The sequence below is a fragment of the Barbus barbus genome, assembly GCF_936440315.1.
Source record: "Barbus barbus genome assembly, chromosome: 5".
In the NCBI taxonomy this organism is placed as follows: domain Eukaryota; kingdom Metazoa; phylum Chordata; class Actinopteri; order Cypriniformes; family Cyprinidae; genus Barbus; species Barbus barbus.
The window spans coordinates 9,882,929-9,955,017 of NC_136733.1; the positions used below are offsets into that span (position 1 = coordinate 9,882,929).

General features: G+C 37.4%; 3 protein-coding genes across 6 annotated transcripts; 2 read left to right on the forward strand and 1 right to left on the reverse strand.

Annotated features, from left to right (window-relative positions):
• Positions 1 to 4,691: 4,691 nt before the first annotated feature.
• Positions 4,692 to 6,016, reverse strand: LOC306869852 (homeobox protein SEBOX-like; the record flags this gene model as incomplete). The annotated part of the gene is made up of 3 exons (XM_079416778.1): positions 4,692 to 5,348; positions 5,445 to 5,632; positions 5,917 to 6,016. 3 exons carry the CDS (start codon positions 6,014 to 6,016, stop codon positions 4,692 to 4,694), a joined length of 945 nt encoding a protein of 314 aa, XP_079272904.1.
• A 3,648-nt stretch (positions 6,017 to 9,664) lies between these two features.
• Positions 9,665 to 21,711, forward strand: LOC306869548 (uracil-DNA glycosylase-like). 2 transcript variants are annotated; one of them, XM_079416301.1, is made up of 7 exons: positions 9,665 to 9,860; positions 10,425 to 10,619; positions 10,703 to 10,798; positions 13,880 to 13,977; positions 20,216 to 20,304; positions 20,880 to 21,058; positions 21,185 to 21,711. In XM_079416301.1, the coding sequence occupies exons 1-7, from the start codon at positions 9,762 to 9,764 to the stop codon at positions 21,323 to 21,325; spliced, it is 897 nt and encodes a 298-aa protein (XP_079272427.1). In that variant the 5' UTR covers positions 9,665 to 9,761; the 3' UTR covers positions 21,326 to 21,711. The 2 variants fall into 2 exon arrangements, with proteins under 2 accessions (XP_079272427.1, XP_079272428.1); XM_079416302.1 differs by lacking the exon at positions 9,665 to 9,860 and adding an exon at positions 10,058 to 10,206.
• Positions 21,629 to 42,531, forward strand: LOC306869547 (MLX-interacting protein-like). Of its 3 annotated transcripts, none has more exons than XM_079416298.1 (18): positions 21,629 to 22,454; positions 25,611 to 25,717; positions 25,810 to 25,895; positions 26,073 to 26,162; positions 26,252 to 26,293; positions 28,613 to 28,859; positions 28,947 to 29,036; positions 29,892 to 29,986; positions 33,712 to 34,279; positions 36,298 to 36,392; positions 37,641 to 37,752; positions 37,871 to 37,983; positions 38,839 to 38,877; positions 38,967 to 39,074; positions 39,221 to 39,348; positions 39,535 to 39,658; positions 40,367 to 40,496; positions 41,286 to 42,531. In XM_079416298.1, the coding sequence occupies exons 1-18, from the start codon at positions 22,141 to 22,143 to the stop codon at positions 41,405 to 41,407; spliced, it is 2,610 nt and encodes an 869-aa protein (XP_079272424.1). In that variant the 5' UTR covers positions 21,629 to 22,140; the 3' UTR covers positions 41,408 to 42,531. The 3 variants fall into 3 exon arrangements, with proteins under 3 accessions (XP_079272424.1, XP_079272425.1, XP_079272426.1); XM_079416299.1 differs by lacking the exon at positions 29,892 to 29,986 and having other exon boundaries at positions 21,957 to 22,454; positions 33,712 to 33,829; positions 34,206 to 34,279; XM_079416300.1 differs by lacking the exons at positions 29,892 to 29,986; positions 38,839 to 38,877 and having other exon boundaries at positions 21,972 to 22,454; positions 33,712 to 33,829; positions 34,206 to 34,279.
• Positions 42,532 to 72,089: the final 29,558 nt, after the last annotated feature.

Consider the following 72,089-nt stretch of genomic DNA (forward strand, 5'->3'; position numbering starts at 1 on the left):
GGCCCAAATGTATCAAATCACATGTGGGCCTCTGTAGGCAAAGATGCGGTTTTGACGGCAATTTGTAATCTGAATGTGACCCTAAAGTGGCCCATGTGGTAAAGAGTGATTATGGCCTAAATTGTGCCAACCAAATTTGGGCCACCTTTGGCAAAAATGTGGCATAATCGACAAAGGCTAATCAGGGTGTAAACCAAATGTAGTCCACATATGTTTCAGCAAATGTGGCCCAGGTATATTAAAGCATATGGGCCAGTTTTGGCAAAGATATGGCACAGTAAGCACTGGCTAATGTGGCTGTGAGCCTAAAGTGGCCAGCATATGATGCCGCAAATGTGGCCAAGTTATCCTAAACAGTATCTGGGTCAGTTTTGGCAGAGATATGGCACAGTGAGCACTGGCTAATGTGGCTGTGAACCTAAAGTGGCCCACATATGATGCCTCAACTGTGGCCCAGTAATCCTAAAACGTATGTGGGCCAGTTTTGGCAAAAAAATATGGCACACTGTAAAGCCTGATAAGTTAAGAATACTCAAAACATTTGAGTAAACAAACTCAGTTAGTAGAGCTTAAAATTTTATGACAAGTGGGACGGGGCTGAGAGCCAAGCCAAGCCTCTCTTCCATGAACCCACCCCACTCTTCACAATGGTATTTACAAACAACTTTCTTCCATGAACAGCTCATTCATTCATTCTGATCTTTATAGTTGTGTGCTAATTAGAAAACTCACATTAGCACATGCTAATGTAGTTAATCAAAAAAAGACTCACTATACTTGCATGTAAATAGCCAAACAACATGCAGTATACAAAGTCTTTAAATTTTACTGTCCATCCTCAACCTAACCACAGGCCCTACTCTTCACCACAATGGTAACACAACATAACCGAAAACTATGTAAATCCTAACAAAACACAACATTTAAGTAGGCTACTAACTTATGTCTCCCTATGTTAATCTTGTGTAAAACACACAAAACAACACTTGTTAAATAAAATCGTCATTTATTATTAATTATTAGTTGTTATTTGTTAATTTATTATTTATTAAGTCATTATTTATTAATTATTAGTTATTAGTTATTAATTGTCTGTTATACGCTGATTAATGTCATTTTCTTCAATCATCTAATTATTATTAAACCTAAACGTTACTTGTAAATGTTTGCTACAGCAGTGGAAGGCACTGTGCTCACCTACGTGTGTCCACGATTAGGAGGGTACCACCTCCGCCTCATTTTGAGTCAGGAAAAACCCTGTAGAAGCATTCAATTCAGCTTCAGTTGGAACAGGTGTATTTTCAACCTGCAATGAAAAATACCTTGTAATGTATGCATTTATTTTTACCCAGTTTTAGCACATAGCACTAAGTATTAAACATTCAACCCTGTTACAGAACCTTGAATGTTCAATTTGGATGGCATTTCTTTGTTGTGTATCATGGTTTACTCTATAGGTGAAATTTAAATAAGGAACATACATGTACCAATAAGAACAGTATCATTAATGTTATAGGATTTTTATGAGAATATTTTATACACTTTTAATATTAAAATATGAAATGATGGGGGGATGAAATGTTACATGAAATTGACATCTGCAGATACACGTAGTCACGCAATATTGATTGAGAACAAATTTAAAAAATAATTAACATGTTTTCACATGATCTGAGCTAATTGTGATCGTAAATTTAATCACCATTAGCGTGATTTATTGTAAAACATTTTGTCTACAGCTGGTCAGAACCAAACTGGCAGTTACTTGTTCAGATGTCATTTTCCGGTGAAACTTAAAGGCCCCGATATACTTCAAACAAAATCGAAAAACGAACTGATATGACATCATTTCGAACAAAATCAGGCCGAAACGAAGTTCGCTTTGAGTTCATTTTGAGTGAGCTTTCTGGGGAGTTTGTTTTGGCTTCTAAACACCTTTGAGCTACCATTGGTCCGTGGCGATTACGCAATCGGTGGGTGTGTTCTGGAGCTCCACCTTCTTTCCCAATACATGTTTCAAATAAATGTTACACCATACTGCTGCTGCTGTTCTTTCAATAAGCTAAATTAAAAGGTATACAGTAAATGAAATACCATAACATACAATAATAAACCTTTGTTTTTATCAAATTATGACAATACATTAATTATAAAAACGCGTAATAATTTATCCAGTTTAATAAAAGACCTAGATAAACCATCATTGCATCGTTCCACATAGCTTGGCCCACATACCGCAATGAATTACGGTCCTAGTGTGGACCAGGTCTGGATTCCAGACAAGGGCCACACATGGGCCATAACTGGCTCAAGTCTCAGCCAAGTTAATTACCTGAATTGGGCCAGTTATGGCCCATGTGTGGCCCTTGTCTGGAATCCAGACCTGGTCCACACTAGGACCGTAATTCATTGCGGTATGTGGGCCAAGCAAAAGCTGATTGTGTGGGCCGGAGCTGGGCCAGAGAAAAAAAGCTATGTGGGATCTGAGGTCCTGTATGGCCATACCTGTATGACCATATCTGGCTCTATACGCTGGACCAGGTGGGTTCCACGTGTAAGCCGCAACAAAACCATAACCAAACCACTTGATACACACTCCTCCCAGATGAAAAGTCACAACAATGACAATATTCTGAACAAACATTTAATATTGTATATCGGGGCCTTTAATATTTTGGACATACTTCCAAGTAGTATTTCCCAGGTCTAAGGGGACAAGCTAAATAATCAAATTACACTTCAAAAATGTTTTCCCAAAGATGGTTTCCCCCATTTAAGGTAGTCCTTATATTATGCTGATTTATGTTCAAGTGTTAATTTTTCTAATAAGTTTGCTTAATTAGTAGTTAAAAAAAAAAACAGTATCATGTGGTGTCATGATTGTGATCTTGCTATTGGGTCTGCGGTAGTTTGGGCGGGACTTTGATACCGAGGCTCCACCTCACAATCACTACTATGCAAACTCTGGCACCAAACGAATCTCTATGTGCAGACTCTGGCTACAAAATGACGCAAGTTGACAGCTTTGGCTTCACCTTTCTACAGTGGAAGGAAATGGAGACGTGTTGGCCATCTTTTTTATAGTCTATGCTATATACACCTCAATGATTTATAGTCTGCTGAGGAGCTGGCCAATACACAACCCACATAAAGAAGGTAATTCTGCAAATAACAGCAATTGCAGGTATCAAACAGAGATGGCGACAAAGAGGCTAACGGACAGCTTTTACTGTGGTGGCTATGACAAAGACAAAGAATGTCAGGGAGGGTCAGGGTCAGGTCATAAATACTTCTGCTGTTGTGTGAAATTAAATGAACATAAAATTGATTTTTAGGATACATGGTTAATTATTTATTAATCTAAAACTGAAGTTTAACAAGAAATAATAATAGTAATAATAATAATAATTTTTGGCTGTTGTTGTTACAGCTAAAAGGTTGGCTGTACTGCCATCTTGTGCTGTAATAGTAAAATGAACTCGAGTCTGAAAAGGAAAATGAAAAGGAGTTATTCAGGATCACCTAACATTGTGCACTGATCAGCTAGTCTATGATTATTATTATATTTCCTGTTTTGATTCTAACAAAATAAGCATATATCCCTTCAATATCTTCCCCTGGATTAAAGGATGTAGCTACATCAGGAACACACATACAAGGTGACACACAAAACAGAGTATGACTGTAGATTTGACACTCGGATTATGAGAGTTTATTATATTTTATTTGAAGATTATTTTGCTGTGGAGATGATTATGATACATAGAGATCAGTGTCCAGTAGGTCAGTGGAAACCTGGGAGGTCCCTGCTATTTTCACCATAATTACTTCGATAGTAATATAATGTTTGGATCTTCAAATCCAAATGTAATCTAAGACCCATAAGCTGAAAAAACATGAGCCCTGAGGTTTTTAATTTTTATCTTTCATTTATTGTTTTGTTTTTCCATTTATTGTTTATTCCCAGGTTTTGTTTTTGTTGTGGTGAGGTGGAATTTAGATTTAATTTCTGTATCCTGCTACTGCAACACATTTTAGATTATATGTGATTGTCTTATATTTACATAAAAACCTCAATGTTTTTGATGTATGAATAAAAGATTAGTTGAAACTGATTTGTGTATTAGTTACTTTGCAAACAAATTTATTAATAAATGTTATTTTGTTTTCTTAAGAAAAATTAGTCTAGTCAGATTCATACATTATTTTAGATACAAGTGTAACACCACACATTTTTTTATTATTATTACAAAGACACCTTTAATTTGTTAAAGATGAATGTAAATAAATAGATTAACGAGATTAAATTTCATAAATATCAATGCACACCATGTGAACGTCTTAATTAAAAGAGAATACAGAAGAAACTTTTCCCATCACACCTACAGAAAGACATACTCTTCAAAACCAAAATTATGGAATTAATTCAAAATGGACAAGGAAACAACTCTCTTTTTTTGCAGATGGCAGACTGTATAACAATAATAGCAACATTTTCACAATCTTGTTGCACAACACAAACTAGAGCTTCACATTAGCAGGTATCAAAATAGCAACAAAAAAAGGGAGGAAACATGTTTAATTAACACATATTAACATCCTTAAAGACACATAAGTCAGTTCCCCAACGATAATATTTTACAATAGTGTTTATGTAACAATAAATAAAGTGTAGGCTATTAACTAGCCTACTAGCAGTCTTCCAGATTGGTGACTGCAGCTGCTTTATATATGAGATCAGAGATATCTCCCAAAGAGGTCTGAGGGTAATGTGTCAGAGCTTGTCTTTGCAGTGCTTCCTCCAAACTGGTTTGGTGTGTAGGAATCACTTGGTCCACAGACATGGAAGAATATATGGCCTGACTGGCAGTGCAGTAAGATTTCAACTGATGTCCAGAAAAACCTTCAGGGTGAGCTGAAAAGCAGTTAATCTGCCAGTGACTGCTTGACTGGTTTTGGGATGAATATTGAGCCAACCTGTCTGATGGGCAAGTGGAGAAAGATGAAGCTCCAGGTGTTTCAGAGTGTCTGTTCCCCCACTGTAGAACTCCAGGCAGGTCTGCAGAAATGTCTGGCGGGGGTAGCGTTGGATGCGGAAGATTTTGAGACCAGGGACTCAGAGCTTGTCTAAGGCTTTGCTGATGGTGACCCAGGCCTCTGTTGGTTTGTGGTCTGTCTATTTGTTCTGGAACGCCATAATTTTGTTCTGGGTTTAAATCAAGGTGGGTCGGTGGAAAGGCTGCTGCAGGTATAGAGTTAGAGCTCACTTCCCTGCCTGGACTTCTCCTAACTGGTGCGGTCAGCTTCTTGCTTTTCATACTGCGAGCTCGTCTGTTTTGGAACCACACCTGCAAAAGAATATTAAAATCAATATTAAAATCAAGACAAATTAATATAATAGTAATAATAATAATAATAATACACATATTTTCTAGTTTTATTACCTGAATTTTGCTTTCTGGAAGTAGTGTGAGTGCAGCCAGTCGTTCGCGCAGAGTGATGTCTGGATACGGCGTAATCATGAAAGCGCGCTCCAATTCTGACAATTGAGCGCGGCTAAAAATCGTCCTCTTTCTTTTTCTTTGCCCCTCAGCGTGGTAAGTTCTTTCGAGTTCAGGAGAACACAACGAATCTAAAGATCAAAGTCAATTGTTTAGAAAAAGGTTGTCAGAAAAAAACACACACTTTCGTCTCGACTACTGTTTAAGAATAGGAAAAAAAAAATTTTTTTTTAATTTTTTTGTAAAAGTTCTTATAGCATATAGAACGTTCTTTTTAGATTCGATTTTTTAAATATAGGCTTTAAAAATAGGCGAAAATAATTAGAAGAACGAATGATAATAAGAATAATAAGAATTCCATTATAAATCAATCCAACATACATATTTTATGTGTTAAAAGGTTACATGTTCTCACCTGTAATCTGGACCATGTTTGTGTTGAATATAAAATCTCTTTCTGTCTCCACGCTTATTTTTTTAACCAAATCGAAGGATTGGTCAAAAAATAATGCCATAGTCCTTAATTTGCACAATAGAAGTTTAGTGATGCGCGCTCTCTGCCGAATCTCTCAGAGGTTCCAGTTCTGCCCCAAATCCAAAACTGAAATGTTTCATTTAAACCAACCTACTTTATACTCGTCCCTTTTCACACCCACGCGCTCCTATCGCCCTTCAAGGTGTCGTCGTTGGCACAGCGACATCTTAAATCAGAGGAGAATAAAAAGCTTTCAACTTTGATCCCCCACCCGCAGTAAAGTAATCCCCCCACATGTCTGGCAACTTCGTATAGCCATCTCCTATAGCTGCCGCGTCGACAGGAAAGCAGAGATTCAGATTCTGTCTGACGGGCGTCCTGCAGCTGTCTATCACAGATCTTTTATCAGGCAAATAACCACACACTTCACCTGCCTGTTCCTGTCTCTCGTGAAAGGCTGTCGCAGATATTTTCATAGAAAATGTTGGAGGTGTTCGATCAAGTTGTTTCAATGCAAATTTCCATAACAAAATGAATATATAAATATTCTATAAAAGAAAAGAAATAAAACGAAGTGAAAATTTTTAATAATTATGCAATAGCAATATGAAATAATAAATAGGCTAGGCCTATTAAATAAAACAATACACTATATAGGCCTTGCCTAATATAAAACAGCGTACAAAATAAGAGACCACTCAAATTTTTGAAGATAAACAACTACCTACAATAAACCGGGACTAATTGAGGAAAAAGTGATTTCTGCTGGATTTGTCTAAAAGTTTCGATTATATTCATCAATTAAATTTTGATTAATATCTATCTATCTATCTATCTATCTATCTATCTATCTATCTATCTATCTATCTATCTATCTATCTATCTATATTACAGTATTTGCCTATTCTCTGGATGCGATTTTGTAATATCCAGGGACATATTAATATCTAAGGATGATATTACTTGTTCGGATTAAGAGCGGTGTATCCTACGACGAATGAACAGTAATCTAAACCAGAGATTACTTCAGTAATCTGTGCGTTTTTGAACTTTGTCTGCATGAGGCTCCATCACTTTCAGGTCAAAACTCGAAAGACTTTTTTAACCACCTTAATATAATAGGCTTATATGCAACCTATTGGGTAAAGATGATCTCTTTCCGATAATTGATTAAATTCCAAGGCAGACTTCACAAAAAATAGCCCAATAGCCTAATACACATAGGCCATTTCAGACGCTTTGATCGTCTATTAAAAGCCTATTGACTGCGACAAGTATAGGCTATTAGGCTACTGCTAAAACATGAAACACTAACACAGATGAACACATAGGCTACAGGGGAAAGGTGTATTTTCCTGGTTTTGTAAGCTCTCAGTGATTCCTGGAAGGTATAGTTAAATGTCTTTTTTTTAATTAACCTTACATGGAGATTGTTGTATCGGATAGGCCTGAAGGACAATATCATTCATAAAGGACCAGAAGTCGGGACGCGCACGAGGACGTCAGCTCAGACAGAAGCCTTTTTCAGACGAGAAAAAGACATGCCAAACGAAAAAATTTGGCAGTATTTCATTCATATTGGTTAATTTTGGGGTGTTTGTTTTTGTTTAACACTTCATACATTCAACGTTGCGTTCTGGTTGTTTCTTCTCTCTTTACTGTTTTTTTTTTCTATAAGGGTATATTGTCTGTTTTATATATATATATATATATATATATATATATATATATATATATATATATATATATATATATATATTTTTTTTTTTTTTTACAGAAGAAAATTATTTAATACTTAAACCACACTTGAATTATATAACACACCTGAATTATAAAATTACAATAGAATATCAAACCATGTCTACACATTTACTTATGACTATAATAAATTTTAATTATTTTTAGTGAGTTCCAATTGTAGTCTTTTATGTTCTAATAACATCTAACAGAAATGCTAAATAATTTTATTTTTCTAATTTATTTCTGTTCTGTTTAAGTTTATGTGAATAGGCTATTTTTGTTCCTGGTGTAGCCTAACCTTTGTTCAAACTAAAACATTTTCTCCTGTATGTGCTGCTCTATATGGGAAAAACAATGGGAGCGAAATTATTATTCTTTTTTTTGTGTATGAGGAATAAAAAAAAGCGTATTGTACAAATATGTTATTCTGTGGCAGTAATTTGTGTAATCATACTCACAGAATTTTGACAATTATGATCACATTTGAGAAAACAATTAAACTGTAGGGAGATGAGAAGAGCATTTGGTTACTGGATTTGCTGGAATGTTTGTTTCACCAGTGGCCACACAGGGTCGCTGGGGTTATATTGACATGCCTCTCTTTTACTTTTCTTATGGTCTTGTCATAAGGTTCTTTCAGGGCATAATGCTATCTCTCCTCTCGTTTCTTCGTTATCAGTTATCTCTTTCCCCTCTGGTTGTGCAATGACCTCTTATCAAATAATTTATAATCATCATTATAGGCTATATTAATAATAGTAGTTCACATAAAGTTACAGAACAAAATAAAAGGTGCAAAAGCAGGACAGCCATACCACCCTACAAACTTTTTTATTTATGCCAAAATCAACTTCCATTCAAGTTCAAGTACTTTATTGTCATTCTAGCCTTACAACAAGTGTCCAGCAGAACAAAATTGTGTTTCTCCGGGTCCAATGCTCAATGTGTGTAATATTGCAAAAAAATAAATAACAAAACCAACATTAAATAAACATAATACACATCACGACAAACAAATAACATTATATATATTACTATACATCTTAAGGTAGTGCACAAATGGGTGTATTGCATATGATGAGTCTTATAATCAATACTGCTCATAAATGTCAGAACAGAAGAAACAACATATATGATTCAACCAATCTGTACATATACAACAGCAGTCCATCAGGTTGCAGCATAGGGAAGAATACCATAAATTAATCAATCAGTCCATCCAGCAACCAGTATATCTGTCAATGTGAATTGAGCTTACTTTGATAGCGTTGGCCAGAAGGTAGAAGGGTTAACAGTCTCTGGATAGACTTCGTGTCTGCAGCCAGACAGCTACTAAACCAGACTGTGAGGCTACTGGTCAAAATACTCTCGATTGTGCCTCTGTAAAAGCTTGTAAGGACAGTATAGTAAAGTACATTATTATTTGTTACAATAATACACCAACATGTAGGCCTACAATAAGAGCAACAGAAATAAATAAATAATACAAAAGCTAGAGGAAAACATTTATATGAGGCTAACCATTAAACGCAGTTTTTTGACATTTATATATATATATTTATTTATTTTTTTGTGTCCATTGTGGTCATATAGTCTATCAAAAGGATTGACAGTATACCTCAAAATTGGCATTTATGCATATACCAAGAGCAAACTGAATTTAAAAGTTTTTGTTGTAACTTGTAATAAAGAAAAATGATTAAAAGTTTTTATACAAATTCAGATTTCCCCCCTGAGAGGTACATAAGTAGGTAGGTTCCAAATATTTTGACAAACACCTTCACAAAAACATGTTCAATCGTCACTTTCCCTCTATATTTAATATAAAGTGTGCTGTCACAAGAGTAACATTTATGTGAAGTTTTGTATGTAACAACCATTTTCTTGTCACCCTACACAAGTTGAAAATGTTACGCCCTCGCGTAATTACGTCATAGACGCCTGGCGGGAGTTACAGCAGCTCTTCAAACACGATCACGCGTCCATACCTAGAGTATCGTTCTTCTCAAGTTTGTCTCGTTTAAATAATCACTTTATTTGTGAAAATGATTGGACAGAAAAGTATCACGTCATTTGTTTCGCCAATGTCCAAAAAAAGAAATCTGGACGAGATACTTACATGTCCAGAGGATGCAAGAGATCAAGTGAGTAAAATACGCTTTATTCTGACTGGATATGCCTACACATTTCGCGGGAATTATGAATGAAAGTGGCTGTATTTTATTTATCTGTTGAACATGTTGTCATTTATTTAGAAATAGAATTAGCTCTGATTGAAACCTCGCTATTTTATCCTTCCCGCTAAAGATTACACAATTCCGGAAGTCGACTTACGTCACTTGCCTAAACAAAGGCTAGGGCAGAATATTTCAAACAATTTACTGCGAAAATGTGTTGAGTCCGTAAAAACGAAATCATTAACATAAATTTCACTTCTTCTAGTTTAACTAAGAATTTCATGAGTTATGGCCGCGAATGCAAACCCACGTGGTAAGTTAAATCGCTAATAGGATTAGCGTATCATTTGCTTAAATGTCACACTATAAGTTGGCATCAAAACTTTGATGCATTTTGAGAAAACATCCTATGACATAATAAATAAGCGATGTTTTCTAACATAGCTTGCCTTAGATTTTTAAATGTTCAAATGTCCGGTCTTTTTGCCAAGCGAACACTGTTCAACCAAATACATTAATATATTGTCTCAGGAGAAAAAACAAAAGCTGGAGCGCGACGATGTTACATCCTCACTGTCCCCGAGTCCTGAGCAACTTGAACGGATATCCAAAAACAAGAAGGCGGCTCTGGAACGGCTCGCTGCAAACGAAGCTGTTCTGAACGGGTTTGGAGAGAGCTGGAAAAAAGCGCTCCACGCAGAATTCGGGAAGCCCTGCTTTAAATCAGTAAGTGACTAGCACATGAAAAACAATCTGTATTTTTAACTTTCTAAAATGAAGAGTAATACAATAGTGTTTCTCTTTCGCAGTTAATGTCATTCGTTGCTGAGGAGAGGCAAAAACACACCATCTATCCACCTGAAAATGAAGTTTTTACCTGGACACAAACATGTGACATAAAAGATGTAAGTTGAGTGAGGTTCCTGTAAGGCAGGTCAATATAATTGGTTGTTTTCTGGCCTTTTATCCCTAGCAAAGCTTGAGACCAAAAAAAACAATTATTAATTTTTTGACAGATTACGTTATAGCCAGATAAAGATGGTTGTTCAGGAGCATAGCTTGCACACAGTGCTTATGTTCTTACTTTTGCTTGTAAAGACCCCATGAATTCGAGTTTTGTTGGGTTTTTTTTGTTCATTATGTTTACGGTCATCCCCTCATTGCACACATAGTCCTGTAATTGCTGAGAACCAATTTGATGACTTATTTGATTTTCAGGTTGAAGATGCATTTTTTCATCTTCAGAACACAAATTAATATATTTAATCTGATAGGCGTGATATATATATATATAGATATATAAAATCTGAGAGCTCTCTGACCCTCCATATACAGCGATGCAACCGCAGTGTCCCAGAAACATAGCAAGGACATCGGTACAACAGTCCATTTGACATCAGTGGCTCAACTTCAATTTTGCAAAGCTACGAAAAACAAAAATAACAGAAATAACTTAATTTACTCAGCAATTCTTCTCACCGAGTTACCGTCTTCCACCATTTTGGAGAGTACCACAACGCATGTGTGTGCTTTCTCCAGAACGTAATGCTGATTATGCTCTGGGGAAAGCGAGACGGTAACTCAGGAAGAAGAATTGATGAATAAATAGTTATTTTAGGTTTCTATGCGCACAAAAAGTATTCTTGTAGCTTTGCAAAATTGAAGTTGAGCCACTGATGTCGCATGGGACTGTTTTACCGATGTCCTTACGTTTCTGGGACTGGGAACATTGCAGTTGCGTTACTGTCTATGCAGGGTCAGAGAGCTCTCGTATTTGATCAAAAATATCTTAATTTGTGTACCGAAGATGAACGAAGGTCTTGCGGGTTTGGAACGAAAAGAGGGTGAGTAATTAACAACAGAATTTTCATTTTTGGGGGAACTAACCCTTTAAGGGTGAGTGAATTATGTCAGGGTTTTCTTTTTGGGTGAACTAGGCATATTACTTTAACAGACATCTTGAAGGTTTGCTGTATGGGTCTGTATGCTAGTGTAATTCTGAACATTGATAGATCATTATTAAAAAAGATATGCATTCGAAAATGATAGCTAGGAACAAATTAAGTTAATCACAAACACTAACACTAGCTTTTCTAATCTTTTTGTATTCTATCTATTTGTTTTCTTATTATTAATAATATAATTAAGAAAAGCAAAAAAGGCTTCTAACACTAGCTTTCTCTATTCTTTTCTATTTTCTTTTTATTATATAATAAAAAAAACTTGCTGCATTAAGCTAACTGAGAGTTGTTCTAGCACTTGCATATCATTGTTCTTTTGTTGATTTTGATTGCTTCCATTGTCCTCATTTGTAAGTTGCTTTGGATAAAAGTGTCTGCAAAATGACTTGATGTAAATCAGTAATGAAACAAATTCAATTCAACTATAAAGCAGCTCTACAGAAGTCAGTGGTTTCATTATCTAATTCAATTCTGATTTTGTTCTCATCCGATAGTGTCAGTGTAGTCAAACTGAAATATTCAGAAATAATTTTAGTTTCTAAAAAAAAACTTTGCTTTCTAAATATCAATTGTCCAGTCAAATGATTTCTAGAACAAGAATCATCTCTGCCATAATGTTCATTCTGATACTGCAGGTCAGAAACCACTGTCATGTATGTCTGGTTCTGTAGGTGGATATGTCTCTAAATACCACCTGATACCAAATACTGTTGTTGTTGTTCAATTCGGAACACTAGAGGTGCCTTGAGTAACTTATTTAATTAACCATGTGTACAAAATTATGTTCAAGACATGCTGAGGTGTTTATTTGCGCTTAAAATACTGCATGGTTTTCTAAGAATATAATAGGGGTGTCCCCGACTAAGGATTTTCACAGTCGAATCGGAATTTTGGAATCTTGCCGATAGTCGATTGATAGTCAAATTATATGTTTGGGGGTGGGGGAAAAATAATTTACCAAAAGTCAAGTCAGACATTGGAGAGTCATAATTATTGACGTTAACACACAGGGAAAATGTGTAATGGACGCCTTGCAGATACAAAAATAATGTTTAATTTTTTTATTAAAAGATAGTTAACATTAAACATCAGCGAAACCCTAAGAATTCACAACATTTTTTACAAATGCTCTCATTATAACCTTATGTATATGACTGTGTTCTGAAGATGACCAGTAGAGTGAACCATTTATCTCATTTAGAATACAGTTTGTTATTTATACAACATAACGTCAATATTACGACTTATAGGCTATCTGCACAAAATCTCCCGAATGCACATGTCATGAACTTGTCTGCGCGGCTCTGAATGAACTTCTTTTGTGGACGCGTTCTTCACGCAACAATGCGCAGAAACAAGGCAACTAAACTCTAAAAATTCACAGCGTATTATTATTATTATTATTGTTGTTCTCATTATAATACTATGTATATGATAGTCCCTGTCATAGTTATTAATATTCTGCATTGTTGTTTGTACTGCTCGCACTGAAGAGATAATCACCGTAGTAGCCTACTACAATGATGCGCTTTACTGCAGAATAACTCAAATGCATCTTATACGAGATAAATTATATATACACGATATATATAAACCGGCTGAAATATTTTGAAATCACTTACCCTACCTGATCGAAAAAATCCAGTCTTTCACTCTGTCTTGTTAAAGTTTTAAATCCTTGCCGCCAAGATGTTGGATTAAGTGAAATTTAAATCTGTAGGGGTGGCTGGATTTATTTACGCACGTTAAAATTATTTATTAAAAGCTTCTTTCTTTTCAGATTTTTATTTACAATATTTTCTTAATAGGCTGTATGTTAACTTATTGGGAGAAAACCGGTAGTTCTATGTGAAATCAGACATTTGAGCACCTCCATATAGCCAAAATGGCATGATCATAACACCCGCGAATATTCGACTGTGAGATTGGTAGTCAAATCTGGCTCCTGCTATTGAAGCATCGAATGGTCGACTATTCGGGGTCACCTCTAGAATATAATAATAATTTTTTTCTTGTGATTTGTAGGTAAAGGTTGTGATTCTTGGCCAGGATCCTTATCATGGACCTAACCAGGCTCATGGGCTTTGTTTCAGCGTGCAGAGACCTGTGCCGCCTCCACCAAGGTATTGCCCTGCAGTCATCAAGTCAAGTCAGGGTTTATTTTTATAGTGCTTTTCACAGTACACACATTTTCAAAGCAGCTTTACAGACTGGATTACTTTATTGTGATATGTATCAAATATGATTTTCATGGTATAGATTATTTTCTTTAGTTCATGGTTGCAAAATTCAGTTCCCTGGAGGGCCATAGCCCACAGTGTTCAATTACAGCTTGTTTCCACTGAGCAATACGGTTCGGTACGGTACGCAATTATGTCCGTTTCCATTGTCAGAAGTTGTGAATGGTATCAAAATAGCAAACCGTACTGCTTTTTTGGTACCCTTTCGTTGGGGTACCTAGCACAGCAAAGGGTACCAAAAGGGTGGAGCTAAACTCACTGCAGAAGTTTATTGGTTTACTAGAATCATCACTTTTGCCTGATACAAGGGTATAAAGCTTCTCCTTCACTTGTTCCTCTCTGCTATGTTCGGCTTATTACATCAGAGTGCGCAAACACACAAAAATATAACACTGTATTTTATATTTTCACACAGATAATAACCGTTTCTCAATATGCGTTCTTGTCTATTCTTGTGGACTTGTGCAATGTCAAAAACCCGTGTAATTGTCAAAATATTACTGTTATTCTGTCATGAAATGTAGTTTTAAGAGTTTTTCAGGCAAGAATATAGTTGTTTAAAACTCAAATCTGCTGTTTATTTATAAAAATAAAGCACCTATTTGAAAATTTGCTATGCTGATCTCGGAGCTCGAGGTGATCATCAGACGCTCAGTGCTCATGTATCCGCCTCGAGCAGCCTTACACTCGGCTAGTCCTTCTAACATTTGCCGCTGGCTCTGATGTCTCTGGTGATTAAACATGACACAATTAGTTTTGTATATATTTAACAGGCATTCGTGGTCTCATGAATCTATTTATTCCTGGTCATAGGGCTGGGCGATAGTTCGATAACGATAATTATTGTGATATAATTTTCCTCGATAAAACGATATGAAGAGTTTGATAAATGTTCGTTCCCTTCAATTCGGTCACTTCTACGTTGCCTTAGTGAATCACGCCAGTGAAACTGACCAATGGCGTTCAAGAGCGGGAAATATGAGCGGGAATCCCACTCTATATAAGGCAGTGCTTGTACGTCATCCATTCAGAATCTTTTTCTTCAGCCAACCTTCTACGAGAAGCAAGAAGCCTATCAACAAGACTACTCACCGTAATCTATACACTGCAGCGGACATGCCTTCTCTTCCCCTGCTGTGTTCCGGTGAGCTAAGGAATCAAGGATGACTCGTGATTGCCTCTCCTGCGCAGAGCCAATCGAACTCTCTGATGGCCACGAATCGTGCGTCTTCTGCCTGGGTCGCGCCCACGCAGAGGCGGCGCTTGGGGGGTCGGACTGCCCCCACTGCGGGGATATGAGTCTCCGGACTCTCAGGCTCCATATGGCCATCGTCCAAGGCGATGGAACTCGCCCAACTAACTCTGCTGCACTCTTCCTCTGCAGCCTCTTTCGAACCAAGGAGGAAAGTGCCGCGAGTTCACTGGAGCAGAATTTAATAAATTTGTGTTCAGATGTGTTTACTCAGTCACGCGAGCATTAAACAGCGCTGTGAGATCCAGTGTGAAGCGCTTGAATTCAACGAAGAACACAAACGACTCTGTGGTAGTTTAAAGCCAAACAGGAGTAACATTGTGTGCAACGAGACAGTCAGAAGGCTTTTCAATCTACACATTGCCATCATTTACCATGGATTTACTGTAGTAACACTCACTGCACTATGGTATTGTGGCAGAAATGTGGGATATTCACACTGAATTTTATTACAGGAGTAATGGTATATAATTATAGTATGTATTTGTGATTAAGCTATAGCATGTGTGCATTTATACTGAATGATTTTAGACTACTGTTTTTCATACAAATTGGCTACCTAAAAACCATATAGTCAATGTTGGGGTAGTTAACTACAAGTAGCGACGCTACTAACTTAACTACATTTTTCAGTAGCTTGGCAGTAGCTCAGTTGCTTTTTAAACAGTGTAGCTTTTCCAGTAGCTAACTACTTTTTGCAGCAAGTAGCGGTGTAGCGCGAGCAAAAGCTACATTGCGTTTTGTCGAGCCTGCGCGAATCAGCGCGATGCAAGGATATTCTTCTTGTTAGATTACAAACTCATTTTTTGCCATTACCGCCACCTGTTGTTTAATCACGCATCTTGCGGCTAACGGTTCACTGACGTACAGAAGTGGGTTGACACACCCATATTATCCATGATGGAGCAAGACGTGGTGGCAGATTTGGAGGATGGAGAAACAACTAACGTTAATTACCCATTTTCTCTCAAAGAAACGACAAGTAAAGGTTACACTTTTTGTAACAGTCTGAGATATTTGAGTGTTGTGTGTAATAAAACAATACTCTTTGAAATCATAATTGTATTGCATTGTTTTAAACACTAAATATTTTACTTAAAACATTCCTCAGACACTTATTCAGTTATTTATAATATAGGCCTACGTTGTTCAAAAAAATCAAAAGTAGTTTCAATGTAGCTAGCTACTTTTTGATAGTAACTTGTAGTGTAGCTAACTACTTTTCCAAAAGGGTAGCTTGACTGTAGTTTAACTACTTTAACTCACGAGTAGCTTGTAGCTTGTCAAACTACAGTTTCAGAGTAGCTTCCCCAACACTGCATATAGTTATATTTGTACCATGGTATTGAGGTGCTATATGTGGTTTTAAGTGTTTATCATTATTTAAATGTATGCTACTGTGGGAGACCAATGCTTAAAAAAAAAACACTTGCTACAATTTTTACAGATGTTACTGATTTTGATAATGAACAAAACGTTACCTCTGCATCCTAACTCAAGCTACTATCAAATGTGCATTTCTAAGGAGACAAAAAAAGTGATTTATTAATATTATCAGGCAACCCAAACCTGTTTCTTGATTTGAAACACTATCGCTAATTAGAACATGCAGAAGCTAAGAAATAAATTTTTCTTTTTAGATATTTATTTTAAGGAAAATGAATGGTCTGGTTTCTACAACTTTCACTTTGGAGCAAAAACCTGGCTTTAAACTTGAAAAAATAAAGATTTTACATTTGTCATGATAATTATCGATATCGACTGATATGAAAACAATTATCGTGATAATTGTTTTGGCCATATCGCTGAGCCCTACCTAGTCATATCATTTTGACTGAGCACAAAGTTTAACTTTATATGTATTTTGAACTTTACCGTAGTAACTTACAGCGCTGACTTTGTAGCAAACGTTTGACTGAATTGTTTGCTTTTGTCTTTATTTCCTCTTATATAAGCCTCTTATACTTTGTACTTATACTTTTATAATGGCTATTATTGTTCATTAAAACTGACATAAAAGAGGCAGAGTTGTGCTTATTGTGGCGCTTTATTGTCGATCGCTACTTTTTTCCGGCATACACCACGCCTATCAAGTAAAGGGTACTGTTGGCAGTGGAAACGCAAGCTGGATCAGGGTGTTCGGTCCCGTACTGTACTGACCCGTACCGCTCGGTGGAAACGAGGCATTAGGGTTGAAGCTAAACTGTGCAGGGCTGGAAGCTAAACTCCAGGAACTGAGTTTTGCGGCCGTTCTTTTAGTTTCTCAGTCAGCAAGCTAGAAGAAAAAAAAAAAATCTTCAATTTTTTGTTAAACACAGGAAGAAAAAGTTCTCCTTTGTCCAGGGGTGTCGAGTCCTGCTCCTGGAAGCCTAGCATCTACGTTTTGATCCAACACACTTGCCTGAAAAGACTTAGTAATCCTGAGGACCCTGATTAGCTGGTTCATGTGTGTTTAATTAGTAAACTCTAAAGGAACATGTCCCTGCTGAATCAGAATTGGATGCCCTACCTTTAGCGATACAGTCTAAACATACTGTTAGCATTGGCTAGCTATGTTACTGTATTGTTAGGACTAACAATTAAGTGTCTTTGAGTTCCAGATTTACAGATGAGGTGGATGTTGGTTTAGGCTTTATAAAATCCATCAGGAGTAAAGGTCATTGCACACTGAGTCCAAAATTTTCGCATGTGTTTTTCCGTATTCCCCATTCTAGTGTTGTCACGATACTGGAATTTCTAACGTCGATACGATACCTTGAAAAATATCGATTTTCGATACCACGGAGAAAAAACTGCTACAATATTAAGGGGGTAATTTTTTAATTTAAAGATAAATGTAAGTCAAGAACATGCGGTATATTTTACATGAACAAAAAAAATGTCTTGAGGTACTGCATTTGTTGATTTATTTATTAATCTTTTATTCATCTTAGTTAAATGTTAATTGAAACTAACGTTTACTAATACATGTACTAATTAAAATCCAAAGTTCTATTTGCTGATATTCTCATTTGCTTCATAACCAAAATATTTCCAGATATAGGGCCCTATGAAATCCGTTTTATTTTTCCCCAAATTCCGTTTTATTTTTTTCTACATTCAATCTTTTCCATTTGAATTTTTCTGGATTCCGTTTTTTCCCGTTTGAATTTTTCTGGACTCTTTTTTTTTAATGGTCAAATTAAATGCTATTAATCTAAAAGCATGTCTAATTCATTAAAATCATGAAAATTATACAATTTAACATTTAATTTATTAAAAGTGTAACAAAAATGACACGTTTAGGGCCGTATGAAATGTTTTATTTTTTTCTCACCTTGTTTTATTGTTACCAAATTCTGTGTTTTAGCATGTCTATTATTTGAATGCATACAAACAATTTTTATTTATTCTTACAGTAGCCTTATGAAATGTGTTTTCCCCCTCAGAAATTCTGTGTTGTGTATTTAAATTTGACTGGATATCAGATGAAGGCATAAAACAATTTTAATTAATTTATATTTGAATTAATGAAAATTAAACATTTAAATGTTTGGCAAATGAAGGGGATTTACTATTAAAATTAAAATACTTTGATTATTTCTTTAAAAAAATTAACAGTAGTAGTAAGTAGTAGTATTATGTACATTCTACTAAATAATAGTAATATAGCCTATTTCTGGCACACGGTCTTTAATAGGCTAAGTTAAACCGAACTTTTATTGTGACGGGTTGCCGTGAATACTTTAAAGTTCTGTGTGTGTATGATATGACGCTAGTTTTACTCAAATTAAATGGTAAAATGTTCGTAAAGTGACTTTCAGATCAGTTCTGGAGATATTGTTGATGTATTTATGTCCTCATTGAGACGGCAGACGCTGAAATCACCGCGAGCGCCACATTAGTAAACACAACCGCACGTGCAGCACATTCACACAGAGACGCGCAGAACATGCAAGATTCATATTTAAATCAACTTTTGCAGCTTAATATTTACAGATACTAGTCCATATCGCGATTTGATTTAAGTGTAATGACCTACTTTTGATTAATTCATCCAAACTTTGACAAATTCCGTGACATTCCGCGTTAAACTGTAAATTCCGTGTTTATGACTGGATTCCGTGCGCGTTCTCTGCATCGCGGAGATCATAGATCCCTACAGATAGCGCTCCTGCTGTGTTTTTTGACAACCAGAGCAGTCATCTTTCTATTCACTTCACTTTTGCTATTTAACCAGAGCGAAGGAGACGAGTGCGGTCACGTGTGGTGCTTGTCCACGCGCCTTTGGAGAGAAGTGAAAGTGACAGCTCGGCTAGTATCGGTGTATCGATACTTCGGGAAATTAATATTGGTACCGTTCAGATATTTCAGCATCGATATTTAGCGAAATATCGATATTTTTGACAACACTACCCCATTCTTTCCTATCAAAATGAATGCTGCGCTTGCGAAAACACAGAAAATTTAACCTGATCCGATTTTTTTTTTTTGACGGACGAAAGTTTCGGAGGCAGTGTGCAAACGTGATTGACACAACGTGAGGTCATATTTATTTTTTATCGGTGTGCAGTGACCTTTAGGCTGGATCTAGAAGGGCCTGGGGTCCTTGGGATAAAACCTCCAGGTTGAGAAAAGCAATCAAAGGCAGACTCCTGTCAAACATATCACTCAGGTTCTTAACTGTAGAAGACTATGAGACTGAGACAACCACTGAGTGACATTATATTCTAGCATCTTTAATTTACAGACCTTTGTCCTGCTAATCAAAATCTTTTCTATTAAAAGTCACTGAGCATATAAGTACAAGGATGTTACAAATTATTATAAGGGCTAGATGATCGTTTGTCCTTCGATACAATGATTTTATCACACTTTTGCTGTTCACAGCTTGGTGAACATCTTTAAAGAACTGGCTTCAGACATCGAAGGCTTTGAGCACCCTGGCCACGGAGATCTTACAGGATGGGCAAAGCAAGGTGTGCGTCCCCTACTTTCTTCTCTTCATGGAGTTCATGTTAAAGAAATAGTTCACCCAAAAATGAAAATTCTGTCATTAATTAGGCTACTCATCCTCATGACTTTCCAAAGCTGTAAGACCTTCATTCATCTTCGGAACAGAGATTAAGATATTTTTTGATGAAATCTGAGAGCTTTCTGGCCCTCCATCAGGAGCATTGAACCAGAGTATGATGTCATTCATTTGCAATTGGTTCTTTTTCCAATTCATCTAGTTCACTTTTATCCATTATCCAGCAGTTAGTCTCTGCCAGTGTTGCCATTTGCCATTTTGTCTGATCCAGACATCATTTTAGTGAGGACACAAAATTGCACCTCTGCCTGGATGAAATGTTATCAGGTGCTGAAACTTTAGCAAATCATGTGAAAATGTTGGCCAGTCCCATGAAAATCCATTTCTTCCATTTGAGTATTAATGTATGCTAATTCTGAAGTCATGTCCTTTTATCTTTTTTTTTTCTCATAGGTACATAAGCTAATTTTTTTGTGCATGTAAATGTGCACAGTGACATTTCTTCATGAATGTCTTTTCTAGGAGTTTTGTTGCTGAATGCTGTGCTGACTGTGCGTGCACACCAGGCCAACTCTCACAAAGACAAGGGGTGGGAGACTTTCACTGATGCTGTGATACACTGGCTCAGCACCAACATGCAGGGTCTTGTTTTTATTCTCTGGGGCTCTTATGCGCAAAAGAAGGGGACTGCCATCGGCAAGGTATGTTGTGTGATTCTTTGTTTATAAATGAAATAATTTCCAGCTTAAATGTATGAACGTGTGTCAATATATCTTGAGTATTCCAAACAGGCAGTCAGACATTGTTTTCTGATTGTTGACTTGTAGAAACGACACCATGTTCTGCAAACAGTCCACCCCTCACCACTATCTGCTCACCGTGGCTTCTTTGGATGTAAACATTTCTCAAAAACCAATGAACTGCTGAAGAAATCAGGAAAGAAGCCCATTGACTGGAAAGCTTTGTGATGGTTTACAATTGTGGTTGTAGATCATTGGTCTCAAACTCAATTCCTGGAGGGGCACAGCTCTGCACAGTTTAGCTCCAGCTCTAATCAAACACACCTGATCCAGCTAATCAAGCTCTTCAGGATCCCTAGGAACTTCCAAGCAGGTGTGATTTGGAGCTAAACTCTGCAGAGCTGTGGCCCTCCAGGAATTGAGTTTGAGACCAATGTTGTAGATGGAGTGCTGTCTGCCCTGTTTCAAACGTAATTGTAATTTGTCATTTCTGTCCATTTTCCATCTCTTTTGTGTTTTCCTTTTAGATGTTATTGATGTCGTTTTAAATGTACAACACTAACAGTGAACGTGTTTTGTTATGCCTGTTAACACAATAAACTATTTTTCTACAGAATGTTATGTGCACTTTGCTTTGATTTAGTCTAGTTTTAAATTGGACGGGTTCAGTTTTACCTAAGTGTTTCAAAGCAACATTGCCGCTAAACAAGTATTTCACCGAAGAAAACGGTGTTTTGACTGACTTGCACAGTTGCTGTCCGCATAGTGTTTCCAGAGCCGGTGTTTGTGGGTGTGCTCTCGAGACAACCAATCGCGCGCGCTTCTGTCATCGCAACGCAACAACAGTCTCGAGTTCACCAAAGTTACAAGTGATAGGCTATAGCATGGCGGCTAATGCTGGGGCGTGCGGGAAAGTCGGGACATTTAAACAACTTATAAAACAATATCACTAAATCCAGTAGTAATGGACGAAGAACATGTCATAAAGTGAAGTATCAGCACAGCTACAAGTCCAGCAAAAGTCAAAGCACGTACTATTTAACATGGCTACTAGAGAGACAAGGCAATACCGACGGTCCACGATGATAATCAAGCGAGGACAGGAGGACGACTCCGACGCGGAGGACGCGACGATTTCGTTTAAGAAACCGGACGGCCGCGAGTCGCAGATCATCCACAGCGGTCATTTTATGGTGTCTTCTCCTCATACCGATCACCCCCCAAAGAAAGGTTATGACTTCGACACCGTAAACAAACAAACCTGCCAGACGTATCACTTCGGGAAGACTAGCACGTCGCATCTCTCTATCGATGCTTCCCTGACGAAGCTCTTTGAGTGCATGACTCTGGCATACAGGTGGGTTGGGTAGTACACAAAAGACAATAGACTTACAATCTGTTTGAGCTCCAGTTGGACGGACCACAGTATATATTATCCCGTCATTAATAAATAATTTCTATCGAGATATTAACGTTTAATCCACAAGACCTTTTTTAAAAATTTTTGGTAAAATTGTTAACTTTTCATTTTTTTCAGATCCTGCAGGGTGTATAAATTCTGACCACAACTGTAAAAATGTAGCTTGTTTTGAGTTCACGTAAATAGTCTTGTGGTGTGACAAAAGTACTATATAGAGCTATATCATTAAGACCATATATTGTATGGAATGCCAAAGCTGCCGTAATTAGAAATAAATAAATGTAAAAAAAGCAAATATAAATATATAAATAAATGTAAAAAAAAAAGCAAAAAATAATTATAACTTTATTTCCTTATGTATTTTTTATTTTTCCATTTTTATATATTTTTTCACATTTATGCATTTATTTACACATTTATTTCTACATTTCTTCATCCGTAGGGTAATGAGGAGGGTGTGTTTTACCGCAGGAATAGCAATCGAGCCAGAGTATAATAATTCCAAAAAGAAAGAGAAGCATCGGACTTGATGCAAAATATATTCAAGACAAATTGCTGTGACATTTATTAAACACTTTGTTTTTATTTTTTAATCAATTTCATTTTGAAGAATACCTAGGGCATTCGTTATGTTCGTATATTCGGAAATTCATTAGCCTAGCCTATTTATGAAGTTTATTTAAAATTCTTCATAACAAATTTTAAGAAGTAAAATGTTAAGAAAGAATGGAATTAGCCTGTAGTCTATATCTATGGGCTAATTATATTTTCTTAACCTTTATTAGACTGCAGATCGAAAAAAATAATTCTTGATAATCTTTAAAATGTGAAAAATAACTGACATAATTTAGGCTATACTACTTTGCAGAAAAAAGAAACCATTTAATTAATTCATGAATTAAATGAACAACAAGAAATAAAAGCACAACAATAACAAAATATTTTACAATAAGAACAAAAGAAAAAATATTAGACAAAATTACTAAATGAATGCTGATGATGTTTAACATGGCTACTCGGCACTGGTTTCACGATTCAATTCGATATCACGATGCAATCACGATTATATCAAATTTATCTTGTGCATTTTTTAGTAAATTTATATAAGCAGGCTACTTTTTAAAATATTATATTAATTATTGTTAAGAATTCAAAGTAAATATAGCTTCAAAACATACAAGCAAATATAAAGAAATAAAGGGGTGGGGGGGGGGGAGACAATTACAAGTGATAAACAAAAAGCACTTTCAGTATCTGGGAGTGCTTTAAGTATCGAAAGTGTACAGATAATCAGTTATGTTTTTGTTTTTTCCTCAGCATCATTGCCATTTGATTTTACTGATGAGATCATAACCACTGGCAGCTTTAATAGACACACTAATTCAAAGATTTATTTCCACATATCAGATGTTTTGTCCTGTTCTGAAAACATAACTGACTGTTTACATCAATTTCGTCTCATAAAAGTAGATGCAAGTGCATTTAACCGCAGCTGTGAGTTTCAGGACAAACACAAAGCGCACGCGAAAGTCTGTCAGTACGTGAGTTTCGTGCATTTATTACGTACTGCATTCCAAACGGCAGAAATGAAAGCATATCTAAAGTAAAAGACTAAAATAACAGCGAGTGGAAGCACTGTCATGCAATGTGCACGTGTTTCACAGCGCATATTCTGTGCGTGAAGCCCGCCGGGTTTGTCTCTAGCACACACGTGCCATAGGCGGGAAAAAGCCAAACTCAGATTTTAAAAGAGAATGCATTTTTAATTCTCTTGTGCCAAGCGCGTATGCCAATGAAGTCATAGACCATTATCGATTATAGATCGATGGAGAGTCGCCCACGTCCGCATCGCGATGCAACGATTAATTTCGACACCCTATGTTTAACGCATCTCCACTATCCCAAATCTTTGAAATATGCATTGTATGTGTTGAAAGTGAAACCTAACAAAACAGCGCGCAAAAGAAAACCACTGCATGCTTTCACGAGCTTCAGCAAATGCACGCAATCACAGACTGCATGATTCCCAGCCAAAACAACCCCCACCTGAAATGGAAATAATAACCCCTGATATAAGATTTTGGCCACGCCCTCCTCACTACCCTACGGAAATGTAGAAATAAATAAATGTAGAAATAAAAGAAGAAAATAAATAAATGTGGGAAAATTAAAAAAATATATATTTTTGCTTTTTTACTTTGTACATTTATTTATTTTTATGTATTTAGTAAAATACAATTTTCAGATTTTAGCCTTGGAAAATGAATAGTTTAAAACCTTTTGTGTTTGCACACCGTCAAAACTCCCCAGGAAAAACCCATGAATATCCCTTTTTTATTATTTACCATTTGTCTATGTGGTTGTTGTATTTCAAAGCATGTTGGTCTTAATCCAACAACAAATTCTTGTTTTCATTCAGTTAAACATTCACTGTCACCTATAATTCAAAGTATCACACATTACATTAAGCAACTAAAATAAAAAACACTAATTCTGCGACAATCTCTTTTTGTTTAGATTTCGGACTTCATGTTAGAATTTTGCAATTCACATCCAAATTTCATAATTTTCTTCTGCGTTCTGGAAATTGTGTAATCCTATTTAGTCAGCTTTGGTTTTAGAGTAAAAAGTTTAATTCTAAAAGATAGGGTTAAATAATTCAAATGTTTTTAACTCATTTTGTTTATTAACATTGCAGAGTGACACATTTTGCCTGTTCAGCAATATTCCAAAGAAATCTGTTGCTTGAATAAGGAATAAATGACAACATATCTCTTAAATAATTTCAAGTGACTTCTCCATGAGGTGGTAATGTGACCGGAATTAAGTGTTGCTTTTAACAAATTAGTAACATCTTAGTGATATTTGAAGACTGATGTTGCGCACATTCACCATAACAAGGAATGAAACCATGCAGTAGACTCAAAAAAAAAAAAAAAAGTAAATGGTAAAATAATTAATTGCAGCTGTTTGTGTGACAATTAATAACACCCAAAATGTCATGATCTGATAGCCCTAAAATTTGTACCATGCGATTGCAAGCCTGTGTCTTGCTATTCAAAAAATGTAATGTATCTGTTTTGTTTGCATAAGTGGAATGTTGGTGTCACCAAAATGGAAGAATTTCAAAGGCCTCAAGCTGCTGTGGAGAGACAAGATTCGCCTCAACAACTCTATTTGGAGAGCCTGGTATATACAATGTAAGTTCAGTAACTTAAAACACATACCACTCAGAACTGGTAAAACACATGAGATTGTTGATTTCCATCTGCAATGCCTCTCTCTCCTGAAGATGTAGAGAAGAGACAGAACCCTGTTTGCCATTTTGTCACTCCTTTGGATGGCAATATGGACTCAGGTGTACATCGACCAACAGAGGTGAGTCTGTTTGGTGTGTCATTTGACTATACAAATATTTTTTTATTTTTTCATCTTCAGATCTGAAGGTCTAAAAACTTACATTCCTGTTTTGTTTTTGGTTTTCTTGGAGATAGTTCATTTCTTGGGATAGATCACTTGGATCACGTCTCTTGGTACCTTGTTTTTCTCTTACAGGCAATTGCAACAGAAGGAAAGTACTGGAAAAGGAGAATTGAAATTGTCATCAGAGAATATCATAAATGGAGAACATATTTTAAGAAAAGAGTAAGTTTATTTGCTCTCTACATTAAACTTTAACATTACTGTGTAACCAAGTTGTTATTTATAAAGTACTGTTCAAATTCTATGCATAGTTACAGAAGCACAAAGATGAAGACCTGTCCAGCCTTCTTAAGGTAATTTTAAATGGATTGTTCTTCTTCACTATAAAGTTGAAGTATAGTTAGTAATTTAGCATGTAAGTTTGTGCATGCTCGGATGTTTTCCAAATAAGATGTTTTCTTTCATTTGTTAGACTAACTTTGCTGTTCATTTGCAGTTTGTAATTTATTCCTATAAAGAGATCAGCATAATAGAGATAATTTTACACAAATGAAAACAAGACTGTGAAGGAAAGGTATAAACTTGTATTTTTTCTTTTACCATGCAGCAAACTTAAATATATTTGTTAAAAAAAATAAACTTTTAAACCGTTTAACTGATGTTAATATTAATATTATCGCTTAGTATTCTTATTTTTGGTTAATGGTTAAATGGTCGCTATGAGCATCCCTAGTCATTACGTTATAATCAGTTATGGTCTGTTACTGAACCGATACCGAATCGTCCTCATCTGCATCGCGATGCATTGTAGAAACGATTAATTTCGACACCTAATAATTTCCAGCATTTTTGCCTATAGAAGATTACAGCATTTGGCCAGTATTCTGCTGAAAATGTGCAAGGATTTAAAGCTTGAGGGTTTGATCAGAGAATGTAAAACATAAATATTGTATTGGACCTTCTAGTGTTAGCTGGAACCCAAGTGTGAACACCCTTAAAAAGTAACTATTTCCTTTAGGAGTATAGGAGTCTGTTGTTGTTTGTGTCTGGATGTCTAAAGGCCGGGACACATCAAGCCGATCAAAAAGCTACGTTTGAACACACCGCACAGCCAACGGCAAACTAACATGTGCGTTCTGTGCATGCGTGAGCGGAATTAACGGTCTATATCAGCAGCTACCAATAGTATATATTCGTCATTCAAAAGGAGAAACCGAAACAACGATATACAAGATAAACGCAGATATACGAAACGTAAACAAAGCAGTGCTTGCTTACCATTTTGAATATCAGTAACGTTGATAACTATAAGCATTTTAAGTGGCTCATGTTGTTATGAAAACAGTCGCGTATTAGAATGATTGGGAAAGATCACGTAACATTTAAACAGCCTTCTGTCTGTTCCGCCTGCATTTACGTGCTCGTGTTCATCACTTTCGCTGTAATTCTCCGGCACGGACTCATTCGTTAAACTGAACATCCAATCAGAGTTCTCCCTCTGGCCGACGGCCCTGTTGAATCGGGCAAACTGCCGCCGACGTGAGCCAGACGAGAGCTGACGAGTGGAACACGCCAAACAAACTAGCCCGACCGACGTTGGTCGACAGCCGACCGACGGCTTGGTGTGTCCCGGCCTTCAGCAGTAGAAATACGAGACATATTCATATAAAATAAAAAATTCAAATTGGTTAAAATTGCTGTGCTCGACAAAATATTCACACTATAATTTTTTTGGCCAAGTTGCCTGGCCCTGTTTTATTTTTAAATAAATTTGTAGTGACTAATCAACATCAGAGAACCACAAATGTGTCTTTAATTCTCTTAATATTAATGCAAAATCTCTTCAAGGGGTTCAGCTGAGAAAAGTTTGGAAACCCCTGGTTTAGGATTAAGATCAAAAGGATTTTTAAAGGGATAGTTCTTCCAAAAATGAAAATTTGCTGTTAATTTACTCACCCTCAGGCCATTTAAGATGTAGGTGACTTTTTTTTATTCGGTAGAAAATTAAAGAAGATTAATAAAATGCAAAATAGCGGCTATCTGTTTTTGAGAATAAAAAAAGCATGTCAAAGAACACAAAATTAATACCCGTGGCTCCTGCCAATATATTGAGTTTTATAAAGTGAAACGATCGGTCTGTGCAAGAAACTGTAGATTATTTACAACATCATTACATAGATGTTTTACATGTATAAAATATATAAAGTGAACAGACGAGTCTTAATCAACTTTTTTACATAAACCATGAGAAACCACAACTTTCATCTCGCCCCTTCATTCAAATGTGTACTCACATGCACATCAGCAGCTCTTCGGTCTGATTCGGAACTCTTTCCTCAGTTCAGTGACTATTGGAGGAGCTGGAGCGCTAAATTAATTAATTCATCATAGGATCATATATGCTGGTATTTTTGTCTGACTGACTGTCAGACATCTGAAAGTGAGTTTTGATTGAGGAGCTTGTAGATCTGTGCTGCTCAAGCCATGAACTGTTTCAGATGGTTCGGTCCGATTTGGTGAACTGGTTCATTTAGTTCTCTAAAAACCGGTTCAAATAACTTTTGACTGCTAGTGCATATGCTAATACACATGCTTGATGCTTGCATTTGTCGTTGCATGAACCTTGAGTGTGTCTGTTGACTAGCCTGCTTGTTGCATTTTGTCCTCCAAAGGGGGCGGAGGAACAGTTTTCACTCTTTGGGGAAGTCTGTCCAGACACCTGCCGTTTCTTCTTGTGCCAGGATGATGATGTCAGTGTGGGAGGCCGTTGTAGCTCCTGCAAGAGTTGTGATTCACCTGTTCCAATGGAGATGGACTCGCTCTTCGACATGGACGTGCTCATGTCTGAATTCTCAGACACACTCTTTTCCACACTAGCCTCTCATCAACCTGTAGCATGGCCCAATCCGAGGGAGATTGGTGAGAAATGACAATCGAAGTCTGCTTTGTTAACATATTTATTCAAGAGTAAGATGAACTGACTCTTAAGCTTCGTTGTCCTCTTAGCCCATGCAGGTAATGCAGATATGATCCAGCCAGGCCTCATCCCACTGCAGCCCAATCTGGACTTCATGGACACTTTTGTGCCTCTGCAAGGTACAAGTACAGTTACTCTTGTTAATTGGCAGATTAAGGATTGATTTGTTGACAAAATAAGTGGTTGGGTAACACTTTCGAATCATTATTCACTAGTAAATAGTTGCTTTTTAGCATGCATTTTAGTAGCATATTGGCTGTTTTATGTACTTACAAAGACCATATGTTAGATGCCTTAAACCTACCCCATACCTAAATTTAACCACTACCTTACTAGCCATTAATAAGCAGCAAACTAGGAGTTTATTGAGGGAGAAGTCTTTATTAATAGTGAATGTGTTTCCTCATCTAAAGTTGTGTTGGTTGTTTGTAATAATTAAGAATTTTTTGCAATTTTTATGAAAGAAGCCTCTTATGATCACTGATTCTGCACTTATTTAAAGAAAAATGTAGTAAAAACAGTAATATTGTGAAATATTGTTATATATATATATATATTATATTTTATTTATTTATTTATTTATTTTATTTTAAATATAAAGTGATGGCAGAGCCAGTTCAAATGATCATGTGACAGTGAAGACTGGAGTAATAATGCTGACAAGTCACAGGAATTAATAAAAATTTTAACAATATATAAAGGTATTTTAAATCGTGGTAATATTTTACAATATTACTATTTTTATTGATTTTTTTTTTTTGTCTAATTTGTGACTAAATCACTCTTTTAGCTGTTGATTTTGAATTATTGAATTAATCAAACCATTTTGTGGAACATGACAATATCATATATTGGTCCGAAATTCAGTTAATGTACAACAAATTCACTGAATCTGTCAGAGTAGTTCAGGAGTTAACATACTGTATCAAACATTTTTTAACTTCCTCTTTTTTTTTTTTTTTTTTTGTAACTAGATTTGTTTCACACCCTGCGTCAGCCAACCTTCCCCTCCACTTCCCCCACTGCCCCATCTGTCACATCCTTAACCAGCAGCAGCTCCCAAACACAGGTAACAATCCTGTCCCTGGCTTCACAAATTTGTAGGGATGTAGTTGTTCCTGTTTTTTATGCACTTTCTGTCCTCCTCCACAAATGCACAGTTGCTTCGTGATAATTATAAAACTCAACAATGTGAGTGTAACCCATTAGAATGATTCCATATTATTATGCAATACTGAACATATGTGCTTAGTATAATCAGACCCAATGAGTTGTGCAAAGGCCTCAAATTAGCACCATTTTTAAGTGAAAGAAACTAAGGTCTGTTTGAAGAAACTCAAGTTTAGTATGCTTGCTAGGAGAACTGGACAGTAGGGCTGGGTTGTATATGGCAAAAATAAAAAAAAATCTATATATTTTAAAGTGATTTCATATACAATGAGGGAAAAAATTATTTGATCCCCTGCTGATTTTGTATGTTTGCCCACTGACAAAAGAAAGGATCAGTCTGTAATTTTAATGGTAGGTTTATTCTAACAGTGAGAGACAGAATAACAACAAAAAAATCCAGAAAAAACAATTTAAAAAAAGTTATATATTGATTTGCATTTTAATGCATCAAATATGTATTTGATCCCCTATCAATCAGCAAAGCCTCTTTCACACAGAGATTCCGGAAAATACACGGGTAATGTGTTCCGAGAATCATCCCGGGATCGTTTGATTTTGGTTCATTCACACTGCCAGTGAATTTCCGGAATCCGTGCGTACGTTCACACACACAACTCGGAAAGATCCCGTAAAGACACGTGACATTTCATGTGACATGTATAATGCGCCGTGCACCATTTCACTAAACTGGCGAACGATTTCAGCTTTAGCGCGGATAGTGAGGAGCTCCCTGATCGCTGCTTCATTCCAGTTTACTAATTTTTGTGTCGTGTGAATGTTGATCTGCCTTCAAAACACCTGGTAAAAGAGTCACATGATAACGCGCATCATCAGCCTTTACGGCGTTGGTTCTGGCTTTTGTTCACACAGAGTTCGATCCGGGACTGAACCCGGCAATGTTACTAGGTCTCCATCCTGGGATCGATCACGGAATTAATCCCTGGATGTGTTTGCGTTCACACAGGCTCAAGATTTCTGGCTCCCAGGTGTCTTTTATACAGGTATGGAACTGAGATTAGGATAGGAGCACGCTCTTAAAGGGAGTGCTCCTAATCTCAGTTTGTTACCTGTATAAAAGGCAACCTGTCCACAGAAGTAATCAATCAATCAGATTTCAAACTCTCCACCATGGCCAAGACCAAAGCGCTATCCAAGGATGTCAGGGACAAGATTGTAGACCTACACAAGGCTGGAATGGACTACAAGACCATCGCCAAGCAGCTTGCCAACAAAAGTTGGTGTGATTTTATTTGCAAATGGATGAAACAAAATAACTGTCAATGATCTCAAGGCAGCTGGGACCATAGTCACCAAGAAAACAATTGGTTACACATTAGGCAGGGATTGTAGGTGGGGGGAGTGAATGTACAGTGCTCTCTCCACCTTCAATACCACGACTGAGGTGCCCTTGAGCTCTGGGTGTGTGTTCACTGCTGTGTGTGTGCACTTAGGATGGGTTAAATGCATGAAGGTGGAAACATTATGCTTTGGGGGTGTTTTTCTGCTAAGGGGACAGGACAACTTCACCGCATCAAAGGGACGATGGACGGTGCCATGTACCGTCAGGACCAGGGCATTGAAGCCAACCAGGGCATTGAAAATGGGTCTTGGATGGGTATTCCAGCATGACAATGACCCAAAACACACCGCCAAGGCAACAAAGGAGTGGCTCAAGAAGCAGCACATTAATGTCTTGGAGTGGCCTAGCCAGTCTCCAGACCTTAATCCTATCGAAAATCTGTGGAGGGAGCTGAAGGTTTGAGTTACCAAACGTCAGCCTCGAAACCTTAATGACTTGGAGAGGATCTGCAAAGAGGAGTGGGACAAAATCCCTCCTGCATATCATTTCCATGCATATTCCCATCCATGTGACACCATGTTTAACACCGTCAAAGGTACAAGACGTTAAGGAAATATGAGATGCAGACTAAATGCCATTTGTGCCACATTAATTTTTATTGTCAAAATCATCCGGAATGTTTTGGAATATATCAAAATATTCATAAAAACAAAACTGTTTAGTTCTCAGATAAATAGCCTATTTTAGAATATACTTGACCTCATTCTTTTCACTGACCAAATAGTATTTCAATTGTTTTAAACTCAAATCAAATAAAATGTATGTAGTTTTGCTGAAAAGGTGAACATCTTTTAGCTATTTTTAGTGGAAACAGGTAAGCCAATTATTGCAGTGTAAATACAATTGTCTGACTCGCGTGTCACTGACAAAGTATTTTAAAAAGGAAAATAGTAAACAAAGTTTTATCCTTCAAATACAGTGGTATTTTTCATAATGTTGTGGAGATGGCTTCACACGACATCAACACCTTCGTGCAGCTGCGGTTGTACAGTAACTATTATTCAAACCTGTAAATTGTAAACTTACTCAGTAAATGTGGCTTCTCTGACATTGTAAGCTTACTCAGTAATGCGTAAATATCCCCACAGGCACATCTTTCCAGTGAGCGGATTAAATCGTACAATGGGGCTCCAAAGTCTGAGACCACTTTAAAATAGTGTTTTTCCCCATTTCAACCTGGAATTCATTTGTTTTTAAAGTTATATTTTCACACCCTTTGGCACACTCATGCTCTGTGGCAAATTCTTTTTTTTTTAAAGTTTATTGAGCATTTAGATAAAATACTCAAATTAAAAAAATATGTTGTGTATATATTTTTTGTGGAGCATAACATTTGATACATTAGGCTTTTATGGTTCAGAGTGTATAATAAAGAAGATTGTAAAGCTCATATTCAAGGAGGGAAAAAAATATTCAGAGACCCAGAGTGAGCGCAAATATGCAATTTGGTGCAGTTGCTGAAATTTATATGGCCAAATAGTAATATAAAATTCTGATGGCCTATAAAGTAAATCAATGGAATCTTTATAACAGTAGAGCATCCTAGTTAAGTAAAATGTATATAGATATCAGTTTTCGTGCAAAATCTGCAAATAAAATGGCTCAGTAAAATGTTTAATTGCTTCATTTTATAATCAAATTTGTGTAGTAGATTTTGTTGTTTGGGGAAATGATGATTGAGGGATGAATAAATGTTTCTCAAATGCCTGATGTATCTTAGATTATCCATACAAATCAAGTAAACCTAAATTGCTCCAGTCCACTAAGTGTTTATCTTTGAAATATTACTAACTATGTGAAAGTTATTCTTACATTTACTTGTAAGAATAACTCAACGTGTACAAAAATAATTGATTAGAAATTAGTAAAAATTCCACAGCAAGGAGACACGTAAACCACTACTTGAAGGTGAATGTTTTTACAATTATACTGTAAAACCTTTTACTTGCTAAAAAAGTATAAACTATCAATCAGACGACAAAACGTTGTAGATTATGTAAAACAGGTTTTTCAGCAAAGATTTGATCATAATTTAGAGGCCTTAGAAATTTGCATATCAAATATGATACAGTAAGCCTTATAGTGTTAATATGTATTAATGTATCGTATCTGCTACCACAATTCATGCAAATAGTAGCAAACATATTGCAAATCTTTACTGTCTATTCCTACTTTTTTCCCAGATAATTATTTGCCCACTAGAAAGCAGGAAAGAGCCTGATGTCTCTGTCAGTGTGCTGATATTTGTATCTGTTGATTGCTAGGCTCCTTTGCTGTCATCCATGCCGCTCTCCACAGAGCTTCCCTGTGTGCCACTGGACTACCCCCTCATCCCCTCTGCTCCTTTGCCCAGCCACCTCTCAGTGTCCAGCCAGGACAATGGTAATGCTGTTGGCCCATCCTACCCACAAACCTACATGCCTCTTTTCCCAGAGCAAGTGACCCCCTCCGTCCCATCACTCCTGCCACCACCAGCTCCTCCTCTCCCACCATCCCCACAACCTCTTCAGTGTGGAAGTGTTTCTGCAGTTACTACAGTCCCCCAGCCGGTCCCAAGCATCCCATCTCCAGCCGTAATAACACACACTGCCCCTTCCACAGTAACTCCCACTGATGCAGCCACTACCTTCAGTCACAGAACAAGCTTTGAGCTGCCCGCTGCACCATCTCCACAGCCTGCAGCCTCAACCTCCGCCTCACTCAACTCGCAGCCAGTCAACTTTGCCTTGCCCAAATCCATTCTGCCCACTGTCTCTAGCAAAAAGGCCAGACATCCACAGAGACCGATTGTCCCAGCCAATCCGCTGTCATCTCCTCAACTCATACTCACAGGTTTGTGCCTCTCCTCAAATCAGATTTTGTAACATGCTCACTCTGCACTATAAAAAAACAAAAAAAAACAAGAGGAAAAATAAATCTGGTTAAAAACAAATGGCAGCTGTGGTTGCTAGAACTTTAGAAAAAGTAAAGCAACATTTGAAGTTTAACAGATTTCAATTTATTATTTCAATTTATTAGATTGAAAACTGTATTATTTCAGCAATTTCATGTACTAAAAATATACCAAATTTATAATACTCTAGGCTTAGGCTGTAGTCTGTTACTGGTGTTCACTCCATACATCAATTACATTTTGTGGTGTAATGTATCGCAGTTGATCCATGATCCATACGTACCAGGCCTCATGGTTTGGCATGCATGCAATTCGCTGATTAGTTGCAAAGTTTAACCATTGTTGAGTGAAAGTTTATAATTTGTGTGTGTTTTTAAGTCTTTCCAATTTAAACATTCAAGCAATTTTAAATCATTCAAGTGCAAAAAGAGGTCAAAGAGACCTGCATGCTGTTTTTCATGTGAACAGAATTCAGTTCTCTTTCGCATCTCGAGCTTGAATAGACACAAAGATCTCATAATACCCCTCTCTGCAAGTATTCTAGTTAACACCGTTGGTAATGGCTTAAGTGAAGTGAGTGTAAACAAAGAAATCAGATGTGTATTGCAATTTGGCACGTCTCTATTTCTGTGCTGTGATTAGCTGTTTCCATCAGAGCGTGTGGGAACACAGTGTGGCCCACCCTTCTTTCTTCCTGTGGAACTTGTTTGCATAGTCCAAACACACATCAAGAAAAGAGAATACTTTTTTCTCTGAATAAGTATAAGATGCGTGTTGTAGTTTGCATCAGTTTTAAGGTTTAACAGTTATGAATGGATTTGGATGGATCTTTGTGATCTGTCTTTGTTTCACCCATTGCTGCTGTGTCTGAAGATCCTAGGAATTTTTATGGTGGTTGCAGGCCATCCTTAAGAAATCAGTCTCAAGCTGGGTGAAGGGAACTGCATTTTGACCAATAGGAAGTCCTGTCCTTCCCGGGCTTTGTACCAAAGTTCTTTTTCTTGCCCTCCAAGAGGTGTCTAGCTGTTGTCCTGGCATCTTGAGCTGATGATGTTGGACAGTTTGCTTATGTTAGTCCACCAAGTTCCAATCAAAATGTAGCAAACCTTTGTCCTCTACTGTGGTCAAAGAGGGGCCCCACCATAAACGGGGCCCTGGAATGTACTGTCCACTACAGTTGTTGTCTTTCGTTAAAATGAATGCTTAGTTTGTAAATTGTTCAACCCACCATTTTCAAATATTCAAAGTAAGCGCTACAATTCCTAAACGTCAAGGACAAAATGTGCAGCAATACTGCTGTCGTCACGTTTATTAATCAGTGGCAACATTTTCTCACCGTGGCATCCCTGTAATATACTGACAGTCACCGTAAAAACAGTTCATATCAAAGCAGTCACAGTTCACCATATGTAGATTGTCCACATGCTGAGGTAAATATGCAATGCAATAAACCTTATTTTAACAACATAAGTTGAAACATGAAATCCTAATGTACATAACTGATAAGAAAACAACTTGGTTATTTCAATGAAAAGCAATCAAATGTGAGCCACCACAGAGAATGCATATAATTTGACAGTTTTTCACTGAAGACTGTGTGCCTTAAGGGTGTGTGTGTGTGTGTATGTTCTGTTTCGTATGCATTATGATGCAGAGTGAAAGTAACAGAATCTGTTGTATGTTTTGTGTGCGTGCCGTGAACCAGTACAGAGCACTGTTGCATTAATTAGGCTGTAAGTGTCATCCACTCAAATTGCACAAAAGTCTGTTTACATGTTTCCTTTCAAACTAAATGAATGTTGATGCTTAAATTAAGATTAATTGTAACTATTTCAACCAGTTTGGTTGTCATCCAGAAATTTCCTCCAGAAAACTTGTAGCAGGCATAAAATCGACAGGATTGTCTCTTCTGAAGTTTGTTCTCATCATATACATCTCCCATCATAACCATTCCCAGGTCCCACCAGTGCTGTCATTGTCACTCCGTCCCCTCTCAACTCTGATGTTGTCCCCACCACTGGTATGGTCATTGCCTCCTCCAGTATTCCTTGTGTAAGCTCTTCATCCTTCATGTCCTATCCTGTTTGCAATATTGTTTGTATAAAACGGTTGTGTACCATTCAAAATTGATTTGAGAGAAACTTATAAATTCCAATTCATAAATTTATAGCAAAAAGGATGCTGAATTGTAATTAAGATTTGGAACGAAATGGAATATAATGGCTTTTATTAATTTTATTATTATTAATAATAATATATATATTTCTTTGTTAAAGAATAGACTGCCGTTTGTAAGTTTGGTATCTGTAAGATTTTTTTTTTTTTTATTTGTTCTATTATGTTAATAAAAAAAATATTTGTCAATTATGTTCTACAAAGCTGCATTTATTTGATGAAAAATATGGTTAAAACGGTGATCTTGTGAAATATTATTACAATTTAAAATAATGGTTTTCTGTTTTAAAATGTTTTTGAAATGTATTTTATTCCTGTGGTGCAAAGCTGAATTTTCAGCATCATTATTCCAGTCTTTAGTGTTACATGATCCTTTAAAAATCATTCCGATTTGCTGATTTAATGCTCGCTTTTTTTGTAACATTACAAATGCTTTAATCTTATTTTCTGATTAATTTAGTCCATCTTTGCTGAGTAAAAGTTTTAATTTCTTAAAAACATCTTACTGACCACAAACTAATAATTCATTTTATGAACCATTGTGGAAGATCACTGCAATTTCCCAAATTATTCAATTTTAGTTCTTGTCTTTTATCAATCCAGTCAATCTACTTTGTGGGTGTAGTATTTTTTATCAAATAAATTATACAAAAAATTATTGATGACTTATCTTGCACTCACGGGTGTTTTTAATTAAATGCTGTCTAGAGTGATAATGTTCTCATCCCTTAATACCACTTGTCTCAGATTAGAGGTAATAATGTATGGCTATGATGTAAACTAAAGGACAATTGGTTATTTTTATAAAATAGACCATCTTTTTTTATTATTAAATGCCTGTTCAACGACCAGTTTCTTGGGAGCCTTTAAACCAGAAAACCTAAAGTTTTCTTTTGATACCCATTTTTCTGTAGTGTGCTTACAAAATGTATTTAAATTGTAATTCATTAAATTCCTATAATTCCAATTCAGCATCCCATGGAGTTTAATTGGTTACATTTCTGATTCATAAATGAAAAGGCAGCCAATTTATACATTTTGAATTCTGATCAGCCCTAGTAAATAATAATTCACTTTGCACCAAGCAATGCATAATTGCATTTAAAAAATCACACTGCCTTGCAGGGTTCTGCTGGTTTTCATATTCTCCCTCAGACACAGAAGTCGCCACAACTAATCATACCCAAAGAAGAAACTACCACAACTATCTCCAACAAGACAGCAGGACAATCCACAGGTACAGGTTAGATTCAGCCCAGTCACCTTCAATTTATGCTGAAATTGCTTTGTTTTTTATTTTACACTGAATTTAGGTTTCTGAGAGAGCTTTTTTTTTTTCCCCTCTTTTTCTTTAGCACATGACGGTCGAGTCTCAAGTCAGGGTTCACCATTGGGAGCAGAACAAGTACCGAGCCCCCAGTCACCTCTCAACCCCAGTGCAGGCATGGGCAAAAATGAAGCCAGCCAGGTAATAGTTCATGATATTACACTCTATTATGATACAAACAAATGGAGCTGCTCACTCTCTTACAGTGATGGCTGTCAGTGTGAAACCCTTGTCCCACAATGTTTTGAACAATTTTAGTCACAGAAGGGCCACCATTCAAGTGTGAATTAAATATTCCCTGGAGGGATTTAAAACATATTTTGAAATAAAAATGGTGGGTAACTCGAAGAGAGGGTTTATAGATCACAATACAAGCGGGAGAAGTCTCATATTACGGTCATCACGATCGCAGATGACAACATGCAGAATCAACACTGTTTGTGTATCGCAGGGTACGATTAAATTAATGTACAAGTAAAACACATTAATGCCTATTTAAAACCCATTAATCTCATTGCATTATTTATGTAATTCTAACTGCAGTGTAAATGCATTCATGCCACCGCTGAACAGTCTGTGAAATAAACATAAATATACTTAAATGCCACTTCTGAAAAACAGTGTTATGACCACATAGTAGCCTTAAAGGTTTGTGTAATAAATTCTGTTGAATGTAATTATTAATTCCTAAAGCTACTTTTTTAAAGTGTCTATTCAATTTTTTTCTCATTTAACACAATAATGACTGACAATAAATGATCTTTTGGGGGGGTAATTTCTCAGATCAAATTAATGTGCAATTAATTAATTGGCACATCATATAATTAATAGGATTAAACATTTGAATTGCTTGGCAGCCCCTAATTCTAACTCAATATGTTAATGAAATATGAGGCGTACATAAAATTGCTTATATTGAATGAACACAAACGCATTGAATATTTACTCAATTCACATTTGTTTGTTTCTGTCCATTGACTGTTGGAACTGACATAGGGGGAACTAACAACTCTCTTAACTGGCCAACTGAGCAAGGTTATCACTAATTTTTGTTGAAATATCCAAATATCTTTCAGTTTATCAGTCTGTCTCTATTTGTAATTTTGTCATGTGATTTAACACAGAGCCGCAGAGTGAATCACATATCTGCTGAGCAGAAGAGGCGATTCACCATAAATGCCTGCTTCAAGACATTGTGCAATCTTGTGCCGACTCTCAGGTCTCAATCAAATGTAAATCTGAATTCATCTTACTGTACTTGATTCTTGAAATCACAACCTGATTCTTTCTTGTAGTTGTCTCTGCACAGCTGTAATAAGAGAACCTGTTTTAAATAATCAAAAGTTATTTATTTTGTTACCCACTACTGGGTTTCCAGATTAGTAATGCTACAACACTTCAAAAAACAGTTGATTACATTGGCAAACTGCAACTAGAGAGACAACAGATGCAGGAAGAGACCAAGAGACTGCGAGAGGAGATTGAGGAGCTTAATACATCTATAAGGTATGTTTAGTGCAATAAAGTTGACTTTTTTTCTTTTTTTTACTATTTTAAAGTATTACATTTGGAAAAACTGCTGCTTAGCCAGGATAATTCAGTGTACTGTGATTTAGAGCTCAAAAACATACCTGGTTTCAAACAGGTAACCTCTCTAGATGAACTGTTGAAGATGCCCACTATTTATTGCAGCTTGTGCCAGGAACAGCTTCCTGATACAGGGGTTCCCATCACACGCCATCGCTTTGACTACATGAGGGAGAAGTTTGATGGCTATGTGAAGAACAGAACTCTTCAGAACTGGAAATTCTGGATAGTATCCTTTTAGTCTGAAATAGTCAGTCCACCATATTGGTTTTATACTGTAGCCACATGGCACACGAATCAGCCATCAGTCAGCAGTTATTTTTTTTGTCCATTGCACTACATGATCTAAATTATTTTCTTTTAAATATCCTATGAGGGTACTTAAACTTTTTTTTAAATTAAATTAAGCATTTCCAACCTGCATGTATTTTGACAACAAAGTACACTGATACGGTTTGTTGATCGTAATGAGTTTGGGTCATAAAAAAAAAAAAAAAAACCTAACCCAGCCATTAATATTTAGTATTGTAATTTTAAATAAACTTGTTATTCTTGTTTTGTACCATACAAATAGCATATAGTAATTTTTAATTAGTTTATTCTTCATAATTTATTAAAAAATATATTAATATGTAATAATAATAATGATGATAATAATAAAATGCACATTTTACAGCTGGAATTTTTTTTTTTTTTTGTGAGGGTCCAGTCAACAACACATCAGCGAGCTTGCTGTGGCCCCAAAAATGCTGCCCATGTTATTATTTTTTTCCCCACAACAAATAGGGCCAGTTTTCAGTTGCCCGGGGTAGTTTTTACACTTACACACTCTTTCAGTGAGATATTTATTTATTTATTTATTTTTTGCTCCTTGTCAGCCTCCTGTTTAATATTGGACTACTCCACAGGCCTATTTTCTTTAATACTTTTCTCTCAGTTTAGCGTCATTATTCAGCCTCTGTTTGAGTCCTTTAATGGGACAGTGTCTACAACCAACACCAAAGAGTTGTGTGAAACCACCATGCAGTGGCTGGATCGATACTGTGCCCTCCCAGTCCTCAGACCTAGTAAGTTTTCCATCTCATTTTAATAAAATGTCAGCAACTGGAAACGAAGAGAACGCATTTTTTTATTTCTTGAATGGACAGTAGGGCTGTGCAATTAATGGTAATCGGAAAAGAAAAAAAAATCAGCATATGCAATTTTAGCCTAATATCTTGGGAGGGTAGTAGTGATGTTGATTTAAAAAAAAAAAAAAATTGTGTTCACTGAAATACAATTTTGAATGTAGCATGTTTGAATAAGAGAAAATAAAATCAGAATCATAGTATCCATTAAAAGAATCACAGTGTTATTCGTATTTCACAGCAGCTGTCAGTTTGGCTAAACATCAACATACAATGTATATGCAATTGCTATGGGAATTTGCTGTTTTCAAACATTTTTAACTGGAACATGGAATGGTATTTTATATTATATTTTTAAAATGTAAAAGTCTTTAAGAGCATGTTAATATGTATGTTACTGGTCTATATGGCTAAGTTCACTTTTAAAGAAATATTCAAAGTAGCGAAGACTTATTATTCAAATAATACAATACTTTTTAATATTTTGCATTTACAAATTGTCACTTCTTTTAATTAACCAACATTTTTTTTTGGCAAATAATCTTAAGGGAGAACTGATCATGAAATGTGAAATGATAATTAAAATGTCGTTTTAGTGTATTTTGGTGGTCTCGAATGCAGATTATTTCTGTTTGAAATGTTCTATTGTGGTTACCGTTTGATCATTGTGATGTAGTATATTGTGTGCCTGTGCATTATGTTGACTGTGTGTGTTTCTGTATCCTCCAGTGGTACTCAGGACGTTACGACAGCTCTGTACCAGCACCTCAATCTTGACCGATCCCTCACTTTTGCCTGAGGAAGCTAAAAAGGCTGCTCTCAACCCCAAAACACATTCCTCAGGATCATAGCTTTAACACTTAATGTGATTTTAGTTTTTATTAGCTGAGGCATGTCAGTCTTCAAGGAGTCTTGACAGCAACACTGTGGTGAAGTTTTCTTTGTTGTTACCCACTGAACTCATTTAACTCCACTCAAACTGGTGGAAATGCGAGAGAACTGCTTGATTGTTTGCTTTAAATTTATTCATAGAAGTGTTGTGGGCATGAAATGGAGATCTCAACATACATGGTCAAACCCCTTTTGTATGTTCCTCTTATCTACAGGAATGATACTTCATAGAAGTGGTCACTTAGAATTTATCTAAACTAGACAGTCTTGAAAAGAACAAGCCCCCTTTTCAACATTTGAAAATGGATTTATTTTAAAATAACAAACCAAAGGCAATCTCTCTTGTTTACATGCAGCGTCTAGAGAGCCATACAGCTGGCATGTCTTTGTGTTTCTCAGACTTCATTACGTTTCACTAGAGCTGTTGGCTTTAGACTTGTGGATTTTACCTCTCAGGGTGTTTTTTCGTATATTTGGGTGTCTTCCATATTAATTTGAATATTTATTGGAGCCTCACTCTGTTCATCCCAAAACTACAGCACCACTTATCAAATACCAGGATCAAGACTGGCTTTTTGAAGTGCATGGACAGATGCATGGACATGAAAAATTATGAGTTAAAATTACAAATAGAACTACAGCCACAAATATTTATGTTCTTATAAGGCGGCACATTTGTTGTGCCTTAAATAAAGTAGAGCTATAGAAGAAAAGGTTGAGCTATAGAAGAAAGCAGCCTAGTGAGTTGTACACTATATAGTGTTTTTTTTTTTTTTTTTTTTGGGGGGGGGGGGGGGGGGTTGTTTTTTGCTATAGGCTGTTATTTTAGCCATATAATGATCAAAACAAAACTTTTAATACCATTTAATAGGCCTTTCAATAGCGTTTTTTTTCCTTGAAGGATGTCAGCCACCTGAGTATTACAGTTCACATTAAATGGCCACAGGTCTGAAATGTAAGGACATACATCTATTGTTACACTGTGTTTTTTGAATGTTGAGTGTGTTTTGTTTTGTTTCTGCAAAAACTGAATGAGCCTTTCCAACTCTGGGCTATTCAGTAATAAATGATTTTGCATTCATTGAAATGTGAAGCGTTTGACTAAATAATGTTTGTAAGAAAAGCTGGATATTTTCACTAATCTGCATGAGCAAACCAGGTCAAGATAGAATTCTCTTTAACCTGTTTACCTTACAAACAGTTGTGCCGTCTCCTGAGTTAAGCCTTCACTTTTACAGAGTGAAACCAAAAAATTGTGATTGAGTAAATTATTGCTGTTTGAAATTTTTTTGTAAAATGTGAACACTATGGAGAATTTTTTTTTATTATTATTTGAAGTTCATAGAAACTATGTTCAAAACCTTGTTGTTGCCTTACCCCAAGCTTTCATAAGCCTACATTTAATAATTTAAATTCAAAGCAGTCATGTTTGATGTGGTGGTGGGGGTTGGGATGTTACTGTGCAATATGTATTTTTGTGTGAATCTAGAAAATAAATTGCTCTGATAAATAGCTTATACAATGGTAAAAAAAACTCAAGATGGTGGGGCGGCCATGCTAGCTTGTGCAGTTGTTCCAGTAAACAACTACTTTACATTGTAGTAAAGTGTAATTTCTTCAGTGTTGTCTCATGAAAAGATATAATAAAATATTTACAAAAATGTGAGGGGTGTATTCTGAAGGAGTGGATGGCAGATCGACAATGGCCTTCATAATAATATTATATTTCCTGAATAATTATTAATCAAAGTTACCTTTATGCATGTTAGAGAATAAGCTGATTATGGCTTTAGTCTGCCTTTCTACTCTCTAAGAAGCTGCTCTCATTGTGTGTGTAACCATGCTCGATAAGGTTTGGGGCTGAGGCAACCTTAAAGTAAGATAAGTGTTTCTCTCACTAAAAAACATTTTGATGACTCGTGCATTTACGCAATTAGCAACCTCTGTTAGGATATAATTTCTGGTGTTTTTGAATTGTAAAGCAGGTCAGCCTACGAACTCCATCGCGAGTGTTAAAGCTGAATTCTGCGGATGAAACTGCAAACTTTCTTCAGTAATTTTTTATTTAATTAGCTAAATACTGTTATCTGAGCCTGTGTCATAAGTGATAAGCTATTTATAGTAAAGCACAGTGTTTCAGTCAAATCATAGACACTGAGATGTTAAAGGACATGATACAAGGAGTTCAGATCTTATGCATTAAGAGAGCAATTAGTATTTAAATGTTTCAACTGTCCAATGCATTTAAGAAATAAGAGATTGTAAAAAATAATGAATATCAATCTAGGGGCTATTGTTGAAGAGACATGATGTCTTCATAATCATAATACAGACGCCGAGCTATAGAAGTAATGATTTTGAATAGTCAAAAAGATATATTGCTGCTTGTTCTATGAGCAGTAACTTATCTGTCTTATCTGTCTTATCATCATACAGGGCTTGATGGCTCCGGCTACAGAAGTGGCAGAACATTACAATGAATGGATGGGTGTGATATCTAAATTCACTGAGTAATCTCAGCATGATGGTTTGAAGATATCGAATTGATTTTAGTGATTCAAATATTGCTCTGATTAACCTGTCTCAATGTTTTAACACTAGTAGGTGGTATCAATGGCTCTCATGGTTCTTAAGTGCACCTTTCCTCAGCTGCAGGAAATACCAGATTCTGGAAGAAAACTTTTGAGGATGTTGCAGCGGGAAAGAGCGGTTACCAGTGTGAAGTGATTACTCAATGACGGGTAAGATCCTCTTTTGGCCAGGAGAGGACAACCTAAGGCAGGGGGTCACCACCACTGGGCACCTGTGAGATGGTAGTGGAGTTGAGCGGATGCTTGATAGGCCTAAAAGCATCGTTAAGGAGGGAAATGTAAGAAGTTACAGCAATCTGCCTCAAAAATGTGAGCTCCTTCAGACCTGATCCCCAGCAACCGCACTCCTTGATGGTTTTTCATTATGACAAGCATCCACAACTTTATGCAACTATGCCAGGGGATCACACCCTGAGGGAAAGGAGCTTATTTATAAAGTCAATGGCAAAGGGCTTTCAAGAACCATCTGAGACCATGTGATGACAGCCATTATTTTGAGACAGTTTCTTAATTTACAGTTGGGCAAAAAAGTATTTAGTCAGCCACCAATTGTGCAAGTTCTCCCACTTAAAAAGATGAGAGAGGCCTGTAATTTTCATTATAGGTACACTTCAACTATGAGAGACAGAATGGGGGGAAGAATCCAGGAAATCACATTGTAGGATTTTTAATGAATTAATTGGTAAATTCCTCGGTAAAATAAGTATTTGGTCACCTACAAACAAGCAAGATTTCTGGCTCTCACAGACCTGTAACTTCTTCAGACAAGTCTCTCAGAGGCTCCTCTGTCCTCCACTCGTTACCTGTATTAATGGCACCTGTTTGAACTCGTTATCAGTATAAAAGACACCTGTCCACAACCTCAAACAGTCACACTCCAGACTCCACTATGGCCAAGACCAAAGAGCTGTCGAAGGACACCAGAAACAAAATTGTAGACCTGCACCAGGCTGGGAAGACTGAATCTGCAATAGGCAAGCAGCTTGGTGTGAAGAAATCAACTGTGGGAGCAATTATTAGAAAATGGAAGACATACAATCAATCAATCAATCAAATTTTATTTATATAGCGCCATACAACAACCTGAAAGGTGCCCAGGGCGCTTTCCAGTATAAAAACAAGAAACACAGTAGACAGCAATAAATAAAAGCACAAATATACATAAAAACAACAATCGAGTCAGTGGCTACATATCAAAAGCTTTTCTGAAAAGATGTCTTCAACTGCGATTTAAAAACACACAACTCAGTGATGCTTCGAAGCTGTCCCGGAAGTGCGTTCCACAGCTTTGGGCCCTGAACGGCAAATGACCGGCCTCCAAACTTTTTATAATTGAACTTGGGTGTGACCAGCATGATGTGTTCAGAGGAGCGCAGAGTTCTGGCTGGTTGGTGGACCATTACCAACTCCGCGAGATAAACAGGGGCCAGACAATGGATGGCCTTAAACACAAACATCAGGATCTTAAACTCCACCCTGTACCGCACTGGGAGCCAGTGGAGAGAGCGGAGAACTGGACTGATGTGAGAGCGTTTGGAGGTATTGGAGAGGAGACGTGCTGCAGCGTTTTATACCAGTTGAAGCCGATTGAGGAGTGATTGATTAAGTCCAGTGTAGAGGGCATTACAGTAGTCAATCCGCGAGCTGATAAAGGCATGGACAGCTTTTTCAAGGTCAGCTCGGGACAGGAATGGTTTGACCTTACTGAGGAGCCTTAGCTGGTAAAAGCTTGCCTTCACAACTGCACTTATCTGTTTTCCAAAAATCATACCACTGTCAAAAATAACACCCAGGTTGCGCACTGCCGTATCAAACCGAGGTGCTGGAGGACCAAAACTGGGGAAACTATTGGATGAGTCCGGGGTGAACAAGATGTACTCAGTCTTTTCTTCATTCAAGTGAAGGAAATTCTGAGAAAGCCATTGTCTGATGTTGTGAATACAGTTATGAAGAGGGTCCAGTGCAGAACGGTTACTCAGAACCACGGGAAGGTAGATCTGAAGATCGTCTGCATAAAAGTGAAAACGAACATTGTAATTGGAGATGAGTTGACCAAGTGGCAGCATATTGAGTGAGAACAGTATAGGACCAAGAATGGATCCTTGAGGGACACCAGATGACAGAGGGGCGGCTGAAGAGGAGAAGTACAAGACCACTTATAATCTCCCTCGATCTGGGGCTCCACGCAAGATCTCACCCCGTGGGGTCAAAATGATCACAAGAACGGTGCGCAAAAATCCCAGAACCACACGGGGCGACCTAGTGAATGACCTGCAGAGAGCTGGGACCAAAGTAACAAAGGCTACCATCAGGAACACACTACGCCGCCAGGGACTCAAAACCTGCAGTGACAGACGTGTCCCCCTGCTTAAGCCAGTACATGTCCGGGCCCGTCTGAAGTTTGCTAGAGAGCATTTGGATGATCCAGAAGAGGATTGGGAGAATGTCATATGGTCAGATGAAACCAAAATAGAACTTTTTGGTAAAAACTCAACTCGTCGTGTTTGGAGGAGAAAGAATGCTGAGTTGCATCCAAAGAACACCATACCTACTGTGAAGCATGGGGGTGGAAACATCATGCTTTGGGGCTGTTTTTCTGCAAAGGGACCAGGACGACTGATCCGTGTAAAGGAAAGAATGAATGGGGCCATGTATCATGAGATTTTGAGTGAAAACCTCCTTACATCAGCAAGGGCATTGAAGATGAAACGTGGCTGGGTCTTTCAGCATGACAATGATCCCAAACACACCGCCCGGGCAACTAAGGAGTGGCTTTGTAAGAAGCATTTCAAGGTCCTGGAGTGGCCTAGCCAGTCTCCAGAACTCAACCCCATAGAAAATCTTTGGAGGGAGTTGAAAGTCCGTGTTGCCCAGCGACAGCCCCAAAACATCACTGCTCTAGAGGAGATCTGCATGGAGGAATGGGCCAAAATACCAGCAACAGTGTGTGAAGACTTACAGAAAACGTTTGACCTCTGTCATTGCCAAGGGTATATAACAAAGTATTGAGATGAACTTTTGTTATTGACCAAATACTTATTTTCCACCATAATTTGCAAATAAATTCTTTAAAAATCCTACAATGTGATTTCCTGGATTCTTTCCCCTAATTCTGTCTCTCATAGTTGAAGTGTACCTATGATGAAAATAACAGGCCTCTCATCTTTTTAAGTGGGAGAACTTGCACAATTGGTGGCTGACTAAATACTTTTTTGCCCAACTGTATATCAGTAGCATGATGTTGGTTGCTTCATTGGCAAGAACTGTATAAAAAGTGTAATATTCAGCATTATGATGACTTGAGTGAAGTGACATTCAGCCAAGTATGGTGACCCATACTCAGAATTCGTGCTCTGCATTTAACCCATCCAATGTGCACACACACAGCAGTAAACACACACACACCGTGAACACACACCCGGAGCAGTGGGCAGCCATTTATGCTGCAGCGCCCGGGGAGCAGTTGGGGGTTCGGTCCCTTGCTCAAGGGCACCTCAGTCGTGGTATTGAGGGTGGAGAGAGCGCTGGACATTCACTCCCCCCACCTACAATCCCTGCTGGCCGGGGACTTGTAGGTGGGGGGACTTCAGGACTTCCTGAATCAATGAGGCTGAGATTATATTGATCTAATATATCTATCATAGTTTTTACTTATGCAGGTCATAAGGCATAGCATAGGATAATTACAAGATATGGTGGTGACTAAAAATGAAGAAGGCTTTTGCTGAATGAAGAGATGGTTTGGATAACAAAGGTCAAGGGAATTAAGCATTTGAGGTAAAAATTATTTTAAGAACTGCTCATAGCATATTTTACTTTATAAAGTCAAAATTGAGATCTGAAATAGAAACTTTGACATCTGGAACTTTGGTGAATGATGAAGGGATATATTTTGTAATTAATTTAATATTATAGTCTAAGTTAAAAGTTTGGTGAAACTGTCAAAAGATAATTGCAGAGTAAGAGAGAGAGACTGCTGGAGTGGAGGCTCTGCCTCTCTTATCGACCTGCTCAATGATATTAAGGCCAAAACATTCCAGTGATTTTTCTCCAAATAAAAATCTTTAATGAACAGGCAAACTAAGGACTACGTACAAACTAGGTAAAACTGATAGGAAAATGTTAAGTTTAAATCCTTCCAATTTAACACAAAAAGCAAACCTTATAGGAGCTGTTTCCGTATTCATGTGTCTCGTAGGGATGCGCAAAACAGATGACAAAGGTGAACGAACTGACCATACTGCACCTGTATGCAAGCGTTGCTATAAATCATGTGCTTCCACAGAGACAACACATCAAACCTTTTTAAGCACTTGTTGCTTGCTCATCCTGATCTTTTCAGGTGAGTGCATCATTCATAAATTCAGATTTAATTTGAACTTTTATTTACAACTGATCAACGCTCATACAGATGTGATACAGTAAGATCAAACGTGCATGTGAGACACGCTAGAACCAATGAAGTTTTGGTCACGTAATATATGCACTTGCATTATATACAATCGAATTGGATTTGAATTGAGCAAGAGTTTTGCTATATTAATTTTAGTATCAATGATATGAAGGGAATATTTCTGCCGCGCTGTCGACCGCTAATAAGAAGCAGCAGAGAGAGTGAGATTTATATTTAACTTAATGCTTTTTCTTTGGCTGAGTCTGAAATCTGAGAGAGAGAAATAATAATGTGATTTTGAATATTACTTTGACTGTTAGAATAACACTTAATATTTATTGCCTTAATTGCACAACTTCAGTTGTATTTTTTTTTCTTCAAACTCAGTCAAAATGTATGTTCCCGGTAGGCCAGACATTTTGTTTGCACTGAAAAGATAAGAAGATTTTAATATATTTTCATCTTATTACTTCAGTTAGCCTATTTTATCATTTTTTTCTCCAACATCAAAATGTAACCTATGTTCATAGGTTTTTTGTTAGTTTGATAGAAAGTTATTAAGATATGAATCTGTTTTTATTATTATTATTCTTATTATATTTAATAAAACTGTTCTAAATTCACTTATCTTTTGAGGCTGGTTATTTGTCACCTATGGTATCGATTTAGTATCGATACCGAGGTATTACATTCTGGTATCGTACCGAAGCCAAAATTATGGTATCGAGCCATCCCTAGTGTCTAGTATATATGCGTGTGTGAGGATGAATACTCTATATTTTGGGGAACGACTCTGTTCCTGTTTTGTGTATATTGTGTCACTAACATCTGGAATGAGTGTTTTATCATTACAGATGGGTTAAGTGAAATGGCTTTACAGAAGTCGGTAATTCTGAGTGAATCTAACGAAAGGAGAATGCCGAATATGGGATGAGCTGTAAGTGGATTGGTTATCCAGCTCTGTCTGCTATGGGTAATAACGACTTCTTTTGTCCTTTATAATGCTGATTTGAATCACTCTCTGGATTAATATGTTTAAGAGTGTTTATCTGATTTGGATTTGTGAAATTGAAGATTGCCGTCCATAATGGGTTAAAAATCCATGTCTAAATTCAACTGAGGGTCTAAATTTAATCAAGTTAACGCTTTGTTATTTGAATGGTTAAAGGTAAACATTGTAGACTTGACGGCAAAGAAACAGTGACACATTGTCTAAGTCACTAGCCAAATTATCCAGAGAGAGAGCCCTTACATAAAGAAAGCCTGGTGGGAAAACAAAGGAGTGAATCCTGTTTAGGTAATATTGGTTAAAGTCAAAAGCAGCTATAAGGCTGTCTGTGTGTGTCCTCAAGGTCTGAGTGATGTAATCGTTTGTGTAATGCTAACCAGTTGATGGAGAAATACAGTGACGAGTATTGAAATGAAATATAGCAACTAAAATTAATGTTATAAACAACAAAATTGTAATAGGAGCTATGGAACTGTTTATGAACACCTGTCAAGTCAAATTAAATTAAGATGATTATTGTGAACACTGACCGGGCTTTTTGATCATGTACACTGTTTAACAGGAACTGAGGATGTCTTTTAATGAATATTTGGCAGTTTAAATATTAGCAATAGTATTGTTTTATAGGATTGTGAATCTGTCTGTTTTTGCTCAGTTTATAAAAATTTGGTATCACTTGGTATTCGGTATCACTGCCAAATGATAAATATGAATGAAAGGTTTTAAGACTTGGATCAGGTAGCTGACCTATAAAACTGACGGTAGTGAGGGCCAAATTGACTTTACACAAGGTCCTGAGAATTTGCTTCTGAATATGCTGTTAACTTAGCCAGAGTACAGTATGATAGTTGAGAAGATGTGCATTAAAATAATTAGGCATTGAGTATGATTAAAAGTAGTATGATACAAAAATACATGCATGACAAGTAGTGTGTAGTTTTATTGTTATCAGTTAATTTTCTGATATGACCAAATTAACCAAAAGCCATCATAGCTGTATAAGACATGTAAAAACTAACAAGACAAATGTTTATCTAAAGGGTCATAAAAATGAATTACTTATTGTGCATGTGGTTTTTCTTTTATAATATATTAATGATTTGTTAAATCTGGTTAATGAATATGCAATTGTAGTTTTAAGGCTGTTGTCTAAATGTTTTGTTTAGGAAGTAAGTGTGAAGTAGCTGTAGTAGGAAGAGAGGTATTTACAAAGATGTGTAGATGGAAGCATATATGGATGGAGGACACTTTTCCAGTTAGAGGGACACACAGAATGATTCACTGGAAAGGACATAACTTTTTATGTGAAGAAAGACTAGTGCAAGTAGAACTAGTGGGATTAAGTAAGTAGATGAACGTTAAAGGGAAGTATTTGTACGAAAGAATGTGTTTTATTACTAGAAATGTCAGAAATGTATAGTGACCTCACTTGGTAGACCAGACTGGGGTACTGGACCCCAAACCGGTCTAAAACGGGGGACTGAAGGAGTGGATGGCAGATCTACAATGGCCTTCATAATAATATTAATTATAATATTTCTTGAATAATTATTAATCAAAGTTACCTTTATGCATGTTAGAGAATAAGCTGATTATGGCTTTAGTCTGCCTTTCTACTCTCTAAGAAGCTGCTCTCATTGTGTGTGTAACCATGCTCGATAAGGTTTGGGGCTGAGGCAACCTTAAAGTAAGATAAGTATTTCTCTCACTAAAATAGTCATCAGAAGATATGCTTCAAGCTTGCATCCATATGTGGAAGTTGTCTAAATTTATCTAGGTTTCAGAACCAATCAGAATTTTGATGACTTATGCATTTACACAATTAGCAACCTCTGTTAGGATATAATTGCTGGTGTTTTTGAATTGTAAAGCAGGCCAGCCTACGAACTCCATCGCGAGTGTTAAAGCTGACTTCTGCGGATGAAACTGCAAACTATTTCTTCAGTAAATTTTTCTTTAATCGCAACTCTGACTCCTGGTCTTTGTTCATCATACCTGGTCCATGGGTTTTAACTGTTATTCCCCAGCAACTCACTTCTGTGAGATACTGTAGCCTATATATGTATGTATGTATGTACCAAGAGCTTCTTAAAAACCACAACAAATTCCTTGTGTTTGCACACACTTGGCGAATAAAGCCGATTCTGATGAGTATCAATATTTCTGTCTTACAAACATTAAAATAATCAGAGATGGTATGTATGTAGATGTATATAATCACTGATTTCATCGGTAGTGATCAAAATAGAGTAAATTACATTATTTAGTTTAGTTGTCTGTGATTTTCAATTTATCCAGACTCGTAGAGCTCTAGTTCAAATCAAATCAAATCACTTTTATTGTCACATCACCACAGCACATGTGCCTTCGTGAGTGAAATTCTTGAGAGCGTGCTCCAGACAGTGCAGAAACAATTTACATATAGACATTACCATACATACGTGCAGACTTATACAGATGACAAGGTGTAATATACACATACATATACTCAGTACACACAGTGTACTATTAGACAGACATACAGTTACCGATACTAATAGTGATTAATACTTCATTTCATTTTCATTAATACTTTCATTTTCAATACTTCATTTAGTCATTTTCATTAGTGAAAATGACTAATACTGATAGTTGGTCATTTACCCACAATTGTGTGCGGTGGGGGGATCTAATCCCCTTATCTCTTCTGACACTAGCAACACCTGGTACACTCTTAAATCTAAAGGTTCTTTGCATTGATGATGAAAAAAAAAAACCATGAAAAACCTTTAACATCCACAGAAGCATTCCATTCCCAAAAGGCTCTTTACAGTGGAACAAGACTAGATTTTAAAAATGCTCTTTTTACTAAGAAAAAAATGGTTCTTTTAAGAACTGTTCACTGAAATGTTCTTTGTATTCTGTATTCTGTTAATTCTCTCAGTTGTTTTGAGTTTCACACACAAATTGAGCAAACCTGAAAAAAACTGAATTTTACTAATCGTTTTTGGGTTTGTTGAATATGCTGTTGAATGTTTGTATGATAGCACACGCATACATACATACTTACATAAATACAATAAGTGTTTAAAATTTTTTTTGAATTTCTCATTAAGATACAGGATCATATTTTGATAACTCATAGATGGCCTACTTAAAGACTTTTGTCTGGAGTGCATGATCGCAAAAAAATAAAAAAAAACATTGGTGGCCTATATCTTCCAAACAGCACATTATGTGAACTGAATTCAAATTAAAATATTACAGTTGGACCATAAAGTTACAAAAGTAATAAAGAAAATAAAAGGGGGAGGGGGGTTAACAGAACTACAATTATTACTCATTCCTTATCAGCATTCTTCATCTTTAACAGCCACTCAAGAAACTGAGCTGGACGCAAAAAGAGAGGGGAAACTTATTTTCCCAGCATGCTTTGATACAGGCTGCATAAGCAGAGTAAATGTTGAAATTAAGTGTTATTTTGTGTTTTAAGATTTTTGCACAAAATTTATTTCAGAGGTGATCTGTTAGTTTTTAGTGTTCTGTTATAATGGAATTCAGGTGTTATGTTGCCATTTTTGGAGGATTACCATTGAAGTGAACAGCAGAGCCTGTGGTTAGATGGAGAACTGGCCAAGAGACAGAAAGACATTATGTTAATAGAAAAAAAAGTGTGCCTGTGTCATTGCAACCATAGTTTTGTTTTTATTTCGTATGTGCTTATGTGCATTATTATTGCTAGCAAATATATTTAGTGTATTCAAAGTGAATAAATTGACATTATTATTATTATTATTTTAAATTGGCTCACTCAAATATTTGGTTTTCCTTTACTCGTTGAGTGTATTTATTTTTTTATTTGTCATGGTACCAAGTGTAGTACTTAAATTTTCTCAATTCATAAGGTATATTTCCTTGATTACACAGCTTTAAAAGTTGAGCACATCATAAATTACGATTTTAGAGTTTTTGTCTGGAAACCAAACAGACAAACTAGGAATATACAACAGACGATTATTTCAACTGAAAGGGAGCAATTTTATTTCAAATAAATAAGCAGATGATGTATGTCTATTCAAATGCTAAATACTCATATATCATATTCAACATGGTTACACAATATGTGATCTAGTCGATCAGATTGTACAAAAATGGGACTGCTTTAAAACAAGCATAAAGATACAGATCTGAAATCTTTAAACATCTTTTCCTTGACGTGCAGAAACATGTTTAGGCAGTAATGAGTTGTCTTCTATAAATATGCATTCATGTATAAATAAATAAATAAAACAAATACAATAAATAGTTTTTTAACAAATAATTGAACCAGCAACAATAAATAGTGAAAGCATCTGTAGAAATGGGAATGATGGTTTAGCAGTACCATTACTCCAGTGGTTTAACAATCCAGTGTTTGAAAAGCACAAGTAGGCTTCTCAGCTTTTCTAAATTCTTATAAGCTTCTTTACTGCCTTGAAAGGCTGCCTCACAGGTTGTTAATTGTTTGCTGCACTTTATGATTTTTAGATCCTCAACGTTCTGTATGATAGCTTTCAGCTTGTTGCACAGCTCTTTGTTGAGACCGTTTAGATCAGCTGCCTCCTGCAAATAAGAACTGAAGGTAGAGATGAGATTACAGTTGAGGTGGTCATGCTTCTTTGCCTCTTTAATGCATCCAACTGAGTGGGACCCTGTGGGATTCCTCAGGGCCGAAGCAGCTACCTTTTCCTTCAAAAAGAAGCAACAAGTCACTTTTTAGAGCTGTTTTTCTCCCTCAAAATCTGTCTAACAACATCATATGAAATAGTTGAGAATACCAAAGAATAGTTATTCACGACTGGTAATATTTCTTACATATGTCTTAGGTAATGTTCTTCATCAACCCACTAGGTGATTGCTCAACCAGAACAAAAGATGAAATGTTACAGTATAAACAGGTTTTTAAAAACTCACCAGATATGTAAACGCATCTTCACCCAACGTTTCCATTTTTTGCATAGCCACAATATGTGCAGACTGATTGGTGTGCAGCAAACACAGCAGCAGGAGTAAACCTACAAATTCAAGAGAAACATTTCATTAAAAAAAGAATAATCTAAGCTAAATGATCATTGACTGTTGTTTTGTAGAAGTTGACAGAATGAGGATGTGCTACATGAACTTGAGGAAATCCTGTAATGCTGTCTCTTTCCTTACAAATGAAATAAGCAGACTTACCAGCGGTGCAAAGCTGTATTCTGTATGCCATGTTGAGACACTTTGTTGATGTGTGTAGATGCGTTTAGCTATATTTAAGCTCTCCAATTGCTCATCTGTTATCAATTAATCAGTGGTTTTAAACTTAGGCGACTAATGGGGATTTACAGCGATGCACAATGTTGCATTGACCTTTGATTCACACAAATCCAAACCCCTTTTCCCCTTCAACTGTAAATGCTTGTTTTTCGCAAAATATTTGCAATAGGTTGACTTTTTGGTTTGCATATATTTTACATATCATAATTGTATATTTCATTAACTAATATGATGTATATTACAACCATAATAATACCTTAACTACAGATATCAACCATAATTATACAGGCAGTAAAATCGAAGGCCACATGCTAAATAAGAATTCATCAAAAGAGCTTTTATAGGCAGCAAAGGCAAAACACTACAAGGGTTTTTAAAAATTACACTAAAATAATGCTAGAGACATTAAACAACATTAGATTTGATACTCCATAATGTACACATATTACATATAAACTAGTTAGATAAATTACATTTTTGTATTACAATAAATGGAACAGTTTACTGAACCTTTAGACAAAATACATAAAAACTAAACTAAAAGCAATTGCATATGCAATACTGGGTAAATATATATGCATATAAATATTTATTGTATATGATTGTGTTTATTATAATTATAAATGGATCCCTTTGAGCTGCATATGCCACATCAAATTTCAGTTATAGGCCTATTAATGTTCACTTTTGATTTTAAATAAATGCTCTCTGAGCTGATATGCATTTAGAAAAGGGAGAGGAAATGTATCAGAATGTATCGGGCTGGTTACATCAAAAGCTAAAGCCACAGTCCCTCTCCATGCAACTGTTTGTTATTAGACAGGTGTCTTTTGTAATTTGTTCCAAGGCATTGTAATTTTTTACACTCAGTATTGTGCATTGCTTACAAATATGATCCGTTTAAAATATTTACCTAAGCAAAGAATAGCTCCATACCATCCTACCTCTGCTCCCTCGAATTTGTATCTCCTCCTGAAGCCTGCATGTGGTGACTGAGTAATGCCTCATGGTACCATCACAGAGGCTGAAAATCAAATTCCAGAATATTATCATTTACTGTTCTTCAGTGGTGGAATAATCTTCCTAACTCTATACGAATCCCTGACAACATACAAGAAATGTCTCAGTTTACTCAGCTTGCATTAAAACAGCAAGCAAACAATCAGCGAATGCTCAAGTTTTTTTTTGTGTCATGGTAAAGTATGTTTGTGAAATTAAGCAGTAAGGACACTGAATGATGCTTTTGTGGGGAATCAAGTCTCTTATTATTATCTGTGGGACAGATGAGGATGTGAGAAGTAAGGAGTGATTGAGGACACACTGGCAATCACAATCAATGCAGCTGTGTTCTAGCGGGTAGGAGCAAGGATTCTCAACAAAATTCCAAAGGTCCTGTGACAATGAGTAGACAACGAGGACAACATTCCCAGCTGTCCAGTCCTCCTTGTTTATTTTTTATTTTTTATTTTTTTTACTTGACATTAACTCGACGGCACTAAAATATCTATTTTGTAAAACCTTTATTATTCTCAATAAAGTTTCCTGTGGACCCCAGTTTTAAAATGCCTGCTTTAACCCATTATATTTGGCTTGTAGGTGATGTCAAGTTTAACTAAACTAAGATTAAGTTTAGCAAAAAATGTCATTTTGGTTATAGTTTTAGTCATTTTTGTTTTGTGTTTTTGTCTTTTTAAAATATCTATAGCTTTAAGGTTATTTAGTTTTAGTACTTCCGCTTAAACTAAACAAAAATGAGAAATATTGTCTTGGTGTCTAGTTGAAATAAAATAAGTTTTATTATTATTATTGTAATGTATATTATATAATAAAAAAAATATGAACTTTATATTAAGTTAACAGTTAGCAATAATCATTATTTGTGTAATGTATGAAAGAGAGAGTATTGGTTTTAAAGTGAAAAACTGTAAAAATGGTCACTTAAAAATATTAACAATGCTAAATAATATGCTGTATAATATCATAATTATGAAAAGGAACACATTGCTAGTTTGTTTCATGAATCAGAGGGTAATTTATTCTCAGAAAGGTGAAAGTGGTTTTGTAAATGGATTGGTAAATGGCACATGCTTCCATTCTCACAAGATCTTTGTTAATAGGTCAGTGAAAAACTTTCAAAGTGGAATTTTAAGACTGGAAACCTTGATGACGTAACAGTTTGTGATTCAGAGCACCCTTAGTAAAAGACCTAAAGCTCTGATGTAAAGAGAACGCTCTTATCCTGATATCTCTTATCATCTAGTTTATTGCTGACATCACAAGCAATTGCAAAATGTGGCAAAATCTCTTTTGAAAAAGACTTTGCTGCTGTAGATTTTGAATCTAATAATGAAATCATATAGAAGAATACAAGTCTTATCTCATCTAGGTGGTTTGATGAGACTATTAATTAATACGATTTTAAATGCTTTGAGCTTTCTAAGATGACCTTTCTAAGGTTTTCCTTTCATGCCGGTGGAATTATTTGGCGTCTAGAATTTTGATTCTCGTCAAAATTGGTGCACTGTTTTGAAGTGTTGCCACACTTGCAGCAATAAATTTACTGCGCTTTTTCAAACACATTTAATATACTACAAGGACCAGTTTCTTTCTTTCTTTCTTTCTTTCTTTCTTTCTTTCTTTTTGTGGACAGACAGAATGATTTCCTTTAAGGGTATTGCAACACTACAGGAAACCTATCACTATCTTTGCATCATTGCTGGCTGCTTCCATCCATATGATAATTGCACATAATGACAAAGCTGGGGATTTCCCTTCTGAATAATCTAGAATTATTCAATCCCTTTGCTGACACCAAGATTTCGACACGATGATTCAATCTCTTATACTTTTTTCCCCATAGCTGTGCTGTATCATGCTGAGTGTATAATCTACAAAACGTTTGCGCACAGTATGCTGTCTTAACCTAATTAAATTACTAAATTATTCAATTATTTTTGATCATAGGGCTTTGCAGAAATACTGATGTGTTTATAAGTTTACTTCACATTTCTTAAATGAAGTAAAATCATTTCTATACATTTTCCATTAATTATGCATTCTGTTGAGAAGTGCTTTTAACCACTACCTGCTGCTCTCTCTCTCTCTCATATGGGATTTATGGCTCACAGAAGTACAATTCTCTGCAGATCCCTTAATCAATATTGTGTAGTCGCACTTCCCTTTACCGGTAAACATCTGTATTCTGTCTCTCTAAGTAACACAGATGAAACATGAAGCTAATAAATATACAATTATGATTATATGTGTTTTTCACGTGTTTTGGGGTATTTTATGAAAATAATAACCAGTGTAGTAAAAACCTACACGTTTTACATTCATGTCTCATTATATTATATACAAAATCCACAACAGAATGTTAATACAAACACTGTAAGTGAGTTTTGAGCAGAAACACTGTGTTAATCTCATACTGTCATATGTCTGAAATAGATATACTGACAAGCCCTGCATGGATGAATAAATGCCAGTTTATTTGCTGAAATGTGGCGCACTGGTTTTATTCATTTACAAAGAAATTTGTCAAAGGTTTATAGATAACTAAATGTTACTATAACTTTTATCTATCCCAATAACATTGAAATCAGATTTGTCAAGTCGCCATGATTAAATATACTGCTGTAAATTCCATTTAAAATGAAGGGACAATTTTATTGGTCTCTTTTAAGATAATATAATTTCTATAAGGACACAATGGTTTGGCATTTTGGTTTGAATAACATTTGAGCAGATTCTCATGTAACCTGACACACACCCACAGCCCTAGAATTATTTGATTCATTTACTTTTTCTAACATGTTGTGATGTAGCACTCGTGTTTCAACTTAAAGAAAAACCCAGACCAAACGGTTTTGGAAGCTCTTTATTTTGTTAGTTTACTCCAGTGGCAGTCACATGAAAGGTTCACATTCCACGATGACTGTTATCAGAGTGAAATATTCAGGGTGAAATTGGACAATCAATGTTTGTATGTTAATGTTCATGTCTTTTGTCTTACCGGTTCCTGGAGCTGCCTAATAGGAGGGGCCCGCAAACAGGACGCCGATTATATGTAATCTTAAGGTAATCATACAACTTGTTAGAGGTGATGATTATTAAGGTGCAGTCTGTAAGCTTATAATACCTCTGTAACTTGTATAATGTACAGTTAGTAACTGACGAGAGGTTACAATTGGTTAGTTTGAAAATGAAGGCGGAGATTAAATGTTTGGGAGAGAGAGAGAGGGGTGTTTGTTGGACCAGTAGCCAGCTGTGTATCCTATTTTGTTAGAAATTGAGTTGTATTTTGATCAGTTTTTTTGGTTAGTTTTTTTTTTTTTTTATTATTTTATTCTTGTTCTTCCCTGAGTAAATTCTTTATTTACAATGCCCATTTTGCTATGGTCCCTGTTCCACCTTTTTGAAATTTGTGGAACGTGGAATTAAAAACAATTTTTCCATGGACATTTTTGCCTTATTTGCTGTTTGTTTAGCCACTGCACCGACCATCTTACCACACAAGTCTTCAGTAATATGACAGTTTGTTCTGTGTTGCAGTATTAATTTGTACAAATATATGATTGAAATCTTTTTTGCAGGCTAAAGTAACATGCAAGCATAGCGCACCAATCAACATCTGCTTGTTAACCTATGACATCCTGACACAATTCATGTATATTTAAATTTATGATGCATGTCCGCATTTACCACATATCTTCTGATAGCATCAAAAAAAAAAATGACAAAGGGTTTTTTATCTTCTCTTTAAGATGAACAGTAAGAGGGAGTGGTTTTCTTTAGAAGTCACTGTGTTGCTGTAAACATTTGAAGTGTGTTAGTAACCATCCACATGGGACATTGGTGCATCATGAAATGTAAGATTTTTTTTTTTTTTGGCAGATATCCATGTGATATTTTCAGCACAGTCACTAAGGACAGGAATACATTTTTTTCTTAAATCTTATACCATTCATTATCATTAGTGGACACAGTCACACGGAAGGGTCATGACAACTGTGTTATCAAAGAGCATGTTCTACAGGCCACAATTAGTTAACGGGTAATACAGTTGACAATTTCATCATATAGACCCATAGGCTTTGCCTTATTTTCTTTAACACACCCAACAGAGTGGATTCTCGGTTATTATACTCCTTGACAACAGGTTATTGTAGACCACCACAGAAAAAAATATTATCATGTGATGTTGGCATGCCATTGTGATAAACCATTATTAGTTGTAGGGATTTGTTCAGTTAGTATTAACTTTTTTACATTTTACATTTCATTTACATTTACATTTATTTATTCAGCCACAGCCATATCACCCTGCAGCCCAAGACCGGTTGCCCACTGAAGCTAAGCAGGGTTGAGCCTGGTCAGTACCTGCATGGGAGACCTCCTGGGAAAACTAGGTTGCTGATGGAAGAGGTGTTAGTGAGGCCAGCAGGGGGTGCTCACCCTGCGGTCTGTGTGGGTCCTAACGCCCCAGTATAGTGACGGGGACACTATACTGTCAAAAAGCACCGTGTTTCGGATGAGACGTTAAACCGAGGTCCTGACACTCTGTGGTCATTAAAAATCCCAGGATGTCTTTCGAAAAGAGTAGAGGTGTGACCTCGGCATCCTGGCCAAATTTCCCCATTGGTCTCTGACCATCATGGCCTCTTAATCATCCCCATACACTGATTGGCTTCATCACTCTGTCTCCTCTCCACCAGTAAGCTGGTGTGTGGTGGGCGTTCTGGCGCACTATGGCTGCCGTCGCATCATCCAGGTGGATGCTGCACACTGGTGGTGGACGAGGAGACACCACCCCTCACAATGTAGAGCGCTTTGAGTGCTTAGAAAAAGCAGAAAAGAGCTATATAAATGTAATGAATTATTATTATTATTATTTAGCAGACGCTTTTATCCAAAGCGACTTACATTGCATTCAAGTTACAGTTTTTACATTTTATCAGCTCTTGCTTTCCCTGGGAAATATTTTTTTTCCCCTTTTACAATAAAATATTTTCTTAATTTATAGAAAATTAAGTTTAAACTCGATTTAAAAAACCTTTTTGTTCTTAAGTAGTTTTATTATAGAAATTAATACAAATAATGTGGTCTTTAACGCTGAACTCAACACCCACTCACTTCAGAAATGGACAAAACAAAAATTGTAATTCAAAAGGAACGTCAAGGCAACTGCAAGCAAAGTTAGAGATTCTAAGTGATTCTAAGTGAGATTATAAGTATAAAATGTGATTTGTTGACCAGAAATTTACCAATTAATACCGTGTAAATTTTCAAAAACTAACCTCGCTTACGGAAAAACAAAAAACAAAACAAAAAAAACCACTTCAGTCATTCTTGAGAAGTGGGACAAAACAGGTGCAAAATTGAAAAAAAATAAAAATAAAACCTTGTTGTAACCCATGACACCTGAATATCTTGCAAGATATTTTATCAATGGACCAGTAAGTTCAGCAGTCTAGGTTCGTCCGAGGAGAGAGATGGTGCAACAGTAGTGAACAACTCAGATACGGGGTTGAGGTAAGAATAAGAAAAGATTATATTTTAACAATGACCACAGAAATATAATAAAAATGGTATCTCACACTCAGTGTACAATGACCTCAGTTTAGTTTACATTCAGTAGTAAGGATTTGTACCGTTTTTTTTTTTCCTCACAGACTTTATGGCAATATCAGAACATCAGAGTAAGTTGATGTTTCCCTTCTGTTTTTTTTTTCTTTGTTGATAGCTAATTCACCAAGTTAAATTTTAAGGCTGTTTATCATTAAGCATGTAATCAACCTTTTCCCTTCTTTAACCGGACCCGCTTGTCAGGCTGGCGGAACAAAGCGGCGAAGGCGAGGAATCGGGGCTAGGAGGTGAATGCATATCTGTGTATGTGCATATGTGTGTGAGTATGTGCCTGTGGAGCCGCCACGCTGGCATACAAATCAAGTTGTCTCAGTCCGCAGAATGTGCTAGCGACACAGCACGTTTCTATGGAGACAGCTAGGGATGCAACTAACGATTATTTTAATAGTCGATTAATCTGTCGATTATTTTTACGATTAATCGATGAATCGGATAAAAAACAAAAAAAGCATTCATTTCCAACCCTTTATTCAAAAACAGAACTAAAATCTTTAGAAAGTGCACAAACATGTTGCTCCTTGAACATCCCTGAGCTGTTATAATAATAATAAAATAAAATAAAAATGGACTAACACAAAAAACATACACATGTATGCTTTACATCTGCCAAATATATAGACTTTTAAAAAAAAAATAAAGTGCCACCTGAGCTGCCAGAACAATAAATAATTTATAAAAAATAAAGAACAATACAAATCAGAAAATTTAACAGGATTTGTTTGAATGTCAGAACTTGTTCTCTACACTACACTGCAGACTGCAGAAGGTGTGGATCATCTTAGTTAAGCCGTCATCTTCAACCGTCGACAGAGGCCTCATGTCAGTGACGAGCATGTTGAGGATACTATCCGTCAAGACGGTGGCTTGCTGTGGTGTACATGATGCATTTCCCATCAAGAAGCCCATCTCATGGTTTGCTGTTTTTTTCTGGAATCAAAAAGATAGTATGAGTATGTGTAATAGCATAATATTTACATCAACTAAATACATACTTGCATACATTACTGTGACGAGTCGGCTGCCTCCCCCCTGTCCATCATCACCATCCCGTCCCGTATTCACCACCCTTCACCAGGCTCCCGACGGGAGTGGGTGCGTGAGAGAGGAGGGGCGCTGAACACCCAGGGCTGGCGGCGTGTGATGAGGCGCACCTGATGTGAATAGAGCCTCATCACCGCCGCTGTTTAAACGCTGAGCGCGCCTCTCCTCGGGAGACCGGTCTCTTCCCCGTGCATGCACGCTGGTGTCCTCGTGGGACCAGGAAGGGTGCGTCGAGGAGGACTGCTGCCCGTGAGACGGCTGACGGGCCAGGATGCCGGGCCGTCGAATCCCCCAGAAGCGCCGGGAACCCAGGAGATGGACGTCGCCGCGCAAGAGACGCCGCCGCCACTCGCTCCCGGCCCCGAGAGAGGAGCGCGTGCGGCCACCGGACTCCGCCCCTTCCCTGGACCCTTCCCTGACGAACACTACCCTCCTGCACAAGCCCCGCAGCACAACGAGGACACCAGATTCCCTGTTTATTTGGACACTTTATTTTCCCTGGACACTTTATTTTTCCCCTTTATTAGTTTAATAAAAACCTCTCCGAGGCTTGACGCCACACCCACTGTGTCTGTCGGTTGCTCCTCCCGCCACAATACATACTTGCTTTAGTTACTAGTTGTGTAAAGGTAAGTAACCCAAAGAGCAATTACAGACGACACACACACACACACACACACACACACTCTCTCCCTCTCTCAAGTTCACTTGAAGCTTATTCATTAAATTATTACCATCATTGTAGTGCAAGGTTCATTTATACACCACATTTAAACACATCTTAAGATGACCAAGTGCTATAAAAGAACTTTAAAATTAAATTAAAAAGTACAACACACACAAATATATTTGTCAATAATAACCTATATGGGACAAAACACAGAATATACACTGCAAAAAATGCTTTTCTAACTTAGTAGTTGTGTCCTGTTTTCAGTCCAAATATCTAAAAAAACTTCAATCAAGACACATCTACTAGACACATGAAATAGCATAAGAAATTATTTATTGTTTTCTGAAAAAACACCTAAAAATTAAGTGATTATTTGTTTAAAACAAGCTAAATTATCTGCCAATGGGGTAAAACAAATAATCTTAATGAGATATAATCTCAAACAGAAGTTTTAAGCATCACTTAATTTTCTCATGCCATTTTTCTTGTCTAGTAATCTTGATTTAAGATTTTTTAGATATTTGGACTGGAAAAGAGACAAAATTACTAAGAAAAGCTTTTATTGCAGTGTAGATATACATGACAACAGATTGAAAAAAGAATGGTCCAAAAAAAGGCGAGTGAATAAAAACATGTCTTTAGTCTTGCAATGCAAAGTGCAAAGTAACTACACCACCCCTGCTTTACTACTGTTATTAACGAGCTAACGCTAACTTGTCATGCTTGTCCAGCTGGATAACGAGTAAACACCAGCACCAGGGACATTACATTCCTCACTTCAAAACGGAACAAAAGTAGGATTCTGTAGTGACTTACCCTGCTGTTGAACTCCCTTCCTCCTCATCAAAAACATGTTTGCTTTTCAGGTGCTGGATCATTGCCGTGGTGCTCCCGTGCCATGCCATGTCGCTTTTGCATATTTTGTAGATAACACACTTTTTCTGTTTATTTAGTGTGAAATGCTCACACAGCTTGGATGACTTGGGTCGCACGGATTTCTCTGCCTCCGCCATGTATCTTTCCTCTACCTCCGCGCGTTTTTTAAAATTTTTGCTCCGCCCTGTCTATGAGGCGCCGAACTCTGCTAGCATCAGTGCGCGAGAGAGACCGAGTGTGTTGTTCACTCCGCTCCGCGCTCAACTAAAGTTTTTTTTTTTTTTTTTTTTTAAATAATCAAACGTCTCCGCGTCACGCGACACAACGAATCGATTATGAAATTCGTTGCCAACTCTTTTAGTAATCGATTTTTATCGATTTAATCGATTCGTTGTTGCAGCCCTAGAGACAGCCTTGATCAGGACCCAGACAGAGTCAACAATCCGCAGGTGTCTGTGGAAGTTGGGAAGGAAGCAATGTGAGAGCGTCACGCTGCAGTGCTCTTCCCGGGTTGTTTCCCAGCACGCCTTGTCCAAGGTCGTGCTGTTTTGAGAGAGCCGAAAGAAGATAAGATTGTTTAGTCTTGGTGCGAGTAGCCGTATTCCAATTTTCACGGCACCTCTCATTGTCCATTCTGGTCTCCAAATCCATACATTTTTCTTTTCAAATCCGAAAGCTTCTCCGTGATGGTATCCATATTGTGGTTAATAGTCTCAGTCTCAGAGCTGACCGCTCTGCCCACTGCTTCAATCCTAACGGGCAGCATAGTGAGGCTTTTGATAGCTGTACCCGTTTCCTGAATTTTACAATAACCCAGGGCAAAGCCTAATTCAATCAGCAGAAGACCTGTTATCATTGTTCCGAATAGGTAGATATCTTCAATGTCCTCCACGGAAAGAGCCGCCAGACACACGACCCGCCACCTTTCCCATGCGTCCATCGTATATCCAGCTGCGAATGTACCGCCGGGACAATCAGGTTCCCCCGAACCTAGACTTCTCGTCGAAAAAATAGTTTCAATTGCATTAAGAGACCAGTTGATCAAATCCATGATTTTTCAGTTTGGAGAGCAGTGCAGAGAGTCTCTCAAGTATTAGACAATAGACAATAGACGAGACGAGAAAGCAAAGCAGGGAAGGGAAGGTAAGGGGAGGAGGGGAGAGATGCGACTGCCTTCGCTGAGAGCCAAACGAGAAGATATTCATATAGATAGTTCATATATTTAGTCCAAGACTCCAGGAATTGATGAAATCCGCAGTCTCTAAAGTCTATGCCAAAATAGGAAGTGTGGTACGAAATTCCACTCCTACTGTTTGAAGATGAATAAGTTCAATTTCTGTGCTCTTTCAAAACAGGAATGTTCACAAGCTCCAGTTAACGGGCAGCTCGCCAGTCCAACTCCACCGTTACGCACACAGAAGAGAATTGAGACAGTTCACAATCCAGGAAAGGTTCACACTCGATTCGCATCCAGAGCAGACCACATTCAGCAGATGAAAAACATCAACAGAACATCACATTGAACCAAAACAAGAAAAAAAAAAAAAAAAAAAAAAACCTGCCCTTGAAAACACAAGGCCAAAAGAACAATTAGCACTTTACAATGTATATAAAAAAATTGAGGTTCATATGCAACTTTGTTGTGGCGTTATACCAAAAACAGCCACAGGGTGCCAGTCAAACGTCATTGAATTTTTTGTTGATGCATTTCTGTCACAAATCTATAAATTTCTCTCTCAATATTACAACTATAACAAAATATGCGGCAAATGTCAGAAGGACTAGCCGAGGTTATGCTCTTCTCTTCAGGATACATGAGCACGAGCACCCGGTGATTGCCTGGAGCTCACGGCTCCGAAATCGACGAAGCACATTTTCAAATAGGCGCTGTTTTTATAAATAAACTGCAGATTTGAGTTTTAAACAACTACATTCTCGTCTGAAATACACGCGTCCAGTGTTTCCATAGCACATAAAGTGCAACTACCCTCGCAACAAAATCCATGTCAGCCATTTCGCAGCGAAACTGGAGCCGACTGGCAGAAGCCCCTCCCATGATGCGAATTTGCGTCTGTTGTGAAGTGAATTTCAGGCACGAATGAAGCGAGTAAACTCAAAATGTTCAAGCGTCCAACTACGCGCGAATAGCGTGATTTATTCACGCAAGTTGCGTCTGGTGTGAACATTCTGTCAGACACACTCTGCTTTTCTCTCAATCCTTCGTTAGAAATATATATGACAAATCATATTAGCATTATGCTAATGCTAAAATTGCATTATTAACATGCATTTAGAATGTTACACGAGATAAATCAACTATTTCTGCTGTTACACAAGTACTTAGTTTTATATCATCGATGTATAACGATGGAGCAGTGACAGACATCTGCCCTCATCTCAAGTTCACGGAGAAAAGAAAGATCTTACAACGCACTGCGTTGTAAAATTGCCGCGATAGAGGAAGACGTAATGACGTCATTCAAAACACGATTTAATTCGATGCGATTATAATCCTCATTATTTTACATTTATAAATATTTATGTTCATAAATATTTTATTAATCACAGATACATATTTATTCTCGCTGCACCTTTCATCCTTGATGTTATTATTTGCTCTATTATTCTATCTCTGCTACTACCCACTAGTAACCTGGGTTACACATTCCCCCCCTGAATTCAGGCACGCCCCCGTGCATGCACAGGGTTGAATTGTCACTACAGTGGGGAAAGCATCTGGTACATCAAAGTGCTGACCACTGGTGGATGTTGGTTCTTCCAATGAAGTGGTAAGGGCAGAGCTCAAACTTTGTAGTAGGGACTGGATAACCAATGTCAAAGGATTTCCTAGTTTATGATACTCAAGTTTATTAGGAGGTCCACACTGCCTTTTAGAGCGTCTAAGGCCACTGACGCCTAGGTCATCAGCCATGACTGGTTGGACTTCATCACCCACAGGGTCTAATTCCAGCACTCTTCTGCTGGTCTCCACTTCAGCCATATTTTAATCTTTTCCAGACTCAACTCCATTGGTGTCGAAATCAGCAGGGTTCACCACAGATAAGTGATTCTCCTTGTCATTTTCTTGTTGATTATCTGTTGACTCTTCTTCTAGTCTAGTGTCAGGTAAGGTCTCCTTTTCGGGGTTTACCACAACAGAGGGTGGTTCAATGGGCTCCACACAAGGTAAGTTCTGTACAACCATGGGACTCCTTGAAGGAGGTAAAATAGTTGTTGTAATGAATTCCAACTGGCGTCTTAAATTTCTAAAAGGAAAAGAGTCATCATTCGGATTCAGACTGACTGTGTTTTTGGTGAGCAGCTTCTAGAGCAGAGATAGATCTGGTTCTAGGCTTATGTTGAACATTTGGAGGACCCAACTCTTCAATTTCATTCACAGATAAAAACCCACAAGGCCGAAGTAAGTCGCAGTGTAAAGTGCGAACTGGACCGTTCTTTCCCTCAGGCTGGATACACCTACACAACATACAACTACATACACTGGGAAATCTCCAACTTTCCGGACGACTACATAAACATCTGGCTCCCATTTGTCTGCCAGCTTGTTCTTGCCTCTCAGTCTCAAATTCCGCACAAGGACTCTATCTCCCACATCGAAAGTAGAAACAACCACATGTCTGTCAAATCTGCGCTTGTTACGTTGAGCCACTTTTGCAGCGTTCTTGATGGCAATCTCATAGTTCTCCCTTAAACCCTCTTTCAGATCCCTCACATATTGAGAGTGAGATTTGGTCGATCCATTCACTGGCAAACCAAAGGCCAAGTCAACTGGCAGCCTGGGTTGTCTACCGAACATTAGTTCATAAGGAGTATATCCCGTCACATCATTTCGAGTGCAATTGTAAGCATGCACCAATGGCTTCACATACTCCTTCCAGCATGACTTCTTTTTGTTTTTCAAGAGTACTCTGTAGAAGGGTTCTATTGAATCTCTCCACCGGATTTCCTCTCGGGTGGTAAGGAGTAGTTCTCACCTTGTGTATGCCTACAATGTGACACAGCTCTTTGATCAGGTGTGACTCGAAATCCGGTCCTTGATCGCTGTGCAGTCTTTCCGGAAATCCATAATGTACTAGGAAGTTTTCCCATAAGCATCTAGCCACAGTTTGCGCCTTCTGGTTTCGGGTAGGCACAGCCACAGCATATTTGGTGAAGTGGTCTGTAATGACTAATATGTCTTTGGTGTTACTTTTATCGGGCTCTAAGGACAAGAAGTCCATACAGACCAACTCCAGCGGTCTGGTAGTCTTGATGATCACCATTTCAGCTGCTTTCTCTGGAAACGATTTCCTACATACACATCTCTCACATGTCTTAATCTTCTCTTCCACAGATGATGACATTTTTGGCCAAAAGAATCTGGTCCTGACAGGGTCGAGAGCCCTTTCCATGCCCATGTGCCCCATATCATCATGAAGGCTCCTCAACACTGTTCCTCGCAAAGCCACAGGTAAGCCTAACTGATAGAGTGTGCTTCCTTGATCTTGCCTCTTCCTGTAAAGCAGTCCATCTCTTAATTCTAAATGGTTCCACTCCCTTATCCACAAAGTAGTAGTGAAAGTCTGGTCCTTTGGAGTGGAAGGCTTCTCATTCAGCTCCAAACAATCAATGATGACTTTAAGGTCAGGATCTATCCTCTGCTGCTTTCTCAACTCCTCATTGGACAGGTAAGGAATAACCGGAAGACCATGCTCATTCTCCTGTTCAAACTCTTCAGGTAGGACATCTGCATGCAGAGCTAAGCACTCAACAAGGGCAATGGAAGGATTGGACAATTTGCATTCATCCGGGAACTCTTCAATTTGATGTCTGTTGCAGATGCCTTTTATGGCTTCTGGCAGGATAACAGAACCTTCAGCTCCAGATTCCTCTAAATGATGAAGAGTAAACTGTTTTATCCTCTCCCTCTCTTTCTGGGATGCAGAGTCATCCAAAAGCTCGCCATGTGAACGTCTAGAAAGCCCATCTGCGTCACAATTTTGACTTCCAGCCCTGTACTGGAGCTTGAAATTGTAGGTGGACAGACTTGATAACCAGCGATAACTGGTAGCATCCAGCTTTGCAGACGTCAGAAAGTCAAAGGGTTACTATCGGTTACAACCACAAATTCTCCTCCGTACAGGTAATCACTGAACTTGGAGGTAACTGCCCATTTAAGAGCTAGAAATTCTAGCTTGTGAGCTGGATACCTGGTTTCACTTCTCGTCAACCCTCTGCTAGCAAATGCGATCACCGCATTTGTCCTCCTTGTTTCTGATATAAGGCTGCCCCGGGCACGGTGGTACTGGCGTCGGTATGCAGAATGTGAGGAAGCTTTGGATCTGCAAATCCCAAGACAGGTGCAGAGGTGAGTTTCTCAATGATCATGTCAAAGGCTTGTTGACAGGACTGATCCCTTCTGTCCCCAAACTCTTTTTTTGGGTCGAAATGCCGTTTGCTCTCATTCCCTTGTTTCTGACCTTTTTGAAGAGGTGGATATCCTACTGTGAGGTCATTAAGGGGTTTGATTATCTTAGAATAATTCTGAATGAACCTCCTATAGTATCCAGAAAACCCCAGGAAGGATCTTAATTTCTTGAGGTTTCTAGGTCTTGGCCAGGTTTTAAGGGCCTCGATTTTCACTGGATCTGTCTCCACTCCGCTCTCAGATACAATATGACCAAGGTATCGAACAGAAGTCTGGAAAAACTTGCACTTTTCAGGTGACAGTTTTAGTCCATACTCCTTGAGCCGTTTTAAAACGTACAACAGCCTTGACTCGTGCTCTTCCAAACGTTCAGAGAAAATTATCAGATCGTTGATAAAAACCAACACCTCCTTCCTATTCAAATCACCCATACATTGCACAGCCTTTGAAACGTACTTGGGGCATTGGTGATCCCCTGGGGCATCCTATTGAACAGACTTGAAAAGACTTCCTCCAGATTCGGCAGGGCATATGCATCTTTGATGGTTTGTGAATTGAGCTTTCTGAAATCAATAAACAGACGTACATAATTGTCTTTCTTCTTTACAACCACTATGGGGGAAGCAAAGGGAGATTCTGACTCTCGGATGATTCCAGCAGCTAACAAGTCCTGCAAATGTTTCCATACAGCATCAATGTCCTGAGGATGGATGGGTCGAGGCCTGTGTTTAAAAGGGGTTTCGTCGTTAAGCTTTATACGGTGAGTGACTTTGTCTGTATGACCATAATCTAAGTCGTGCAAAACAAAGACTTCAGGCATGTTATTCAGGTAATCTGTAATCCGTTTTTTCCATTCAAGCGTCAAGGGAGAATCTCCAAAGTCGAATTTGAGATTGGAACGAGCAGGTAATTTTTAATTCACAGAGCTGGAATTTGTTTGTTCACACTCCATCATCTCTTGGACTGCCCGCATTTCAGCAATTATAGTTCTGGGATTGATAGTAATGTCTGTCTGGGTTTCGTTCCTTAATACAACGGGTAACTGGCGTTGCCTCTTGGGGGGTAAGGTATGCAAACAGCTGGCAACCAGCAAACCACCAGGTAAGGCAGGTGAAGTTGGAGACTATAAAGCTACCCATTTCTCAAAAGTAGGGCAGTTAACCAGAACATGTCCATCAAGGACTATTGTACATCCCGCGGGTACCAACTATGGAACTTGTCCCTTGAATTTCACCCAGCCTACTACATCAGCACTTGCTTGTCTGTGTCTTGCTTCCAGAAATTTTTGCACTGCACGGTAACCATGGAAGTTAGATTAAGGAAAGGATGCGGGTTGCTGGACATAGTTACAGTAAAGGGCATCTAATGAGTTTGTGCCAATCAGAACTTGAGGCGTGTTCATCAAATCTGGAACTACCAGGGCTAGAGTAGGTACCTCCGTCACTGTTCCAAGGAACTCTCTGGGGAATTTTAGAATCAGTTCCACATATCCGAGATAAGGCACTGTTTGTCCATTCGCCCCTTCCACTTGCAGCAAGTTATCCAATGACTTAAGAGGACAATCTGACAAATTTTCTTCATAAAATGACCAGGGAACCGTGTTTACCTGGGACACTGTGTCCAGAAGGCAGGAAACCTTTCTCTCACCAACAGTAATTTCGGCAGTGCACTTCACTCCTACTAATCCTCTTGGTAAGTTCCTTAATGGGAATATGTCATATGCATTTCAGTTGGACGGGTGTCTAGATTCCTTAGGGCAATTCTTTTCCTGTCCAGTCTCTGTATGCCCCTCTACAGAGACCATCCTCAGTTTAAAGGTCTCATAGCTGCAATGTGGTGGGCATCCCACTGGGCTTGTCGCTCCCTCAGCTTGCGTCTTTTCTCTGCAACTTTAGTAGGATCAGGAGCATTACTACAGCTACCGGCAAGATGGCCATCTTCCCCGCATCTGAAACAATACCCCGGACGGGGTCTGCTATCAGGCAGTCTACCATTCTCAGAATGGTGTCTGTACATCCCAGGAGCAGTCATTTGAACCTTCAAGTCAGCAATCTGCCTCTTTAAATCAGAAATTTCGGTTGCTTCCACGTCCCTCTTCATTTTTGAAGTGGCTGCAGTTTGCATGGCTGTAATCTGGGCTTTTAACTCAGTAACAGCTTTTCTCAGTGCACTCACTTCATCTGGTTTTGCATTCTTTGCCTTATCCTTCTGGCCTGAATGTTTTTACAGAGCAACAACTTGAGCTTGAAGTTCACAGACTTGCTTTGTGAGAGATGTATCAGCTTGGTCATCTTGTGTATCACAAGGGTGTGCAGATATCTGATGAGTTGACAGTCTCAATTTTGAGGGGGCAGGACAGTGCTTATTTAGCCCTAAATGTTTCCTCATTCTTTCCTCTTTCGAAGCATTCTTATCTTCTTCTGTGCGGATAAGAACTACTAATTCTGCAAATGAAGGAGGGTTAACTTTCCTCCTTTCCAGCTGAAGATCAGCAATGAGAGCATTGTCCCAACAGCCAAGACAAAACTGCTTAAGAAGACAGCAGTCTCTCTCACCTTCAGATATGCCACCTTGTCGGATGGCTATGCTCAAGAGAACCTGCAATCTGTGCAGGTAAGTTGAAGGTTTCTCACCATGGTTTTGGAGAGTGCTCATGAACCTGGCTAGAAACTCGTCTCCATCTTCTATAGAGCCATATACAGATTCCAA

Excerpts from the sequence above, each read along its gene's own strand:
- LOC306869548 (XM_079416301.1), top strand. The coding sequence starts at position 9,762 with ATGATTGGACAGAAAAGTATCACGTCATTTGTTTCGCCAATGTCCAAA. Across the intron at positions 9,861-10,424 it reads CAGAGGATGCAAGAGATCAA|GAGAAAAAACAAAAGCTGGA; the intron begins GTGAGTAAAATA and ends ATATTGTCTCAG. Across the intron at positions 21,059-21,184 it reads AGGGGACTGCCATCGGCAAG|AAACGACACCATGTTCTGCA; the intron begins GTATGTTGTGTG and ends GTTGACTTGTAG.
- LOC306869547 (XM_079416298.1), top strand. The coding sequence starts at position 22,141 with ATGGCTACTAGAGAGACAAGGCAATACCGACGGTCCACGATGATAATC. Across the intron at positions 29,987-33,711 it reads GCAGCAGCTCCCAAACACAG|GCTCCTTTGCTGTCATCCAT; the intron begins GTAACAATCCTG and ends GTTGATTGCTAG. Across the intron at positions 36,393-37,640 it reads CCTCCTCCAGTATTCCTTGT|GGTTCTGCTGGTTTTCATAT; the intron begins GTAAGCTCTTCA and ends ACTGCCTTGCAG.